This window comes from Lathyrus oleraceus, chromosome 3, assembly GCF_024323335.1.
Source record: "Lathyrus oleraceus cultivar Zhongwan6 chromosome 3, CAAS_Psat_ZW6_1.0, whole genome shotgun sequence".
Lineage (NCBI taxonomy): Eukaryota > Viridiplantae > Streptophyta > Magnoliopsida > Fabales > Fabaceae > Lathyrus > Lathyrus oleraceus.
The window spans coordinates 160,382,579-160,454,667 of record NC_066581.1 but is presented as its reverse complement, the minus strand read 5'-3'; the positions used below and the strand labels follow the sequence as shown (position 1 = coordinate 160,454,667).

Below are 72,089 nucleotides of genomic sequence, written 5' to 3'. Positions count from 1 at the left end.
AAATACAGTACCTGGTGATAAGTGACTGAAGAGGTATAGTTTGAAATAGAAAGTCAAAGTATCTTGGAATCCATAGGAGAAATGGACTTTATACCATAGAGGGAAACATCGTTAACCAATACGTGGACTAGCGGATCGCCACTGTAGGGTTTTAGCTAAAAAAGAAGGAATTAAATGTTTGATTACATAACACGAACAACTCTTGGTGAAAAAGCGGACTATTCATTAAGCGTCCTAAAAGGATGTATATGGAATTCCAAAGAGAGTGTATCTCGATGTCAAAGGAATAATATGTCACTAGGTGGACGGTTTATGATTGAAGATAGGTAATGAATTGTGAAAGATATGGATGGTGCCCTAATGCGAAGGAGGAATAGTTATAAGTATGCTCACCAAGGATTCGCATCCTCGTGCCTAAGTATTCTCATTCTGTAATGAGAAAATCATAGCAATCGTAGTTCGGAACTACGAAAAAAAAGGAAAGGGAGATATATAGTGATGAAGATTATAACTTGCACCAACAGAAAGGTATCGAGGGAGCTCACGAAGATAACTCGCTTCTAACTTAAGAGTAAAACTGGTATGAACCAACACGTGAGGGCTTACAACGTCGTGTTGGAATAACCGAAAAAAGAATGAATTAAGTGTTCGATTGCATAGCGCGAACAACTCTTGGTTCACAAGGAAGACTATTCATTAAGCGTCCTAAAAGGATGAGAATGAGACCCACAAGAAAGTATTGTTGGGTGCAAGGGAGAATGTATCACTTGCTGGGGAACAAACAGTTTGAGATCAAAAAGAAGAATTATCTTGAATCCCCGAAGGAATAAACTCTGAACCGAAGAGCAAAGGTAAACCAACCAGTGAGGGGCCCAAGGCATCATATCACTGAAGTGGAATAACCAAAAACAAAGTAATTAAGTGTTTGTTACATAGTACAAACAGCTCTTGCTTCACAAAGATGGACTGCTCATTAAGCGTCCTAAAAGGATATGAATGGAATCCTAGGAATTATGATATTTGATCTCAGAAGGATGGTATTGATTGATGAATGAAGAATGATTGATTAATAAATAAGGTAGCTCGCGAAGAAACTGGGTTCTCCTGCCTATGTATCCTTATGGTGCCATAAGGAAATCAGAGCTTTCGTAGTTCATCCCACTAGGGCTGAAAACAAGATGATTGATAAGGAAAAAGAAGTAGAATTGATTGAAATGAAGGATGGATTATAAATAAGGTAGCTCGCAAAGAAACTAGGTTCTCCTGCCTACGTACCCTCATTGTACAATGAGGAAATTAGAGCTTTCGTAGTTCAGCCCATTAGGGCTGAAAAGAAATTGATTGGAGGCAAGAGGAAATGGATGATTGAGATTGAATTGAATGAAGAATGGATAGACTTGATAGTTACTGGATGATGAGAATCACACTAACTTTCAAGTGAAGAGAGAAGAGTCTTTGTAGTTGTTTCTTGTAGGGAAGATGAAGACTTTATCAATGGTTCGATTCAAATCATACTAAAGTCTATGAACGGAGGTGAATACGATGAGCACTGGGTCATACGTCCCATACCCAAAGATACTCAGAATGGGGGTAGGAATACTCCAGTCCCACTCCTTCTCCATTACTTAAGGCTCGTATTGTACTACTTGATTCATGATTGATAAATTGTTAATGTAGTCCTTGCTTTTGTTGTTTTTGCTTTGTGAAGATAGACTTGTCAATTGTATGGTTAGAATTGTGCTAAAGTCTATGAATAGAGGTGAATACGATGAGCGTTGTGTCATACGTCTCATACCCAAAGATACTCAGAATGGGGGTAGGAATACTCTAGTCTCACTCCTTCTCTATTGCTTAAGGCTCGTGTCACACTCTTATAACTATGATTTAACAAGTGTTGAAGACGCCACCTTTGATGTGCTTGAATAATCCACTGCTTGATGTGACTGAGGATGCCTTGATTGTAGATCTTGATTTGAGGCCTTGAGCTCCACAGCATGAAAGAAAAGTCCTACTAAGTGACCAAGGGTCTTTTGGTCACTCAATTAGACTAGGGGATTATACAAGTTCAAAGGATTTAATTAATCAAAATTGCTTTTGATCAATTTAATCGGGGGTTTGGATTTTAGTTTTGAAGGGAACTAATTTTGAATCTAATTGAAGTTAGTAATTGTTAGAACTAACCTAAGGGATCATGCGTTAGAAATTGGTTGAATATTCTAAGTTAGATTAGAAATCCTAAGGGAGCATGTCAAAATATTGATAAAAATCATGATTAAAATTCTATGTTAAGTCCTACAATTAATTGCATGCTAATCCTAAAGGGAACATGCAATTTCAACACAAAAATACCAAAATAAGGTCCATAAGGGCTAATTGGTCAATAATGAAATATGTCTAATTCTATTTGTGACCTAGAAGGGATTCTAACCTAAAGTTGAATTCTAATCCTAATATTGAGAATGGTGTAATTCTAAATTTAGTCAAAGTCTAATTGAAATTCCTAATTAAAATCCTAAGGAAAAATTCTAATTAATTCTAATGGAAATTCTAATTAAATTCTAATGGAAATTCTAATTAAATTCTAATGGAAATTCTAACTAAATTCTAATGTCCTAATGATCAAGATTTACCATCCTAATTAATCTAATATTATCCTAGTTATCCCAATTAAAGTGTAAAATAAAAAGAAAAGGAAACAAATAAAATAGAAAATAGGGTGTATTTGCTGAATGGGGTGTAGATTGAGTTCAGGGTAATGGGCTGCCAGTTGAGCCCATCACTGCTTTTTGTTCAGCCAGGGAAAATCCAAACAAAAAACACAGGGGGTACACTAGTGGAATGGGAATGGGCCGTCTGGGCCCAAACCATGTCTAAACCCTCCACAACATGGAGGTGTACCATAAATCACGTGGGAATCTAGTAAAAATACTAATGGGCCTAATGAAGCCCAATCCCAATTACTTCACTAAACAAGGGGTGTATCAATGAGAACTAGTGTGTAAATAGGGATATTCGTTGGGCCTGAGCACATAAGCCCACTCAACTCACCTTTGTTGACTTAGACAAGTCAACAGAGTCAAACTGAATTAAACGTGCGCACAACCTTACTACACTATCTCACCGTTTCTCCTCCTTGGTCCATCGCACCAGCGGCCGTCGCCGGCGCCGGTGTCAGCTTTTACCTAACCAGCACCACCAATCTAAACATAACTACATGCTGAACACACCTATGGTACTAAAATCGAGCAACATTCAAAGGATTCGTGGAATCACTCCTAACAAAGGAAGAACCCTAGCCTACTCAAAGTCTAATTAAACGACACTCACTGAAGATTAATGCCTAACACCATGGGGGTTTCACTACTCAACCTAAATGCTACGTTCCGGTATAATCAGAGCAAGAAAATGATAACAAATTTTAAATGACATATCGGAGAAGATGATTGGAGAATTCGCCGGTAAGTTTTATGACCTTGACTCTTCCTTCTTCTTCTTCTTTTCGTCTCCTTCTTCTTCTTCTGAAACTTGATAACAGAGTGTGAAGTGGATTAGCTCAAGCTGAATTGAAGCTTTAATATGAAGCTTCAATGGCTTTTCTGTGAGAGAGAATGAGAGAGCTTTGGTGAGGGTGAGAGAGGTTGCAGGGAGATTGCTCAAAATTCGCAGGGTTCCAAAGTGATGAAAAATGATGTGATGAACTATTTATATAGAGTCTAGGTTTGGAATTGTTTTTGGATTGGAGTTAGGATTGGAACTGTTATATTTAGGCTAGGAGTTAGTTGCATTCAACTCACTGAGTTCATGGTGAAACTCAGTTAGTTAGAATCAACTCAGTTGGTTAAAATTAGTTAATGAGTGAATGAAAAGGATTCTCATTGGTTGTTGTAGGTTAGAAGGAGGTTGGAGTTGTGATGGAGTGATTTTTAATGACCTGTTGTCCAAGTTACCAGTGGAGTTTAAGTGACTTCACTTGGCTTGAAATGATGAAGCAAGAAGGTTAATGATTTTTGGATGTGCACTGGCTGTAGCAGGTAGCTTTAGACTTAGGATTAAACCAATGAATTAGAGGTAACCTACTGAACTGGTCATTGAGTGCAAGTGTGTTTTGGTTTGCATTTTGTGATGTTTAGCCTATGCTTTGATTCAATGTCTTACAAGCTTAACATGTGCATCTCCTTTTCTTTCATCTTTCATATGCTCCACTAACGGCTCATGCTTTTTTACTGCAGACTTTGATCCTGTTCATTGAATCTAACTCATGGTACCATGGCCTGTGATATGCTTGCTTGGGAGGTTCAATGGCTAGCACTTGTGCACATTGAGTTGGTAGGTCATCTTGTTAAACCATGCCCTGTTATATTGCAATGATTTGGTGATCATATTTGGTATGCTTATGTTCCTGTTGATGCAGGTTGTGGTTGATGTTTCCTGCAGTGTGTGGATCAATGTTTCATAGGTTTAACTCTCACTGTTTGCACTCACCTCCTTGCCCTCGCTTGTTTCTCTCATGTTCAAACTTAAGGCTTAGCCATGGTAGTCTATGATGCAAGCTTGGAAACTATTTGGCTCCAAGGTGTGCACATTGTCATGACCATTTTTCAGTTCAGCAGGTGAGTGGTTCATCATGGACTTTGTGTGCAAAGCTCATGCTGGTTGCAGGATACATGGCCAATGCCCCTTGCTTTCAAATCCAAGTAAACTCATTGTGTTAGTAGTTCACAGTTCAGGACAATGACATTAAATTCAGTAGCCAGCCTCAACAGTATTTTAGACTTGGTAACTGTTTTGTTGGTGCAGGACTTATCCTTGTGATGGTGAGTTTCAAGTAGTTAGTTGTATGATTGGTTTACATGTCTGAATTGATAACTCTTGATGCCTGTTATGCTTGACACAGGCTTTGGAGGTTTGGCTTGGCTTCAATTTGCTTCAGCAACAGGGTTTCAAATAGGTTCAGCATTTCCACTGATGATGGATTGCATTTGCCAATTTATTTCATGTTGTTTTGGACTGAACAACTTGCCTGCTTTCACTAAGAACCTTAGTTGCATGGCTTGTTTCAATTCCCATGTGTAAGATCAAATTGCTATCATCTAGTTTATGCCCATCCATACTGATCTAGGTATCATAGGCTGTGATTTATGTTGTTATTGCCTTGAGTGCATTGCAAACTTCATGTCTGATTATTTCTGTCTTGGTTTTGCAGCAGGATCACTGGCCTGGTTCAGCTAGTATGCACCCTGGTATAGACAATAACATTATGGTAAACATGGATGGATGCTTCAATGTGTGAAGTTGCTTTGGCCTTGCAGGTTCACATTGACAGGTCACAAAGAAATGCTGCAAGCTGGTATGACATAGGGTTGGAGCCAATGGAGCTGTTTGGACTATGGAACTGTTATGACTGAAACATGTTAAGTGCTTTCCACCATTGTAGTTCTTTGTAGCTGTTATGCCTTGTTGTTGTTGTGCCTGAACCATGACACCAACTAGAACAAATACTAAATCGCCATGGTAACTGAGTCTGTTTGTCTTGTTTTGCTGCAGGATTTGATCAGTAGCAGGCTAGCACCTGCAACAAGGTAGTGTCATGGTGCATTGATGCTTCACTATAGCTGATACCTTGGAGGGTGGTTTGTTTGCACTGCAACTTGACTGCTGGTATGACTTGTTGATTGACTTGGTCTGTTATTGTAGTATTGTTTGTTGTTGAAAGCAAGTCAACATGTTTAGGTTTCCAATGCCATGTACCTTAGTTGCTTTGATCCCTTTTGGGCAGGCTGTTGTTTTGATGCATGTTTGGTAATCATGTTGTTTGGCAAGAGTGTGCATCGTGTGGTTACAAGACCATTTGGTGAGTGAAACCTTTGTTGTACACAACTCCTTCCATTCTTCCATGCTAACTGGGACTTTGGTGGTTGCATTTGGCCTGGGCAAGGTTTCATCTAGCAGCAGGCACTTTTGTAGCACACTCCTCATGCCTTTGTCCAATAGCAGCAAGGCAAAACAAAGGGCAATAGGGCTAGTGGATCAAGCATGTATGGTGAGCTATTTCTTGGTTCAAGCCAATGGTGATAAGCACTGACATGGTTGGACTGTTAGAGGATTCCTTGGTCATTAGTTAAGGGTAGGCCAATGGCAAATGGTTAATGGTCCAAAAGCTACAAAGTCATGGTGCACCATATGTGTTACTAGTAATGGAAGCTACCAAGAAAACATCAACAAACATGAGGATGGGATGTACATTGAAGTAAAAGGGCCAGACCAAGTTTGGATGGGCAAAAGCAAGTGAGGGTTGACTTTGGTCAAAGTTGACCAAAAAGTCAATTGTTGACCAAAGTCAACAAATGGTCAAAATGTATTTTCTTTGTGATTTCTTTGTAAATGGATATTTAATGGACAATTATGGATGAATTTAGGGTTTAATGGATTTGGGTTGACTTTGGTCAAAGTTGACCAAAAAGTCAACAGTTGGTCAAAAATGCCAAATTTGTATTTTCTTGTATTAAATCATATGTAATGGTTTAAAATGGATGAAATGGATTGGAACGGTTTGAAAAATGATTGAAATTGGTTTCCAAACTGTCTTGTTTTATGACTTGGATGTTGGACTTTTTGAAAAATAACTTGACTAATAGTGAACAAAACCATCAAATGAGACCACAAGGCTAGGGTTTTGACAAATTGTCCATGAACCAATGGCATGACCAACAAGTGGCTTGAAACACAGGGGTTTAATTGTTCAGATGACCAGGACCAAAGATGTGTCCACAACCAAATGAAAAGCACCAAAGACTTTGAACTAAGATCAAGGCTCCAAACTAGGTCAAGCAAATTGCCAATGAATACACAATCAAAGCCAGCAAGTTCCTTTGATTACCATCTCCTGAATAGGGCTTTGGAGACAAAGATGGGGCCTAGGGAAGCTCCAAGAGATCCTGCCTTGAGAAATTAGGGTTTTGAATGCCCTAAGTTGTCTAGTCACAACTTTGTTGAAGTCAAACCTTCACCACCCTCATTAGGGTTTCACATGTTATGCTGATGATGTGACCAACCCATGCTTTTGGACTTTGATACCTGTGTGAACCCTGGCTTCCTGGGCCCAATTTTCTTTTGAATTCATGAGGAATGATGTATGTGGATGAGTTATGGATGTATGCAAGTCATCTCTTGATCAAGTGATTAGATACATAGGTGAGAAAAGGGAAGGCAAATTTAGGGGTACAATAGTTATAGACATGCATGACAGTAATAGCCTTGTAAACATCGGATAGACGGATGTAAACGTCCTGACGAGTATGTGTGTGTGCCACAATGACATCAGAACAAGGAATACGGAAAGCCCATAACTTTCCACTGTCGCACCAACTTCTGTTTAGGCTGACATCATAAGATAAATTTGGTCTCCCCTCATTATGGTCCATTGTTTCCTGTACACTTAAATTTTGCCTATGACGGTCAAAGATTGTAACCGCGTGTGTGCTAGCTTTGATAGTTTTCTCTTTCATCACTTTCATACAACATTCACTGAATAATTGACATGACATTAACACTGCACTCCATCTTTCACATTTGGTTGCGAAGATAGATGCCAAGCTAAAATAGGTTATTGTGACCAATGCGGGTATTGGTAGATTTCTAATGTCTTTGAATACGTCGTTCATGCATTCCATAAGATTTGTTGTCATGTGGCCTCATCGGCAACCTTTGTCAAATGCCATTGTCAACTGCTCTAATGGTATGTTATCCACCCACATTTCTGCATCTGCATTAGACAATCTAATTTCATCAGGGTAATGTTGAAATGACGGCTGAGTTAGAGCATACCCTACATTCACCACTTTTTTGCGAAGGTTCTTGTCTTTGATTGCACACATGAAGTTTTATGCGATATGTCTAATGAAATAGACATGGGTAGAAGGAGGATTTTGTCACCCGTTATCATGCTTACTATAAGCACTTTCAATGGCAGCATGTCTATCTAAAGTCAAACAGAGATTGGCTTATGGAGCTATATGTGTTCTGAGATGACTAAGGAAGAAACCCCATCCACCAACGATTTCACCTTCAACCAGAGCAAAGACAATGGGAAAGACATTATTGTTGTCGTCTTGTGTAACAACCATGTTCCATCAATTTAAATAATAGGTTTGCAGAATGCAAAACCTTTGATGTATGGTTGAAACGCCCAAAAGAGGCGGTGGAAAATTTTATTTCCAGCAACAGAAGTTCTGTTTGCTGTAAATGCTGGCAATGTCTCCATAATTGCAACAGTTCCCGATGCGTATGTTTTAAGTGCCCATAAAAACCATGACAATTCTTTGTATGAATCCTCCCAATTGCCGAATACCTATTCAATAGTATTTGTCCTTCCAATCCACACTTTCTTGTAAGAAAGAGTATAATTATATCTTGTGACGATATGAGATATTACTACACTCACCTTCACTGATGGGTCTTTGTTAACAAGCGGAAAAATGTCTTGACATATCAATTCAACACTTAATTTTCGGTGATCTTATACAACATTAGTGGAAATGCAACTGTGAGGTGGGTCTATAGAAGCTATCTCCCAAGAATCGCTTTTTTTCTTGTGAGACGCAACAAACTGAAACATGCAAAGGATGTTACGATATTCAGTGACATACCTTCTTGAGTCTGTTCATTTTACGGTGAAATCAACAGAGTTATCCATGTGAAAAAATTTCATAGCTCGCACACATTCTTCTTTAGTGCGGAACGTGTCTCCCACTTTTAACTCACCGTATGATCATGGATACGAGTTATAAAAAACACCGTTGGATGTTTCATCGCCATGCAAGTCCATGTTTGGCATATGTTAAGGCGGATTATATACATGACTGGGAGGTAATGGTGATGGATGATCGTCGTCTTCAATGATGTTGTTCAACATATGATCGCCCTATGTCTCGGTTTCTTCTTCTTCATCATCAACGATGTTGACTTCTGCTTCTACTTCTAGGTCGGCTTCATCTGAGTCTTCTGAATCAAATTCATCAAATTCAGTTTGATTAGTTATCTGAGATTGTTTAAATGGTATAATTTGTTGGAGATTAATATATAACTCAATAGAGTTGCAACTAGAATGTTCGTGACAAACAAACATATATTCAACATATTCATTGTCTCACACCCTTAGCGAGTAAAATTTACATTGATTGTTTTGGAAATAAATTGGATTCTGGTACGTGATTTGAGACACGAGACCAGATTCTAGGCACGATTCTATTCGTTTTTTCAAATGCAAGAAATTTGACTTTCTCTTGATCGTAAACCATATAGTATCGGTGTTTCAAAAATTCAACATGTATACATCACACTCATATGTCTCACCGTTGAAATGAGCATTGATAATATATTTGGGTGCAAATGACATAGTAATATAATGAAGTTGTGTAGGTTTAACAATGAAGTTGTGTTGATTTGAGGATGAATTTGAATGGCTATAGATGACTATAAATAGAATGTGTGAAGATGACTATAAATAGAATATGACATGGCATTCATGCAAGAGCTAGCATCATTCCTTGGCGTCTGCATGAATTTTTTGAACATGGGCACTAGTCCATATGATGCCTTTTGTATGCAGGTCTCGAGATTCTACGTTGCATGCAAATAGTCATGCAGACGAGGGAAAAGACCATGCATGAAACCTTCCACGACCTAGGAAGCGCCGGTCCATATGGAGCTAGCATGTAACAAATACATGTGCACGCCAAATCAATTGGGCTAGCTTGCATGCTCAATTTTCCATGCATGCAAACTTATGCATGTCTCTCATTATAAATAGCCATACAATAATCACTTCTTCATCAACAACAATCGCTTCTACACCTACAACAACCACTTTTTCATCTGCAACAACCAATGTTTCATCTTCAACACTACGATAAGATGTATCTGCTCATTATGGGTGAATCGCATAGAGGCATAGTTGCACACATAGCAACTTATGTAAGCGTTTACTTATTGTATTATATTTTAACACATTTTTTTATAAAGTAACTTATTTTGTTATTTATTTTTTAGGATGTTTCCAGGTTTCGAACTCGTGTCCACGAATTTGTTGCCATAGATACGATATTTCAACTTTATGTCGTACTCGTCGGTTTTGGACATGTAAGCAAAATAATGTCTTGGTCGGTTGATACTAAATTTATTCTTGAATTATGCGAAAGATGACGTCCCGAGACACACACATTCTGGTTTCCAGCCGGTGAATGTACCATGACATTAGAAGATGTCTACATGTTATTGGGACTGCCTATCGAGGGTAGGGCGGTAAATGGTAAAACCAACTATGCGAATTCAATTTGCATGGACCTCTTTGATGCTGACTTGTTAGATAATAACTCGAGAGGTCAAGATATACTCCTTTCACGCCTTAAGGCATATTAAAATAGCTTACAATTAGATGAAATTCTACCGAAGACGCTCGAATAATAAAAACTAGGTATTATGTTATGTTTTTAATTGGTTTATTTTTATTTTCCGAAGGTAGTGGTTCTAGTATGCATGTTATGTATTTACCTTTATTAAGACATGTAGATAAAATAAGAAGTTACAGTTGGGGGTCCACTTGTTTGGCTTATCTTTATAGCTCTTTGTATAAAAATGCACACAAAGACACATCTGCATTTTTTGGATGTGTTGTTTCGCTCCAAGCATGGGATTCATCCAGACTACCGTCCCTAGCGCCCGTCAACCACAACCCATTCACATTCCCGTACGCACAAAAGTGAATTCTTAATAATGGACTATATTTACTTACTTTACCGATTATTATCTCTAAATAATATATTTACTTTTATGGTGTAGATGGTCGACACGTGGTATGAGTTACAACAGATGTCCTAGACATTATATTACCTAGTATTGTAATCTCTTGGATCACCTTCGACCAACAGATGTATTGCCATTAACCTAATTAATTCGTAATAATTTATTAATTTCTTCTAACAAATTTATAATCTAATATATGTTCACATTTTAGTTCATCTGACGCCATATCTATACTTGGACCATGACCATGAAATCAACGAACAAGACGCAGCCATTTGGACTGCATGCACACCGATCATAAGATGCACCATAGTGATCATGTTAAATTGTAGTTTGGTATGCTTCAACACATCTTAGATCCCCCGATAAACCTCGGAGAATGGCATCTCAAAAAAGTTAACGACCAATGGAACTTTAACCCTAGCAAAACTTTGCTAGATCTGAGTGTCAAAAATGGAAGCACTGACATGACCATGTCTTAACTGACGTTGTGATGCCAACAGAAGAAAAACCAACTCATAATTATATGGCTTGGTACATATCAGTTGGATTTGAGTTTCTCGCTGAGGATATTTACCTATACTATCCACACCAGGTAACTTGCTCACAAGAAGGTTCAACATCTAACCCCTAACAACATTGTCAGGCCGATTACTCACAACCCCATATCCATCAAAATTTTCGGCCCACAAACACACAAACCTATGACCCTTACATGCCAAACACCCAACCGCAATACCATGAGCATACCTCGTACCACCACCAACAAGTACATCATCATCAAGACACCCAACATCACTATGCATCCAACACATCACCCTACCATAGTCGTCTTAGGCAAAATAGTCAGTGATCATTTAACACCAACTGTCCCTCTTACTACTCTAGCCAAGAAGCCCAAACATCACAAAACCAAAACATACAACAACCATATGGCTACCAAACACCACAACAATCATTTCAACATTTCCTCGACGCATCATTCACATCAATGTCGCCCTTCAATCGTCTTGGTCTCCCTCCAATGACTAAAACACAACCCAACTACTCTAACATGGGTCACAAACTCAGTTATGATAGAAGCGCTTCATTGCATACACAGGACTACGCGGATTTGTCTGAATATCTTAGGCAATCTTCCACAGGTGGTGGTGATGTTCCTAGGCCCTCAAATACTCAAACACCCAGGGTGAATCAACAACGTGGTTTAGGGCCACACGTTCGGGTAGGTAAGGGATGTGGGATCGGGGGTCGTTTAGGTCATCTCGGTCAACGACATTAGTCTTTTTGGTTAACGTATGTAAATGCATATTAATATCAATATCAATTGGTCCGATTTCGACTTTTATCTAAAATGTACATTGTTTTTCAAAAAAATTACGAAACACACATAGGTGTCAGACCAATTGGTGCCTCCTTTATAACTTAAGACACAAACGCCAATTGGATTGACAACACTAAGTGCATTAGTCAATCCAATTGGCGTCACCTCTCTAATTCAAAGAGCAGATGTCAATTCATCTGGCGCCACCTCTTCAAAGTGAGGTACTTTGGAAAATATTCTGAAAAATGAATTATTTTGGAATTTTTTTAAAAAAATTAGGTTATTTGTTCATCGAATTTCTTTTGTGAAGTATTCTAATATATTAAAAATTTAAAAATTGATTACCGAAATTCTTTTGTCAAATATTCCGATAATTAATGGAGGGGTCAAAATATTTAATTTAAAAATAAATAAATAAATAAATCTAATTAATAAATAAAAGAATACAAAAATATATTTTAATAAATATTAGGGTATATGAATAATAGCAAATTATAAAGTAAAATTTTCTCATAAGACCGAATCCGAAAATCGGTGTGAACAACCTGATTCACCCTTAAAACCAATTAATAGGTGAATTTGTGTGAATGAGTCGGTTGTATTTGTTTTAGTAAAGAAAAATTCAAAGTTGAAAAACTTTCAGAATTTAAAAAATCTATCTCTCATCTATTAACTTACCTCAAACTTTCAAGTAGACTAATTATTTTTATTTAATTTTGTTAATACTATTGAATTTACTACTTTTATTTACATTATTATTATGCACTTTTTAATGTTAAGGCTTAGGCTAATCCTAATAAGTAATAACTAAAGTTTCATGCCAATTTAATATGTTAAAAAAACATTCTGAAGATGAATTTACCCCGTAGAAAGATTACCATAAAAGTTAAAAAGGACATTGTGTAAATTCAACGATGAAGCGCCATTGTTTTTCAAAAACTAATATGAAGTTGATATGAAAAACATGTGAGATCGGTAACACCAAGATTTGTCACGTTATGTTTTCATGGCAGGATATATATAATTAACAATATAATCACTAAATCTTTTTGTTCTCTATTACATCATATTCCACATGATAAAGATAATAAAGACTATCAACAGGTTAAAAGTGCCACAATTTTTAACAGACAACCAATTCGCATCAAACCGGTGACTTGCAGATGTCAAGGAAACCAAAAAACAAAAAACATCTTATATTTAGGAATCAAAACTTCAGCAACTTCAACAACTTATCTTTTTCTAATGATGAACTTGATGAAATAATAGCATCAACATTCACTTTATCACAACATCTCAAATAGATCTCTTTCAAATGTCTGCATTTTTCAATCACACGCATCACCCCTTTTTCAGTAACATATTTACAACCTATTAGTAATAGTCGCAAAAGTCTACGACAACTCTTTGAAATCTCATAGAGTGTTTTATCATTAATACTTGTGCCAGACAAGTCCAACACTTCTAGCTGGGGAGCTACAAAGTTCATTTTAATTCGTTTCACATTTTCACACTTGGTCAAGTGCAAACGTGTAACCTTACTGCATCTAGTTAGAACTTGACAAATACTTTTTCCAGATATGTAATAGCAATAACTCAAATCAAGAAGCTGCAAATTGGGGAAAATTGAAGCAAACAATATGATGATCTCGTCGTTTATAAATGAATTGGCAGAAAAATGTAGAGACTTTAATTGAAGGTTGATATCAAAATCTTTAAAAGTATATGCATTTTCTACACTCTCACTATCAATAGATACGCATTCTATTGTGATCTCAGCGAGTGAATGACAGTTTTTAATGAGTGCAAACAAAGCTGATTCTGTGAGGTTGGGACATTCACTCAGGTTTATAGATACCATATCAGGAAGAAGCAAAGAGAACTGGGAAACATGATGATTATTTAGAAAATCAACACGTTGAAGACCCAAATGTTGTATCCCGTGACACTTGGATAATAAATCATAAATTCCATGGTAACTATAACCCGTAGATTCTTCAAGAACAAACTTCTTCAAAGGAAGACCCTCTCTTGCAATAGAGTAAAGCAAATCATCCGATATTTGCGAATCTGAGAACATAAGAGAATTCAAACCCTTCAAACTCAGCAAGGAATCAATGTAACGTGAAGTAATATACTTTGCATCAGTCAGGTCAATCATGGACATACATAAAGATTTCAATGTTGGTCTGTCACGGAGAGCCAGGGCAATGTCTGCATCTAGATCACGTGAGAAGAACCAGAGGTGAAGGGAATTAAGGTTGGAGAATCTACTGAAGAAACGAGGGAGTAAACGAATTCGATGATAATTAATTGTGGTAGAGAATATGATACGGTTGGTGATGGAGAGGAATTGTTTTGAGACTAGAGATAGGGATTTAAAGTGGAGTTTATTTATGGCTTCAGTGTCGATAAAGATCGGGCTGATGATGAATGTGGTGACATCGACAGGGTTGACGGGCTTGATGATGAATGAGAAGACATGCTCCCAGCATTCATCAGGTAAGTAAAAATCAAAATCAGGTTGTGCAATTATAATTGAATTTGTAGAAGAAAGAGATTGTTGTTGTGAAAATTTGATACAAGTTCTGTTCTTCTTCTTCTTCATAGATTTGAGACAAGTTCTCTTGTTCTTCATCTTCATCTTCATGTTCATGATGTTGAGGAAGAAGTGTGATTTGTGAAAACATAACTTGTTACTTTTCATATTCACGTTTTCACGTTGATGAAGGAGAATAATGGAATATTGGTGCAGTGGAGTCACTTATTTAAAGCATAAGGATTAGGTTAAATGCGAAACAGAATAAACTAATATTCCGTTAATTATCATTCAACCTAATCTTTTAAATCACATATTAATTACTAATTTAAAAATGTTAATTAATTATCATATAAGTTTAAATATTTTATCTTTATCTTTTCAATAAATTACCAATTTTTTCTCCTAAAAGTCTAAAACATAAACGGATTTCCAAAAATTAAGGAATTTTTATAACTGATTTAATCATCAATTTCTATACCCCATATTGATTTTATTCTAACAAACTTAAAATAAAGATTATTAAATTTTAAAATACTAATCAAACTTTTTATATAAAATATCTTACCATTTTAAAACATAAATAATTTTAATGTTAAGAATATGCTGATTCTTCAAAAGAAAAATTCTATATAAAGTTTGATTAACAGTTTAAAATTTAACAAATTTTTATTTTTAAGTTATCAAATCAATGTGGGGTATAAAAATACTAAATCAGTTTTAAGAATTCCTTTACGTTTGGAAATCCGTTTATTCTTTAGAAATTAAAAAGTAATTGATATTGATTTGGTTATTATGTTATAGATCTATTTTTTTTTATAAATTGGGTGAAAGTGAATATTAAAGAATTTTACAAATATTTTCAAGGTGATTTGAATCTAATATTATGATGAAATCGTTTTTTAGTAGAAAACATAATTATTTGTGTGTATGTGTGTGATTTCATTTATTTTGAATTTGATATCAGTGATAATTTGATGTATGCAATACAATTTTATAAATTTCTATTTTTGATTTTTTTTTATGTAAATTTACTTTATGTTTAAGAATCTTCTAATTCCTTTAAAAATAGAATGATGGGCGCTTAATTAAAACTATTTAAGTTTTCAATTTATAAGATATTGATTAGTAGTATTTTAAAATTTAAGAATCTCACTCAAATACTGTTAATTCTTTATACTATACTGCATACAAACAAAGAAATTAACAAACAAAAATCAATTCATTAGTATAGAAAAAATAGTGATAAATATGACTTAAAATAATAGTGTAAATAAATATATATCAATTATGAAATATACTTTATTTCATAGTTTATATTTTTTAAAATGTTTTTTTTATAAAATAAACTTAGCTATAATTTTGATCTTACTATTTTAAAATCTAAACTAAGCTTTTACTTATAAAAAAAATGGCATGTTTTAGGTAACATATATTATGAACTTCATTTTTTAGACTTTTTTTTTCTATTATTATTATTATTATTACTACGTACTATCCTAAGAATTTCACTTTCTCCCTTTGTCTTCTCTTCTAATTAAGCTACACAAAGGTCTAAGCAACTTCTATCTTTTTTTTCTTCCGTTTCGTTGAACTCACTATGGACTATCACACTTTCATCTACAATGATGTCCCATATATTGTGATGGTGGAGTACATGTCTTCCATTGTGCTCCTATCTCTCTTTTCAACATGTTTCCACTTCGTATTTATGGTTTCATTAATGGTGTCATCTTTGTTGGACTATGAGTGTCTTAATCCATCTCTCCTTACTTAAGGAATTGTAAGTTTGTACCTTTTAATAAGAATGTAATTTTACTTATTTGTTAATGTCATTTTCACACATTTATTAGCTTACTTACACATAAAGTTACAGGGGAAAATCCAAACTTAAGTACAAGTTATGTTGTCATGTCTAGAGAGAGTATCTCACCAAAGACCTAAAACCCAAAGCCAAGCCCATTTGCCGGAGAGAATTGGACTCGGTCTGCGAAATTAAGACAAAAGACACTACTTAAAACATTTAAGATACCTCGCATTAGTGTTTGATCCATAGTACCAAACACATCAATCTCACACATCACCCAAGGAGTTGACAAAAATTGTTTTGAACGAGACTCGATACTTTTGTAATGTAGTCATCGTCGATCACTATTAGTATCATATCATTATAAAGAAAGAGCAGTGACAACATCAAAAAAAGTGAGTCCTTTGATTAGAATAGACTAAGTCAACAGAGGGCAACAATAATATTAGCGAACATAAGTTGGGTAAAATATATTCTTTTGAACAAAATAATTTTTGGACTTCAAACTTCCATTCAAATCACTTATGATGAAATTTTCATTAGAAACCACCCTCTCCTATGAACCTCCATCTTCCTCGGATCACCGCTCAAGAGTAAATCATCATGACCCAAAATTAAATCCATTAAAATCCCCATAACCGAGCCTTCATTAGAACTAGGGTGTTCTCGTAAAAAACATGATGTTCTTACACCAATCGAGATCCAAAATTAACCTCTTCAATGATTGTAATGGGTAAGATCAAACCATCAACCTTCAAGTTGGACGAGGAACCCGCATGGGTTTCAGATCCAATCATTACCTAGATTCTGTAACACCCTTTTTTCTACCCCAAAATACTTAACATATAATCAGAGTAAATAAGCACGCATATAAACAAAAGGGCGTCACATCGACGTTTTCGAAAACTAAAAGCTTTCAAAAACCAACACCATTCATCATTAATCTACAATACACCTGGTCACATAAAATAACACATTTCAATTATCATGAATAGTCAAGAATATGCGTTCGCAGCGGAAAATAATGAATACTCATGCATTTCATAAAATGATCCATGTCCCATACCATGATCATCTCTCAATAATCTCCTCAAGATAAAATAAAACAAGTAATAACGTAATACATATCCAAATAAGATATGAGTTCAATACTACTAATCTACCCAGTGTTACATGACCAGAGCATTGACTCATTACCTAGTCTTCAAACTAAAATACGGAAACTCTCCGGCTAATCTCGAGCGAGCTACCGTCCACTTACTTCAGCAATACTACTCTGGAGTATCTGCATGATACCCATGTCAAGGTAACATTCAAACAGAAAGGGTGAGAATTCAAATCATTATGAAGAAGTATAATAAGGCACAATGATTAAATCAACAATGAAAGGAATTCACCACACTTCATATAACCATGTAAATAATACTAACCAATATTTATTTCACATGTCTCAAACATCCATCAAAACTCAAGAAGTATAATATTTGAATCCAATATTATATTCACAAATATACACACAACTACAACTATCACATAATCACATATTTTTCCAAGTTATGCATCCAAACATCACCAAATTCAATTACTAAATTTCATACACACCTCACAATCAGATCCATGCACACATTCAATTATCACCTGAATCTAATGTGACTCAATGCAAGACATGTGACTCTATGCATGCGGTACCTCAATGTGAACCCAACGTTTCACCACTTTCCGATTCAATATCTAGAATCCAAGCCACGCTTCCGATCCGGACAAGATCAAAGCCTACTACGCCTATTTCCAATTAAGGATCAACGTATGCTACGTCTATTTCCAATTAAGGATCACCGTCTACTACTACGCCTATTTCCAATTAAGGATCAACGTATGCTACGCCTATTTCCATTCAAGGATCAACGTCTAATACCATGTGAACCCACAGTTTCACCGCTTCCACTATGAAGCCGACCATGCCATGAATGAATGTACAAATACCAACACATATGCAATTAAGATCATCTCTACCGTCTTAACATTCCACATATCACCATAATTCAACTCTATGAATTATCCACCAATGGTACATATACACATTCATAACAGTATAACATTCACAAATATAAGCTAATTATCAAATACGTACAATTAGATTGCATTTCAAAACGAATACAACTTTTAAAATCTCAATTTTTCATTTTTCAACAGTGGTAACCGGTTAACGCTCGGTGAGTAACCGGTTACTGTAAAACAGAATTAACAGATTTTTGAGCAAGTAACCGGTTAACGCTCGGTGAGTAACCGGTTACTGTAAAACAGAATTAACAGATTTTTAAGCAAGTAACCGGTTAACGCTCGGTGAGTAACCGGTTAACATAAAACAGAATGCATAATTTTCTGCATTTTTCATCGTTTGAGGACTTTCGGACCTCCGATTTCGATTCCGTAAAAAGTCAAACGTTCAGAAAATTATGACTCATACAATACTCTCTGTATATAACATTAATTTACAGTTTTAACACAATTAAATCACCACAAATCAAGAATACTCATCAACCTAACAATTTCAAACAACCATACAAAATTAGGGATTTTAACCTAAACATACATCTACCCATTGACCCGATCATACTAACCCATAATAACAAGGATTGCCCCCTTACCTCTTCAATTTTCTGGAAACCCTAGCTCCTCTCTTGTTCTTCCCCTCTTCTCCTTACTTTTCCTCTTCTTTTTCTCTATTGCCTCAAATGATCAAATGAATCCTAATTCTCACTCTCCTACCTCTTATGTATAGTATTATATTTGGGCTTAAAGAGTGATACCTCCAATTTAATTAATAGGCCCAATAAGACCTAATATTTAAATATCTCTAATTAGTTCAATTAAATTAAACTAACACAATATGCACACTAAGTTAATTAAATCAATTATTCATTATATCTCATATCAACTAAATAATTAATTACCACACCAAATTAATTAATATAATCGATTATTATACTACCTAACAACCAATTAATTAATTAACGCTCTAAATAAATAAAATAAAATATAATAATAATAGTATAAGAAATAATTACTAAAATTGGGTTGTTACAACTCTCCCCCATTTAAAAGATTTTCGGCCTCGAAAATTTACCTCAAACGAACAACTCCGGATACGATTCCTTCATCTTATCCTCGAGTTCCCAAGTAATATTGCCATTGGCGACTCCGCCCCATATCACTTTCACCAAGGCAATCTCCTTACCACGAAGTTTCTTCACTTCTCGATCTTCAATTCGCATAGGTGATGTATCAATCGTCAAATTATCCCGCACTTGAACATCATCTAACGGGACAACATGCGATGGATCCGCAATGTACCTCCTAAATTGAGACACATGGAACACATCATGAATATTAGAAAGTGACGGTGGTAATGCAATCCAATATGCCACTTCACCTACCCTCTCGGAAATCTGATAAGGACCAATGAAACGCGGCGTCAACTTACGCGACTTCAAAGCTCTACCAACACCCGTTATTGGCGTAACTCGAAGAAACACATGCTCATCTTTCTCAAACTCAAGAGCTTTCCTCCTCTTATCATGATAACTCTTTTGACGACTCTAAGAAGACTTCATCTTCTCTTGAATCATCTTAATCTTATCCGTAGTCTCTTGAATCAACTCGGGTCCAACCACAGCACTCTCTCCCGATTCGTACCAACATAAAGGAGTTCTACACCTTCTACCATAAAAAGCCTCAAAAGGTGTCATTCCAATACTCGAATGGAAACTGTTGTTATACGTAAACTCGATCAAAGGCAAGAAACTATCCCAATTTCCTCCTTGTTCCAAAACACAAGACCTCAAAAGATCATCAAGTGACTGAATAGTCCAACCTGTTTGACCATCAGTTTGCGGATGATATGCCGAACTCAAACGCAACTTCGTACCCAAAGTACTTTGCATACCTTCCCAAAATCTCGAAGTGAACCTCGGATCTCTATCCGAAACAATGCTCGACGGAATACCATGCAAACACACAATCCTTTCGATGTACAACTTAGCAAGTCTCTCCATCGAATAATCCATCCACATCGGAATAAAATGAGCACATTTCGTCAACCTGTCCACAACGACCCAAATCGCCTCACAATTACTCGATGTTCTCGGCAAACCCGAAACAAAATCCATAGAGATACTATCCCACTTCCACTCGAGAATAGATATCGGTTGCATCAAACCAGATGGCTTTTGATGTTCAATCTTTGACTTTTGACAAGTCAAACATGAATACACAAATTCCGCTACATCCTTCTTCATACCTTGCCACCAAAACATCTTTCTCAAGTCTTGATACATTTTAGTAGCACCAGGATGAATACTCAGACCACTTCTATGCCCTTCCTCAAGAATCCTCTTTCTCAAATCCGCAACATCCAGAACACAAACTCGATCAAGACACCTCATGATACCATTCTCATCAATCCGAAAGTCACCACCTTTGCCTTGATTAATCAATGTCATAACATCGACTAATTTCAAATCTGACTTTTGACCTTCTCTAATCTCGTCAAGAATGCCACACGTAAGTTTCAACATACCAAGCTTAACACACAAAGGCGTCGCTTCACAAACCAAACTCAAATCTCTAAATTGCTCCAAAAATTCAAATTCTCGAATCATCAACATAGACATGTGCAATGACTTCCTACTCAATGCATCGGCTACCACATTCGCCTTTCCAGGATGATAATTCAAACCAAAATCATAATCTTTCAAGTGTTCCAACCATCTCCTTTGCCTCATATTCAATTCTTTCTGATTGAACAAGTACTTCAAACTCTTGTGATCACTAAACACATCAAATCTCGATCCAAACAAATAATGTCTCCAAAGCTTCAACACAAACACAACAGCGGCCAACTCTAAATCATGCGTCGGATAATTCCTCTCATGAACTTTAAGTTGCCTTGAAGCATAAGCTACCACTTGCCCTTTTTGCATCAAAACACCTCCCAAACCCAACAAGGAAGCATCACAATACACAACGAAAGTTTCTAACGGATCCGGTAAAATCAAAATAGGAGTCGTAGTTAATCTTCTCTTAAGCTCTTGAAAATTCGCTTCCCACTGCGAAGTCCAAATGAAAGCTTGACCTTTCCTAGTCAACTGCGTCAATGGTAACGACAACTTAGAAAATCCTTCAATGAACTTCCTATAATAACCAGCCAAACCAAGGAAACTTCGAACCTCAGCAACAGACTTAGGAGCCTCCCATTGAGATACAACTTCAATCTTCGTAGGATCCACAGAAATACCACCACTCGAAATCACATGTCCAAGAAAACTTACTTCACTCAACCAAAATTCACATTTAGAGAGTTTAGCAAACAACTTCCTCTCTTTCAACGCCGATAACACAACCTTCAAATGCTCGGCATGATCCTCTTAACTCTTGGAATAAATCAATATATCATCGATGAACACAACAACAACCTTATCCAGATAATCCTGAAAAATTATATTCATATACTCCATAAATATACCAGGTGCATTAGTCACACCAAAAGGCATCACGGAGTACTCGTACTGACCATACCTTGTCCGAAAAGTAGTCTTTTGAATATCCTCAGCCTTTGCATGAATCTGATGATACCCAAACCTCAAATCAATTTTGCTAAACACACAAGCTCCAACTAGCTGATCCATCAGATCGTCAATCCTCGGAAGTGGATACTTGTTCTTAATCGTCACTTTATTCAGTTGTCTATAATCAACACATAATCTCATAGAACCTTCTTTCTTCTTGACCAACAGAACAGGTGCACCCCACGGCGACACACTAGGACGAATAAACCTCTTCTCAAGCAAGTCTTCAAGTTGACTCTTCAACTCTTTCAACTCTGAAGCAGACATTCTATAGGGAGCCATCGATACAGGACTAGTTCCAGGAACTAAATCAATCGAAAACTCAACCTCACGTTCCGGCGGTAAATCACTTATATCTTCCGGAAATACCTCCGCAAACTCACAAACTATTGGCATTTCTTCAATCGTCCTCTTCTCACGAGTATCCAAAGTTGCCAACAACATAAACAACTCGGCACCATCTTGCACCGATTCATCAACTTGCATAGCAGACACAAACCAATCTTCCTTAGCACCAACCTCAGGAAAAATAACCGTCTTCTCAAAATAGTTGATATACACCCGATTAAATTCTAACCAATTCATACCCAAAATCACATCAAGTTGCTCTAAAGGAAGACAAACTAAATCAATTCCAAAATCCCTACCAAAGATACTCAACGGACAATTCAGACACACATAGGAAGTAGAAACAGAATCCATAGCAGGTGTATCAATAACCATACTTCTACGAATATCAGATAATATAAGATTCAATCTCTTAGCACAATCCAAAGAAATGAAAGAATGTGTTGCACCGGTATCAATAATGGCAGTCAAAGGTGTACCATTAATAAAACACGTACCTTAGATTATTCTATCATTGGTAGTGGCCTTCGCACCAGACAATGCAAACACCTTACCCTTTGCTTGCTCCTTCTTTGGCTTATCACAGTTGGTACTAATGTGACCTTTCTCCCCACAATTGAAACAAGTCACGCTCGAACCAACTCCACAATTGTTTGCTATGTGATCACTCTTGCCACACTTGAAACACGTCACAGAATCCTTACTACAATTAACAGCACGATGAACTTCAACGCCACAGTTGAAACACTTAAGTGGAGTAGAAGATCCTCCCCCACTTGGCTTCTTGCCAAAACCAGATTGTCTCCTCTTGTCATCATACGGTTTCCCACGATCTTGGTTTTTCCCCTTCAAACTCTTGTAGAAAGAAGCACTCTCCCTTTTATCCTCATCATAAATCCGACTCTTGTTAACCAACTCCACAAAACGAGTAATTTGTTGGTAACCAATGGCCTTCTTGATATCATGTCTCAAGCCATTTACGAACTTCAAGCATTTGGATCTCTCAGCGTTAGCAGTATTGTAATGAGGACAATACTTGATAAGCTCCTGAAATCTAGCAGCATATTCCGCAACAGTACCATTTCCTTGCTTCAATTCAAGGAACTCCACCTCTTTCTTCCCACAACAATCTTCTGGAAAATAGTTCTCCAAGAAGACATCACGGAAAAGAGCCCAAGTAACCTCAATATTGTCTTCTTCGAACCTCTGAAGAGTGTTATTCCACCAATCTTCAGCTTCCTTCTCAAGCATATGAGTACCAAACTGCACTTTCTGAGCATCAGTACAGTTCATGACTCTGAAGATCTTCTCAATTGCCTTCAGCCAAGCTTGAGCTTTATCAGGTTCATGCTCACCATCAAAGACAAGAGGATTGTTCCGCTGGAATCTCCCCAAAGCACGGAACTCATCATCATCTCCATTTTGGTTACCAGCATTCGCTTGAGGGATCTGACCAATGGATTCAGCCAACATCCTCAGCGCCTCAGCAATGACATCATCATTCCTGCCTGCAACCATCGTCCTGAACAGTCCGAACAATCAGACAACCAGTATCGATCGTGTCTGATACACAAATCAAATACAACGAGATGGAAAATCCTAACGGCTATTGACCAACTGGTCAACCAGGCTCTGATACCACTAATGTAACACCCCTTTTTCTACCCCAAAATACTTAACATATAATCAGAGTAAATAAGCACGCATATAAACAAAAGGGTGTCACATCGACGTTTTCGAAAACTAAAAGCTTTCAAAAACCAACACCATTCATCATCAATCTACAATACACCTGGTCACTTAAAATAACACATTTTAATTATCATGAATAGTCAAGAATATGCGTTCGCAGCAGAAAATAATGAATACTCATGCATTTCATAAAATGATTCATGTCCCATACCATGATCATCTCTCAATAATCTCCTCAAGATAAAATAAAACAAGTAATAACATAATACATATCCAAATAAGATACGAGTTCAATACTACTTATCTACCCAGTGTTACATGACCAGAGCATTGACTTATTACCTAGTCTTCAAACTAAAATACGGAAACTCTCCGGCTAACCTCGAGCGAGCTACCGACCACTTACTTCAGCAATACTACTCTGGAGTATCTGCATGATACCCATGTCAAGGTAACATTCAAACAGAAAGGGTGAGAATTCAAATCATTATGAAGAAGTATAATAAGGCACAATGATTAAATCAACAATGAAAGGAATTCACCACACTTCATATAACCATGTAAATAATACTAACCAATATTTATTTCACATGTCTCAAACATCCATAAAAACTCAAGAAGTATAATATTCGAATCCAATATTATATTCACATATATACACACAACTACAACTATCACATAATCACATATTTTTCCAAGTTATGCATCCAAACATCACCAAATTCGAATACTAAATTTCATACACACCTCACAATCACATCCATGCACACATTCAATTATCACCTGACTCTAATGTGACTCTATGCATGCGGTACCTCAATGTGAACCCATGTTTCACCGCTTTCCGATTCAATATCTAGAATCCAAGCCACGCTTCCGATCCGGACAAGATCAAAGCCTACTACACCTATTTCCAATTAAGGATCAACGTATGCTACGTCTATTTCCAATTAAGGATCACCGTCTACTACTACGCCTATTTCCAATTAAGGATCAACGTATGCTACGCCTATTTCCATTCAAGGATCAACGTCTAATACCATGTGAACCCACAGTTTCACCGCTTCCACTATGAAGCCGACCATGCCATGAATGAATGTACAAATACCAACACATATGCAATTAAGATCATCTCTACCATCTTAACATTCCACATATCACCATAATTCAACTCTATGAATTATCCATCAATGGTACATATACACATTCATAACAGTATATCATTCACAAATATAAGTTAATTATCAAATACGTACAATTAGATTGCATTTCAAAACGAATACAACTTTTAAAATCTCAATTTTTCATTTTTCAACAGTGGTAACCGGTTAACGCTCGGTGAGTAACCGGTTACTGTAAAACAGAATTAACAAATTTTTGAGCAAGTAACCGGTTAACGCTCGGTGAGTAACCGGTTACTGTAAAACAGAATTAACTGATTTTTAAGCAAGTAACCGGTTAATGCTCGGTGAGTAACCGGTTAACATAAAAAAGAATGCAGAATTTTCTGTGTTTTTCATTGTTTGAGGACTTTCGGACCTCCGATTTCGATTCCGTAAAAAGCCAAATGTTCAGAAAATTATGACTCATACAATACTCTCAGTATATAACATTAATTTACAGTTTTAACACAATCAAATCACCACAAATCGAGAATACTCATCAACCTAACAATATCAAACAACCATACAAAATTAGGGATTTTAACCTAAACATACATCTACCCATTGACCCGATCATACTAACCCATAATAACAAGGATTCCCCCCTTACCTCTTCAATTTTCTGGAAACCCTAGCTCCTCTCTTGTTCTTCCCCTCTTCTCCTTACTTTTCCTCTTCTTTTTCTCTATTGCCTCAAATTATCAAATGAATCCTAATTCTCACTCTCCTATCTCTTATGTATAGTATTATATTTGGGCTTAAAGAGTGATACCTCCAATTTAATTAATAGGCCCAATAAGACCTAATATTTAAATATCTCTAATTAGTTCAATTAAATTAAACTAACACAATATGCACACCAAGTTAATTAAATCAATTATTCATTATATCTCATATCAACTAAATAATTAATTACCACACCAAATTAATTAATATAATCGATTATTATACTACCTAACAACCAATTAATTAATTAACGCTCTAAATAAATAAAATAAAATATAATAATAATAGTATAAGAAATAATTACTAAAATTGGGTTGTTACAACTCTCCCCCACTTAAAAGATTTTCGGCCTCGAAAATTCACCTCAAACGAACAACTCCGGATACGATTCCTTCATCTTATCCTCGAGTTCCCAAGTAATATTGCCATTGGCGACTCCGCCCCATATCACTTTCACCAAGGCAATCTCCTTACCACGAAGTTTCTTCACTTCTCGATCTTCAATTCGCATAGGTGATGTATCAATCGTCAAATTATCCCGCACTTGAACATCATCTAACGGGACAACATGTGATGGATCCGCAATGTACCTCCTCAATTGAGACACATGGAACACATCATGAAGATTAGAAAGTGACGGTGGTAATGCAATCCGATATGCCACTTCACCTACCCTCTGGGAAATCTGATAAGGACCAATGAAACGCGGCGTCAACTTACGCAACTTCAAAGCTCTACCAACACCCGTTATTGGCGTAACTCGAAGAAACACATGCTCATCTTTCTCAAACTCAAGAGCTTTCCTCCTCTTATCATGATAACTCTTTTGACGACTCTAAGAAGCCTTCATCTTCTTTTGAATCATCTTAATCTTATCCGTAGTCTCTTGAATCAACTCGGGTCCAACCACAGCACTCTCTCTCGATTCGTACCAACATAAAGGAGTTCTACACCTTCTACCATAAAGAGCCTCAAAAGGTGCCATTCCAATACTCGAATGGAAACTGTTGTTATACGTAAACTCGATCAAAGGCAAGAAACTATCCCAATTTCCTCCTTGTTCCAAAACACAAGACCTCAAAAGATCTTCAAGTGACTGAATAGTCCTCTCCGTTTGACCATCAGTTTGCGGATGATATGCCAAACTCAAACGCAACTTCGTACCCAAAGCAATTTGCAGACCTTCCCAAAATCTCGAAGTGAACCCCGGATCTCTATCCGAAACAATGCTCGACGGAATACCATGCAAACACACAATCCTTTCGATGTACAACTTAGCAAGTTTCTCCATCGAATAATCCATCCTCATCGGAATAAAATTAGCACATTTCGTCAACCTGTCCACAACGACCCAAATCGCCTCACAATTACTCGATGTTCTCGGCAAACCCGAAACAAAATCCATAGAGATACTATCCCACTTCCACTCGAGAATAGATATCGGTTGCATCAAACCAGATGGCTTTTGATGTTCAATCTTTGACTTTTGACAAGTCAAACATGAATACACAAATTCCGCTACATCCATCTTCATACCTTGCCACCAAAACATCTTTCTCAAGTCTTGATACATTTTAGTAGCACCAGGATGAATACTCATACCACTTGTATGCCCTTCCTCAAGAATCCTCTTTCTCAAATCCGCAACATCCAGAACACAACCTCGATCACGACACCTCATGATACCATTCTCATCAATCCGAAAGTCACCACATTTGCCTTGATTAATCAATGTCATAACATCGACTAATTTCAAATCTGACTTTTGACCTTCTCTAATCTCGTCAAGAATGCCACACGTAAGTTTCAACATACCAAGCTTAACACACGAAGGCGTCGCTTCACAAACCAAACTCAAATCTCTAAATTGCTCCAACAATTCAAATTCTCGAATCATCAACATAGACATGTGCAATGACTTCCTACTCAATGCATCGGCTACCACATTCGCCTTTCCAGGATGACAATTCAAACCAAAATCATAATCTTTCAAGAGTTCCAACCATCTCCTTTGCCTCATATTCAATTCTTTCTGATCGAACAAGTACTTCAAACTCTTGTGATCACTAAACACATCAAATCTCGATCCAAACAAATAATGTCTCCATAGCTTTAACACAAACACAACGGTGGCCAACTCTAAATCATGCGTCGGATAATTCCTCTCATGAACTTTAAGTTGCCTTGAAGCATAAGCTACCACTTGCCCTTTTTGCATCAAAACACCTCCCAAACCCAACAAGGAAGCATCACAATACACAACGAAAGTTTCTAACGGATCCGGTAAAATCAAAATAGGAGTCGTGGTCAATCTTCTCTTAAGCTCTTGAAAATTCGCTTCACACTGCGAAGTCCAAATGAAAGCTTGACCTTTCCTAGTCAACTGCATCAATGGTAACGACAACTTAGAAAATCCTTCAATGAACTTCCTATAATAACCAGCCAAACCAAGGATACTTCGAATCTCAGCAACAGACTTAGGAGCCTCCCATTGAGATACAGCTTCAATCTTCGTAGGATCCATAGAAATACCACCACTCGAAATCACATGTCCAAGAAAACTTACTTCACTCAACCAAAATTCACATTTAGAGAGTTTAGCAAACAACTTCCTCTCTTTCAACACCGATAACACAACCTTCAAATGCTCGACATAATCCTCTTTACTCTTGGAATAAATCAATATATCATCGATGAACACAACAACAAACTTATCCAAATAATCCTGAAAAATTCTATTCATATACTCCATAAATACACCAGGTGCATTAGTCACACCAAAAGGCATCACGGAGTACTCGTACTGACCATACCTTGTCCGAAAAGTAGTCTTTTGAATATCCTCAGCCTTTACACGAATCTGATGATACCCAGACCTCAAATCAATTTTGCTAAACACACAAGCTCCAACCAGCTGATCCATCAGATCGTCAATCCTCGGAAGTGGATACTTGTTCTTAATCGTCACTTTATTCAGTTGTCTATAATCAACACATAATCTCATAAAACCTTCTTTCTTCTTGACCAACAGAACAGGTGCACCCCACGACGACACACTAGGACGAATAAACCTCTTTTCAAGCAAGTCTTCAAGTTGACTCTTCAACTCTTTCAACTCAGAAGTAGACATTCTATAGGGAGCCATCAATACAGGACTAGTTCAAGGAACTAAGTCAATCAAAAACTCAACCTCACGTTCCGACGGTAAATCACTTATATCTTCCGGAAATACCTCCGCAAACTCACAAACTATTGGCAATTCTTCAATCGTCCTCTTCTCACGAATATCCAAAGTTGCCAACAACATAAACAACTCGGCACCATCTTGCACCGATTCATCAACTTGCTTAGCAGACACAAACCAATCTTCCTTAGCACCAACCTAGGAAAAATAACTGTCTTCTCAAAACAGTTGATATACACCCGATTAAATTCTAACCAATTCATACCCAAAATCACATCAAGTTGCTCTAAAGGAAGACAAACTAAATCAATTCCAAAATCCCAACCAAAGATACGCAACGGACAATTCAAACACACATAGGAAGTAGAAACAGAACCCATAGCAGGTGTATCAATAACCATACTTCTACGCATATCAGATAATATAAGATTCAATCGCTTAGCATAATCCAAAGAAATGAAAGAATGTGTTGCACCGGTATCAATAATGACAGTCAAAGGTGTACCATTAATAAAGCACGTACCTTGGATTAATCTATCATTGGTAGTGGCCTCCTCACCTGACAATGCAAACACCTTACCCTTTGCTTGCTCCTTCTTTGGCTTATCACAGTTGGTACTAATGTGACCTTTCTCCCCACAATTGAAACAAGTCACGCTCGAACCAACTCCACAATTGTTTGCTCTGTGACCACTCTTGCCACACTTGAAACACGTCACATAATCCTTACTATAATTAACAGCACGATGACCTTCAACGCCACAGTTGAAACACTTAAGTGGAGTAGAAGATCCTCCCCCACTTGGCTTCTTGCCAAAACCAGATTGTCTCCTCTTGTCATCATACGGTTTCCCACGATCTTGGTTTTTCCGCTTCAAACTCTTGTAGAAAGAAGCACTCTCCCTACTATCCTCATCATAAATCCGACTCTTGTTAACCAACTCCGCAAAACAAGTAATTTGTTGGTAACCAATGGCCTTCTTGATATCATGTCTCAAGCCATTCACGAGCTTCAAGCATTTGGATCTCTCAGCGTTAGCAGTATTGTAATGAGGACAATACTTGATAAGCTCCTGAAATCTAGCAGCATATTCCGCAACAGTACCATTTCCTTGCTTCAATTCAAGGAACTCCACCTCTTTCTTCCCACAACAATCTTCTGGAAAATAGTTCTCCAAGAAGACATCACGGAAAAGACCCCAAGTAACCTCAATGTTGTCTTCTTCGAACCTCTGAAGAGTGTAATTCCATCAATCTTCAGCTTCCTTCTCAAGCATATGAGTACCAAACTGCACTTTCTGAGCATCAGTACAATTCGTGACTCTGAAGATCTTCTCAATTGCCTTCAGCCAAGCTTGAGCTTTATCAGGTTAATGCTCACCACCAAAGACAAGAGGATTGTTCTGCTGGAATCTCCCTAAAGCACGGAACTCATCATCATCTCCATTTTGGTTACCAGCATTCGCTTGAGGGATCTGACCAACGGATTCAGCCAACATCCTCAGCGCCTCAGCAATGGCATCATCATTCCTACCTGCAACCATCATCCTGAACAGTCCGAACAATCAGACAACCAGTATCGATCGTGTCAGATACACAAATCAAATACAACGGGATGGAAAATCCTAACGGCTATTGACCAATTGGTCAACCAGGCTCTAATACCACTAATGTAACACCCCTTTTTCTACCCTAAAATACTTAACATATAATCAGAGTAAATAAGCACGCATATAAACAAAAGGGTGTCACATCGTCGTTTTCAAAAACTAAAAGCATTCAAAAACCAACACCATTCATCATCAATCTCAAATACACCTGCTCACTTAAAATAACACATTTCAATTATCATGAAGAGTCAAGAATATGTGTTCGCAACGGAAAATAATGAATACTCGTGTATTTCATTAAATGATCCATGTCCCATACCATGATCATCTCTCAATAATCTCCTCAAGATAAAATAAAACAAGTAATAACGTAATGCATATCCAAATAAGATACGAGTTCAATACTACTAATCTACCCAGTGTTACATGACCAGAGCATTGACTCATTACCTAGTCTTCAAACTAAAATACGGAAACTCTCCGGCTAATCTCGAGCGAGCTACCGTCCACTTACTTCAGCAATACTACTCTGGAGTATCTGCATGATACCCATGTCAAGGTAACATTCAAACAGAAAGGGTGAGAATTCAAATCATTATGAAGAAGTATAATAAGGCACAATGATTAAATCAACAATGAAAGGAATTCACCACACTTCATATAACCATGTAAATAATACTAACCAATATTTATTTCACATGTCTCAAACATCCATCAAAACTCAAGAAGTATAATATTTGAATCCAATATTATATTCACAAATATACACACAACTACAACTATCACATAATCACATATTTTTCCAAGTTATGCATCCAAACATCACCAAATTCAATTACTAAATTTCATACACACCTCACAATCACATCCATGCACACATTCAATTATCACCTGACTCTAATGTGACTCAATGCAAGACATGTGACTCTATGCATGCGGTACCTCAATGTGAACCCAACTTTTCACCGCTTTCCAATTCAATATCTAGAATCCAAGCCACGCTTCCGATCCGAACAAGATCAAAGCCTACTACGCATATTTTCAATTAAGGATCAACGTATGCTACGTCTATTTCCAATTAAGGATCACCGTCTACTACTACGCCTATTTCCAACTAAGGATCAACGTATGCTATGCCTATTTCCATTCAAGGATCAACGTCTAATACCATGTGAACCCACAGTTTCACCGCTTCCACTATGAAGCCGACCATGCCATCAATGAATGTACAAATACCAACACATATGCAATTAAGATCATCTCTACCATCTTAACATTCCATATATCACCATAATTCAACTCTATGTATTATCCACCAATGGTACATATACACATTCATAACAGTATATCATTCACAAATATAAGCTAATTATCAAATACGTACAATTAGATTGCATTTCAAAATGAATATAACTTTTAAAATCTCAATTTTTCATTTTTCAACAGTGGTAACCGGTTAACGCTCGGTGAGCAACCGGTTACTGTAAAACAGAATTAATAGATTTTTGAGGAAGTAATCGGTTAACGCTCGGTGAGTAACCGGTTACTGTAAAACAGAATTAACAGATTTTTAAGCAAGTAACCGGTTAACGCTCGGTGAGTAACCGGTTAACATAAAACAGAATGCAGAATTTTCTACGTTTTTCATCGTTGGAGGACTTTCGGACCTCCGATTTTGATTCCGTAAAAAGTCGAACGTTCAGAAAATTATGACTCATACAATACTCTCAGTATATAACATTTATTTATAGTTTTAACACAATCAAATCACCACAAATCGAGAATACTCATCAACCTAACAATTTCAAACAACCATACAAAATTAGGGATTTTAACCTAAACATACATCTACCCATTGACCCGATCATACTAACCCATAATAACAAGGATTCCCCCCTTACCTCTTCAATTTTCTGGAAACCCTAGCTCCTCTCTTGTTCTTCCCCTCTTCTCCTTACTTTTCCTCTTCTTTTTCTCTATTGCCTCAAATGATTAAATGAATCCTAATTCTCACTCTCCTACCTCTTATATATAGTATTATATTTGGGCTTAAAGAGTGATACCTCCAATTTAATTAATAAGCCCAATAAAACCTAATATTTAAATATCTCTAATTAGTTCAATTAAATTAAACTAACACAATATGCACACCAAGTTAATTAAATCAATTATTCATTATATCTCATATCAACTAAATAATTAATTACCACACCAAATTAATTAATATAATCGATTATTATACTACCTAACAACCAATTAATTAATTAACACTCTAAATAAATAAAATAAAATATAATAATAATAGTATAAGAAATAATTACTAAAATTGGGTTGTTACAGATCCAACCATTATTAAATGATAAACTTCTTAAAGATTTTGGATCCACATACTAATGATGAAGAAAGTAAGACAAAAGTGCATCCCAATTAAATGATAGATAGATAGATAGATAGATAGATAGATAGATAGATAAATAGATAAATAGATAGATAGAGAGAGAGAGAAAGAGGGAGAGGGGGGATTATGCATCACTTCCAAGCTACACGAATACTAGGGAAATTCCAAATTCAATTTAGTCATATGATTTCCTACTAAAAAACAGGAATATTATTTTATCTTCCCCGCCAAGGGCAGGACCTCCAGAGCATCCAAATGAGCCTTATCTAAGAGATGAGAGACATGAAGATGTGATGGAGAGGCTTTTAAAATAGAGGCAATTGGGGTTTCTAAAACATCCCCGTATAATTTCTACAAAGAGCACAAACCCAAACAATCAACGAGACTTCAAAAAATAAAGGCTTTTATTTTCCATCGTGACCTAACAAACCACCACCTCTGTTAAACCTTGAATAGTTTATTATCACTTTATAATAATTAATACAAATAATCAATGACAATAATGCTCCACTTCAATGTGACACCAATGTAAGTTAGATCAAGAAGCAATAGGGCATGAGAAACCCTATCCGCAACCACCTTAGTAACCATGGTTATACCATCGAAAACTTTTTATCAAAACTCAGAAAGGCATTATGTACACACTTTTTTTAAAGGCAAGTGTGATATATAAATAAGAAGGAGGTACTAAAGGCTAATAGTACAAATCAAGAGAGTTGGAAAAGGCACAAAAGGTACTTAGTATCTAAACAGAAACAAGAAACACAACACAAATAAAACTCCATCCTCCAAAATATATGAGGAGAGAAAAACCAACAACAAGATGACTAGTAAGCTCCAAGGGATGACTCTGAAGCTTCAGAAGATGATTATGAAAAAGAGCAGGCTAGCATGGCTCTGAAAGCTAGAACAAAAGCATCTGAATCAAGATCAGATTCACAATCAGACTCTAACGAGGTGTTTTCTCATCTCACTCATTCTGAATTAGAATTATCTTTAGTTAAGATTCTTAAAAAGAGTCAGAAGCTTCAACGAAGATACAAGAATCTGAAACAAATTCATGTAGTTAATTCTGAAGCACATAGTGAACTGCTAAAAGAAAGCTATATTTTAAAAGACAGAGACAATAGTTTAGAAAAAGAAAACTATGCCTTAAAAAGCAAGTGTGAAAATATTTAAAAAGAAATTGTTTATGAGCCTCCTATGGACTCTGAATGTGCTTCCAAGAGATATGAAACACCTTTTCAAAAGTTTATATCAAAGAACATAGAGAGAAACAAGATGGCTTCAATGATCTATGGAGTTAGTGGAAATGAGAAAAGAGACATTGGTTATGTTAAACCAAAAAACATTTTGTTCAACCTAAACCCAAAGAGAATATGATAGAGTCAAAAGTTTTATACTCTCATTTCACCTATGGTCACACACATAATGTTTATTCTGCATATAAACCCTGGGTTGCCAAAACCTTTGGGAGAACTAACCACAAAGGACCCAAAAAGCTGTGGGTACCTAAAAATAAAACAATATATGTTGTAGATATTCTTAGCAGCCAAGTTAAGACACCAGCCATGGTACCTGGACTCTGGGTGCTCTCGACACATGACGAGAAAAACGCATATGTTCTAAGAGTTGGAACTTAATCCTAGAGGCTCAGTAGGATTTGGAGGAAACCAAAAGGGTAAGATCATTTGTACTGGTACAATAGGTAATGGTTCTAAAGCTCAAAAGTGTATCATGTTAGGATACTCTAAACGCATAAAAGGCTACATAACGTATAACATTGATACTCAAATTGTTGAAGAATTAATACATGTTAAGTTTGATGGTAATGTTGACTCTAAAAAGTCAAAGGAGTTTGAAAATTTTGAAGATTTAGAAATTGTTTATTCAGACTCTGAGGATAAAGCTTATGGAGATTGTCAACAAAAAGCTAAATCATTAAAACCAGAAGTTGATGAAGCATCAGAACCAGAACTTGCTAACACGATAACACCTCAAAAGAATTTCAAACAAAGATTATCTCATCTTGAGGATTTGATTCTGGGTGAAAAGACAGAACTTATCATAAATAAATCATCATTCATAAGAGATGATGAGACGCTTCAGGGATTGATGTTTATCACATGATTAAATTCCATTGATGAAGTTCTTCTAGACTCTGAATGGACTCTGGGAATGCAAGAAAAACTGAATCAATTTTTAAGAAATGATGTATGGACTCTGGCTCCGAAACCAAAAGGGAAACATGTCATTAGAACCAAATGGTTCTTTAGAAACAAGCTGAATGAGAATGGTGGAAATTGTAAGAAACAAAGCTAGGCTGGTTCCACAAGGCAATAGATAGTCAACAAGAGGGAATTGACTATACTTAAACCTTTCCATCAGTGACCAGGTTAGAATATATTCGTCTTTTAATATCCTTTGCATTTAATCATAACATTACTCTATATCAAATGGACATTAAAAGTGTATTCTTGAATGGATATATAATAGAGGAAGTGTATGTTCATCAACCCCCTGGGTTTGAAAATCACAAAAAATCTTGAATTTGTCTATAAACTTAAGAAATCTATGTATGGTCTGAAACAAGTTCTCAAAGCTTGGTATGAATGGCTTAGCAACTTTCTCCTGCAAAATGGTTTTTCAAGAGGAAATGTTGACACAACTCTATTTTGTAAATCAATCAAGAGATATATTTTAATAGTTTAAATTTATGTTGATGACATCATATTTGGCTCCACTATTGCTTCTCTTTGTCAAGATTTTTCTAAGTCAGTCCAGGATAAATTTGAAATGAGCATGATTGGTGAATTGAAGTTCTTTCGGGAATTCAAATTAACCAAAGTTCAAAAGGAACTTACATTCATCAGAGTAAGTATACAAGAGAACTTCTGAAAAAAGTTTGATATGGCCAAAAGCAAACCTGCCAAAACTCCAATGCATCCAACTTGCATTCTAGAGAAAGGCGAAAAGGTAAAAAGTAGATCAAAAAGTATACACTAACATTTTGTTCAGTGTTTGTTTGTGTGCTATATTTTAGTCAGATCCTAGAGAAGTTCACTTAACAATTATTAAGAGAATCTTTAGCTATTTGAAAAATACTACTAATCTTGGTTTGTGCAATAAGAAATAATCAAATTACAAGTTAGTAGTTTATTGTGACTCTGACTTTGCTGGAGATAGAATTGAAAGTAAAAGCACTAGTGAAACTTGTTTGTTTCTGGGTGAAAATTTAATCGCATGGTCCAGCAAAAGATAGTCAATGATTGTAGCATCTGGATGGCGCATACATATACTCTAGATGAAGAGTCGGCTAGAAGACTATCAACTTTATGAGAGTAACATTCATATCCTTTGTGATAATACCTCTATCATATATTTATCTAAGAATCCCATTTTACACTCTATAGAAAAATACATTGAGATAAAATATCATTTTATAAGAGACTATGTTGAAAAGGGTATTGTTAATTTAAAATTTATTGATTCAGACAATTAATGGTTTGATATCTTTACAAAAATCTTTGCTGAAGACAGATTTGTTTTCATTCTGAAGAATTTAAAAATGGAAATTTGTCCTGAGTAAAAATACAAGTCTTAATATGTATTGCCTCTAGAGACTCAAAATGAGAGTCTAATGAAACATGTCTCTGAACTAGTTAACCCTTTGACGTGAGAAGGTTCTCTAGGTCAGAAGGTCCTACGTCAGAATCTCCCTAGGAATTTATATTTTCTGGACTCTGATTGATATTAATATTTTTATTCATGTGCTTTAGTTATGGCTAAGACCTACGCTGACACTTGTCCAACTAATTCTTACAATAGTAAAACGCTTGAATAAATCTCTGGAACTGTTTTTTGGGGGTAAAACAAAATTTATGCAATGCCAATGTTATATTTATGCTAGTTTTGAAATCCAATTCTATTCATTGGAATTATGACATATAGTGAATGAATCACTAATGAAAATGTCATATAGACACCAACAGAAATGATAAGCACGTCATTAAGGAGCCACTTTTAACACGATTTTATTGATTGTAGTATGCTTTCGAAATAAACCATGCTTCAATTAGGTATTTTGAGGGTTGTAATATGGCATGGTTCACTGTTTGAGAAAAAAAGGATTTATGGCTCGAAACCTATTCTAACCCATCCATTCTCCTTGATGTTCCCCAGTCCTATGTTCAGCTAGTTCGATACAAGCACTCATCTTCCAAAAAGGATTTTGGATAGTGTAAGTGATAAACCATCAAGGATTTTGAGTGGCAGTCACCCATATTTTGTTTGGTTTATAACCACACGCATTTGTTCTTGTCGAGGATTTTCTTTTGATTCCTCATTTGCTTCTTTGTTTTTTTTATTTCCCTTAATTTTACTGGACTGATTCAGATTTGCAATCCACATGAACACCCTGATTTTTGCCTAAGTCACTCACCTTTGAGCTTCCGACTTAACGGGTTTTCTTTCTTCTTTTGATTTTTAATTTCTTGTTCCTTTTTCTTTTGTTGGAACAAATCGTATGACATATGTTCGCTTGATTTGAATGGGTTGTAACTGCCTTATGCCTCTGTTGGTGAGGGACAACCGTTATAGGTTTATGGTTTCCGACCTCTCGTAAGGGATAAGATATGTTTGATCCTCGGATATGACACTTATGTTTTGAATTTTTAACGCGTGGTTAATGAGGAATGAGAATTTCTCTTCTTTTTCTTTTTCATAGATTTGAGGTAAGTTGTCTTCTTCTTTTTCATGTTCACAATGTTGAAGAAGAAATGTGATTTGTGAAAACTTAGAGACCAGATATAGGGATTTGAAGTTGAGTTTCTTTTTGTCTTCGGGTTGGTTGATGAGGAATGAGAATTTCTCTTCTTTTTCTTTTTCATAGATTTGAGGCAAGTTCTCTTCTTCTTCATCTTCATGTTCATGATGTTGAGGAAGAAGTGTGATTTGTGAAAAAATAACTTGTTACTTTTCATATTCATGATTTTACGTTGATGAAGGAGAATAATGAAGGGTAAATATTTTAGGTTACAAAGGAATATATTTATACCCATTTCATAAATAATAATAAAATAAATATCAATTATTTTTAGAGATTAAAGGTAGTGCATTGACAATGTAAAATAGTTTTACACTGTCATCCAATAAGAGTTTATCAATCAGCCATATCATACAATTAACTTACAAATATTCCGGTGACTTGGTAGAATATATGGTGGTGATTGGTTAACAGTGTAAAATCATTTTACACGGTTAGTGCATATCCTTTTTTCTCTTATTTTTAAATCACATATTAATTACAGATTTAAAAATGTTAATTAATTATCATATAAACTAGTAAAGGATCCGTGCGTTCGCACGGGTCGCGCAAGTGCAATAATTTATTTTAAAAAAATTAAAATATAATATTTTTTTGTTTATATATATATATATATATATATATATATATATATATATATATATATATATATATATATATATAATATATATATATATATATATATATATATATTATATATATATATATATATATATATATATATATATACATATATATATATATGGTTGGATCAACGTACACAAATTTATTGCATAAGAGTTTTTTTTAATGTAATGGATGTTAAATGATCAATAAATGGGTTCAAAAAATTTCCACAAATAACTTTTTCCAGTTTGGGACATAATAAAGTAAAACATTATTAATTTATAGTAATATAATTTGCTTAATTTTTTTGTATACTATATTAAGGAAATAATCAAAAAATATAATACAAAAATATTTTTACAATTTATTGGTATATTGATATATAATAAACATTCCATTGTTAATGTTATGAATAAACATTCCATTTATCATTGAGATTTTTTACATAAGAAATAAAAATATATTTATTTAGTAATGGATGAAATTTTCCAATCTGTTACTAATTTGAGGTATAAAAGCGCAAATATTAACCTTCATAATAAATGATTATTTAACCAAAATACATAAATCAGGTAAAAGAAATACCAGAACCTCATTTGTTTTAAAATATAGTAATGAATACTACCAAATATTGAAATTAATTGCAATTGATACAGTAAGGTTTAATGCAACAAAAGATATTGAAACAAAAGGTTCACAATTTTAGTTAAAATTGTGAGAAATAAGTCCAGCAACAAAAATGATTTAACTTCGTACAATTCTTTGGTCCTTAAAAAACTGGGTTTATACAAAACCTGCCCGCAACCTTTTAGGAAGTGATGATTCATTACCCTGTAAAAAACAATTACATCCATATAAACAAATGTTAAAACATAATGTATATTTTATACAACTCATTCAATAAAATTCTAATAATAAACAACGACATTTGTTGATATAATATAACTAATGAAAAACTTACGTTCTATAAGTTTTCAAAAACTTCTTTGAACACGACGTTTGTTGTAGAATTCAATGGATGGTTATCCTTGTCATGGATTAATATCTTAAGCCCTTTTTTTGCTTTTGACCCTTGATATTGCAACATATAGTTGACCATGACTAAATACACTTCTAGGCAAATACAATCCAACATAATCCAATGACTGACCTTGAGATTTGTTAATTGTCATAGCATAACATATAGTTATGGGAAATTGCCTTCTAGTCATTTTGAATGGCCACGGAGGTTGTGTTGGAGTCATATCCATTCTTGGAATATAGATAACCCCTCCAATATTCTTTCCAGATATAATCTTTGCCTCGATAACGTGGTTTGCCAATCTTGTAACTATAAGCCTTGTTCCATTGCAGAGACCTTCAGGTTGATCAATGTTTCGAAGCAACATAATAGGGGTCCCAATCTTCAATTTAATCTTGTGGTTAGGTAGACCGGAAGTTGTAAGTGTATTCAAAAATTCCGGGGTCAAAACATCAAAAGCTTCATTTCCTTCACCGTCAAAAGTGTCTACAGAATCTGAACTTAAATATTCCTTTTCTTCACCTTTGGGAAAAAATTTGAAATTTTATTATTATAAATCTATGTTAGTAAATATAAATATATGAATGTATCTATAAATATGTTTACAATGGATAACGCATACCTGGTATGAATCCCAAAACGTATTGATTTATGATGTCAACCGTTTCAATTGTTCCTGCCAATATAGCTCTTGATTGCAAAAATTCTGGATTCTTGTAATTGTTAAGAAAATTCGGATATGTTTCACTAACAATGGCTTCTAGTGGATCATCATAGTTAGAAATTAAGAAATCATTTGGAATAGGAATATCCGTGTAACCATCGTTAGGTTCTTCCAATTTCCCATCGCCAACTTTTAATATCCAATTAGAAAACAATTCTAATTCAGATGTACTTGAAGTATTGCCGGCTTGTTGGAGTCGCATGTTCTTTGTAAGCTTCAGCACAACACAATGATCCCAGATGTATGATGAATTTATTGTAGAATGTATTATATCTTAACGGCTGCCCCTTGGTACAACTGGTAATATTTGCCGAAAATCTCCACCAAATACAATTACTTTCCCTCTGAATAATTTGTCAGAACAATTGGAACGCCCCATTATGTCTTTAAGGGTTTTATCAAACGCTTCAAAACAAAATCTGTGTGCCATTGGAGCTTCATCCCAAATTATCAACTTTGCCATTTTTAGTAGCTCTGCACGATCACTACCTTTGTCGATATTACATGTAGAAGACTCCATTGTAGGTATTGGAATCTTGAACATTGAATGAGCCGTTCGACCTCCTGGAAGTAGTAGTGAAGCTATGCCCGATGAAGCAACAATTAAACAAATTTGTTTCTTTGATCTTATGTAGGAAGCTAGAGTTCTCCACATGTAGGTTTTCCCTGTGCCACCGTATCCATACAAAAAAAATACGCCTCCTTGTTGATTATTTACTGCTTCCATTATTCGCTTGAATACACCTCTTTGCTCATCTAATTTAAAAAAAATACACAGCAAACATGCAGTGAATAAATTAATTATACATTAAAAAAAATTGTAAGATAAAATCATACTTTAAAAGTTAACTTTATAAAATTATGACAAAACTTACAAACATTTAACATATTTACCTGTAAGATTTAAGAACAAATTATTGTATTCTTGCAATTGTTCGGCTGGATTGTAACTCCGCTCTTCGTATATGAGCTTATTTCCCAACTGCTCAACCACATATCCACTTGGATAAGGCATTCCAGCAAATTCCTTTAGACTTCGGCTCTTCCTTTAAAGATTTCGTTCAATCTCAATTAATGTTAAATTCATTATCTCTTCATACGACAACCTCAAACCTTTATACAATAGTAATTATAAGTCACTACGTCAAATAAAGGAAAAGAGGGCGCTTATTTTGGCCTATAACAGCGCTTTTAAGCGCCCTCTAAAGTGGCGCTGGCATAGGTAAAGACAGCGCTTTGTTTTTCTGGAGAAAACGCTCTCTAAAGTGGCCCTTTAAGGGCCACATTATAGTGCGCTTTCAGAAAAAAGCGCCCTCTGGAGTGGTCCATAAAGGGCCACCTTAGAGGGCGCTTTCTGGACAAAGCGCCCTCTAAAGTTGTGAATGTAAAGTGTTTAGAGGGCGCCCTCTAAAGTTGTCAATGTAAAGTGTTTAGAGGGCGCTTCCTACAGAAAGCACCCTCTAAAGTGTTAGTTATTTTAAAAAAATTTGTTTGAAAAATAGTGGGTATTTAATTGGGAACCTGTTCGCATGCTGCAAAAGTGTAAAATTCATATTGATTTCATCCTTTAATCCAATGTTATACACCATTAATCCATTGATATATACAACATGAATTCATTTATATACAACATTAATCCTCCATATATACAACATTAATATATTGATATTCATGCATGTACAACAACATTCCATACATATATGTACAACAACTACAACCTATATGATTCTATGATCAATAATGAATTGACACAATTCATCCTTCATTTCATCCAAATGAGCTCTTGAGTAAGATTTGTATTCGTCAAAGTACTACAATTAAGAGAATAAAACATATTCATGATTTAGTAACAAATTAGATGAAATATATCCGATAATATTAAAATAAACCCTAAGTTATTATTCCATACCATTTTTGGGATGTCTATACGATTCAACGCAATGATATCTCTCATAAATCTCAATACAAAAAATTCGCAATCGATCGAATTGTTTTGCTGAGGACACTACACAGAAAAATAAACAATATATATATATATATATATATATATATAGTTAATTTCTTACAAACACTATTATAAGCAAAAAACAAACATTATTATAAGCAAAAATAAGAAACTTAATATATACCTGAACTCTGACCCAGGTAATGTCTTTCCTATTTCGATAATTCTTTTTCGATCTAAATTTTAGTATTTCCCTAACAAAATAAAAACGTATATTGAGATCAATCTGACAGACATAATTAAATATACAAATACACACGAATATTTAGGGGAATTTCACTTACGCGTCAACCGTCTTCTTCATACTCGGATATTAACTCCAATCACCCGGTAACGAATCGAGATAATACACAATTAGTCTCAAAAGATCCATAGCAACCAACAACCAGTGACCACTGTAAAATAAAACAAAAATTTAGATGCATGAATTTTTTTTATGTAAAAGATATACATAGATTAGAATGAAATTATTAGAAAAAAAATCTAACCCGTTGCCAGAATTAAACGGTAAAAAATACAAACTGGGTGTAGTATTATCGCCGGCCACCATGAATCTATCGACTAGTTCATTCATTACAGATGTTGGATTTTTCGTTATAAACGTTGTGTTGATACGGGAAGCAGCAATAAAATTGAATCGGTTACACAATTCAGTTCCCCGCATCAATGTGTCATACATATACCTTAAATAGAAATATAATAAACATTAGACTACTCATTGAAATGTGTAAATAAATTGTTCAACTAAGTAAATAATAGATTGATCGGAGTACCATATGTATGTATGAATGACAGCGATGCCCAATTCTTCGTGTTCAAAAAGTTGTTGCATGTCCTCCTTTGCAATTAATTCGGAATGAGCAATTCCGAAAACACCTTCATCCATATCTACACTACAGATGGCGCCGTGCATAATATCTGACTCTTCCACCATTTTCTCAAGACGCATCATAATTTGAGATTTTGTTCCGGACGTCGTTGGAATTTCCTTACTAGCTTTGTCCAACACTTGACCGGGAACCTAAAAATATAAATTAAATCATGACTTTTTGTGATGCAACAGAATCGTTGTGTATATAATTAAATGGGTATATATATTTGTACCTCTTTTTGAGATTTAGGATTTGTTTTTGTCCCGGACTTCGTTGGAATATCCTTGCCAGCTTTTTTCAACATTCGACCGGGAACCTAAAAATTCATATAAATTAAATCATGACTTTTTGTGATGCAACAGAATCGTTGTGTATATAATTCAATGGGTATATATATTTGTACCTCTTTTTGAGATTTAGGATTTGTTTTTGTCCCGGACTTCGTTGGAATATCCTTACCAGCTTTTTTCAACATTCGACCGGGAACCTAAAAATTCATATAAATTAAATCATGACTTTTTGTGATGCAACAGAATCGTTGCGTATATAATTCAATGGGTATATATATTTGTACCTCTTTTTGAGATGCAACCGACTCGATGCGTCTTGAAATCCCTTTACCAGCTTTATGTGTGGGTCTTGTAGGAGTCTAACATTACCATGTAATAAGGATTGATCATTAAATATCATAATTGTAGCTGAATTGAAATGTGAATACTAAATATTCATAATCATTTAGAACATATATACCTCGGCATCTGGGAAAATTAGATCTGACGGCCATCCAACAAAGGATCCGACTGCATCTCGCATCAACGTTGTCTCTGAAACAACGTCAGGTAATGGTAGAAGCGCGTCCGTATCTAATACAAGGTCAACCGAAACTTTCATATATCCCACCGGGAGGGGATTATGGTGAAGTAATTCACCCGAAGTGTTGTGCACTTTTCCCTTGCCAACTATGCGATAAGTTGGTGACGATAGATACAGCTGACAAGGTGTAATGCCCTAAACCAATAATAAATATGTTATTGTTAACGTGTATATGTGTCAAGTAAAAAAGTGTTATTTTAATTTCATAATAACATATATAATTACCTCGGGAAATTTCGGTTGACAATTGATACTAGCTCGGTCACTAGTATCTTTTGCCTCGGAACCGCGCCTTTCCTCTCTATACCTTGCATTCTCCTTTTGCAGTTCGAGTACTTGTGTCGTTAACTCCGCCAAGGTCTCCATCACCTCTTTGTTGGTAGGATTTTTTGTTTTTGGTTTTTTATAAAATGACGACGGAGTCACACCAAAACCCTTACCCCTCACATGACCGAAATACTCAGGAACATTTAGTACTCGACTAAGTAGGCTCCTGCAATCCTGGACCTCGGTTGAAGGTAAGGTTTGGGATAAAGTCTCCTGAAATATTATTAAAGGAGATTAAAAATGAATTATATGTCTAACAAAATTTTCGATATAATTAAAGAAATAATGTTATATATACTTACACATTCGTCATAAACATTTTGAACCGCTTCAACGACAGCCCCATCCTTCCCAACCCGAGCAGCCTTCCACAATACGTGCTCCGGAAGAGATGTTGCGTCACTTTTCTCCTCGGCTAGCTACACATTGAATCAGATTATAAGATCATCAATTATAACATATTGTGACAATGTATAAGCTCATAGCATTTAAATATACTCACAATTCTTTGTTGTAACCGTGCATATCCCGTACACCCTTTTTTGTACGGATACACGGGTTTTGATTCCCTTTTCCGATTTTTGTCGCTTACTTCCTGGATAAAAAAGTTTAAGGCATATCAGAACCAAGTAACTTAACAATTGTATAATACCATAATTAATAGACATTACATGGAATTTTTCGTTTCTTCGTTTGGCGACAAAGTTATCCCATTCTTCGGCTGAAATAATCTCCGCATACTTCATCGGTCGTTCTGCTTCAACAAATTTTCCTTCCTCATCCTTGAGAAATTTGTTGGACAAAAAGGATCGAAATCCTCGGAGTCTTTTTCCGGCCAAATGAATACAATATTTTTGCCGGCTTTCATTGATGTGAAAGGATCTCTAAAAAACATACACATGGAGTGTGTTATTATAAGTAATATTATAACAATATATGGTCAACAAATAGTCAACAAAAAAACATATAACAATATATGGTAAGTACCTGTATCTCGGACCATATTTTTTCTTTGCCAACCTTCAATTCCGGACTTCTCCAATTATCACATGTAATCGGAATATGTTGTCGAACAAGGAAACCAATGTAACTTGCCAACATTGAACCGTTAGGCTCAATTAGTTGGTCTTCAGCACTCCAATGTACTTCGAATTTTTCACCCTTGTCTCTTGCACGAATGATTGACTTCATAACAGTCAATCCTCGTTTGATTTCATTTTCAACATTGTTATGTGATCCACTCGCGTCATGGGTATCGTCTTGGTTACTAGCCATTTTATTTGTAATATAGAAATGATTCAATAAGACCCAAGTAAGACAATGACCATATTCGTGAAGCTACACAAAAAACACATTCATATACCTTCCATTTCTCTCATGTTACAACAATCTAAACTCTCTCTTTTTTTCATCATTATTGAATACAAACTCACACACACCTACTGCATACAAAAGACCAATGCAAACTTATGGTGTTTGGAACATGAACAAACTTGCATCCATAATCATCAAACTTCCAAGCACAAGCTCAAACACACTCCAAATGACATCAGTTTTCAATCAGAAATAAAAAACCTTACATAACCATACAACATACAACATTCAGTGATCAAAACCATACACAAAAAAATAACAAAAAATGATTTTCAACAAGGTGCTCATGAACACCATATAGTGCTCGTTTGCCCTAAACAACATTAATCAACATAATGCACAAAATGTAAAACTCAGTTTAGAAAATGCCCTAATCAAACACCTGAAAATACAAACTATTGAGAGAAATACCTTCAAGGTGACGGTAACGATGGAGAAGAAAGTGAACAGCGACGGTGGACGCAGATAACTCAGTGAACGTGAACGCGGCAGCAGAAAAAGGCGACGGCGACGACAACGGTGAGGGAGGGAGAACGAACGGAGGACGAGAGTAATCGCAGTAGAGAGTAATCGCAGTAGAGAGAAAACCAAATATGCATATAGCGAGGGAAAATAAAGAGACATGCAGTATATGTTATAATTTTAATGTTTACTAAAGGGGACCTTAGAGGGCGCTTGTGTAAAAAAAGCGCCCTCTAAAGGGGGCCTAAGAGGGCGCTTCTAAAAGTGCTCTCTAAGGCTTTCCAAAAGCGCCTTATAAACTGGAAATGTACATGGACTTAGAGAGCGCTTTTTTAAAAGCGCCCTCTAAGGGTACCCTTAGAGGGCGCTTTCATAAACGCGCCCTCTATTGGTGTCCCTCCATTTCCTCATTATTTTTTCGCTTCACTTTAGATGGCGCTTTGTTACAAAAGCGCCCTCTAAAGTGCGCTGTCTATTCCAATTGTTCACTCCTTATTTTTTCTCTTCACTTTAGAGTGCGCTTTTGTAAAAAAGCGCCCTCTAAAGGGGGCCTAAGAGGGCGCTTCTAAAAGCGCTCTCTAAGGCTTTCCAAAAGCGCCTTATAAATTGGAAATGTACATGGACTTAGAGAGCGTTTTTTTAAAAGCGCCCTCTAAGGGTACCCTTAGAGGGCGCTTTCATAAACGCGCTCTCTATTGGTGTCCCTCCATTTCATAAAGTGCGCTGTCTATTCCAGTTGTTCGCTCCTTATTTTTTCTCTTCACTTTAGAGTGCGCTTTTGTAATAAAGCGCCCTCTAAGGTGCGCTGTCTATTCCAGTTTTTGGCGTAGTGAGTGTAAACTATAAAACAAATTTACTTTTAAGAATCAAACAAATAAATATAATAAAAATTCACAATATAGGAAAAATAATACCTCTATTGTTTGCAATTCGCTGTTGAGCATATAGTATTCCATCAGCTAAGAGATGACATGTTTTACTCCATACATGTCTTGGCCTGTTAATGCTGCCTGATAATAACATGTGAACAAATAGTAATCTCAAATATTGACCTGAACCCCCAATGATTTGCCTCTTTAATAGCTGCAATGAATTCTCTATCATCGCCGATAAAACCCATAGCAAAGCAGGCATCCCGGAAAGTATCATATTTTACGTTATTCACTGTTTTTATATCATTATAACTGCGGGGGCCTTTGACATGTGTGAGCATCAATCTAAGATAGTACAATTCGCCAGTTGTTGGAGGAACCCATATAAGCCTACCAATTGTGTAACCTTTTTGACGGGGTTTCCATTCTCTTTTTTTCTTAACATAAACAAATTTTAAAACAAATTTGTTGTAAGTTAAATTTTGTGCTTCAGGATACTTGCAATTTGCTTCGAACCATGATGTAAACATCGATTCAGTTACACTTGGTTTTTCCAGAACTGTATTGATACGATCAAAATCAGTGTAATATACCGAATTTTGACCTTCACAGTGAAAGTACAGTCTCTCAACAGCTGGTTTTCTACCATGGATTGGAAAGGAGAATATCCTCCAAGATGCTTCACTCAGAGAAACGTACCTACAAATAATATAATTAAAGGCAATGGATTTAAAATTAATAGAATGATTATTGTAGACAGAATATATAAATTTTATTATAACACATATAGTCAAAACAGTGTACATATAAAATTTTCTACACCATGCATGTAAAGAAAAATTGCACACTTTTAGTTGAAATAGATAAATTGCATGACATCATATTTCAAGTGATATATTAGAAACGTACCTACAATCAATATATTGTTTGATCTCATCAATATTCTGCGGCTGGTTGGAAGTTCCATCATCATTCGGTACAATGACAGCGGTGATTCTGTCGTAACCTTTGTTGATGTACTTGAATAAGTACTTAATCGATGTACTTTGATTGCACCATTCCATGTTTATGTGAGCTTGGTACTTTGTCAACAACTTTGCATTGTATGGAACAACATTCCGGTTATCGACTTGAATTCCATTCTTAAGATTTGTATGTCCATTGTCCCTTCTTCTATATACCGGAAACCCATCTTGATCAACAATTGTTTCGGGCTGAAACTGTTTTGGAAAATATTTAGAACATTTTCCATCTTTCATGCACGGTGAAGATCAATTTGCAAATCCACACGGGCCATGAATCATGTGAGTTTTAACCAAATTATAGAACTCTTCATTGGTATCTTGGTCAGGTATTTCAGCTGAAATAATGCGATCAATATCACTTGGAGTTGGATATTTGTTAGATGGATGGAGGAAAATTAAGATGTGAGCATGTGGTAATCCTCTCTTTTGAAACTCAATTGTATACATATCTATAAAAATAAATATATACAATATATACAATAGTCAGCACATGAATGATAAATTTGAAAATAACAATACGATTAATTGAATATGGAATAAGTTACTCACATGCAAGAACTTTCCCCAATAGACTTTTCTTTGTGAGATCAGACAAAAGCTCATCAAATTTCATTTTAAAGACTCTTGAAATGATGTCAGGATGATCTGATGCTTTTAGATGAACAGAACCAAGCAAACGCTGAATTTCAGGCCAGTTGGGGTTACATGTGAATGTAATGAAAAGATCTGGAAATCCGACATAGCTGCATATTGCCATTCCGTCAAAGTATAGTTGATCCATATATCTACGACTACCAACGTATGAAGAAGGTAGCACAACCCTCTTACCTGTGTTTGACCCGTGCGTTTCTCCATTTGAATTATATTCATTCAAATTGTGATACTTGCCAACCCTCAGTTTTGACTGATTCTTTCGAAGCCACCTAAGTCTTTCTGATTCCATCATTGTAAAACCATCTACCAAAAATTGTTGATAAAGTCTCCTTGATCGCAACAATGTTTGTGCTTCATTAGATCTTGATTGAATTCTAAAGGCCAACCACTCTCTTATTGTAAGTCGATTTCGCTTTGTTGCTTCTTCCCAAGGAATATCTTTATTGTTCTGTTCTGACTGTGTTATGTCTGTGAAGTGGCGAATATTTGTCCCTTTATCACGGTGCCTCACATTAGGTCTATATCCATCCTCACCATATGGAAATAATAATGGGTACTGATATCCTAAATAACTGGTATGATACTCATCTATCCTTTGAAGTTCGCCACATTGTTTTTGCACTATAATGTCTCTTTTTTCTGCAGTGTCGACATCTCCAACAATTAAAGCAGCTACTTCGGATACAGTTGGTTGATTATATATCCTTCCATCATTTCTTCGTTCAGATATTAAACGAAGTTTTAAATCAGAAACACCTTCTTCACAAAGTTTGTCCCTTGCCATGCGAAATGATTGTGCATGAACATTATGTTCATATAACATTTCAGATAGTTTTCTCACAATATTAACATCAACTCCACTTTTTGACCTATAATGAAAAGAGTTGAAACAGTTTATTGCAAGTTTCTTAAATAAATAAATTTAAAGTTTGGAAAATAATAGATATCTAACCTGAATCCATGCATTCTGTTTTCAATTTCATTCTCAGTGTCATAAACATATAGTTGTGCAAATCGTGGATTTTGACCTGGCATCGGTAACATGCTTCCTATTCGGTGACATGATTGACCTTGGATACGAAAATTGGGAGGGCATCTACCGTTGTTAAATCGATTGTCCACTTTCGCACCGGGAGATGTAAATGCAAACATAACGTTGTACATTCAAATTTGTTGTTGGAAATTTTTTGATTCACATGATTCGTTGTCAAACAACAGATGTTGTAGAACTTTAGGAGCGGGTTTTAACAAAGGTAACTGAACTTTTCCTGATCCACAACACATGGAAAATTTAGGATTGGACGCATGACGACATTTGTTTTTCCTTTTCGAATACCACATATTTGCACCACAATATTGACATTCAATGACAGGATCCCTTATATCATAATACCCTCCTGATCATCAATAGTATTTAATTCATATGTTAAATGAGTTGTATTTCATAATAATAAAATATTATTTATAGTAAATCATTTTAAAATACCTGATGTAATTTCAAAAGTTTCCATAGCATCTGTTCCATTAGACATTTCATCTTCATCAAAACTTGAATTTGTTGCTGAACTGTAACCTTTTGACATAACATTTATTGTGTTAAGAATATTGTAATATTCTATGACATATCATAAACAAATTAACTCAAATGAAAAATAATTAAGAATATACCGTCAGATTCATCATTCATATTATCGTCTCCACTATCAGATGCAAAAAGCTCATTGAGTTGCAATTCTGGTATTGGATCTTGGTTTGATGTTGTTGCAGCAAATGTATTGTCAAACCTCTTAGATAAGTTAACTCTTAATTTGGTAATGTTTCTGCTTGATATCCTTTTTGATCTGATATTATTATTGGTACTTGGCTTAGTCTTTAAGGACGAATGAAGTTGACGACTTACTTCAACGTTGACTATACCACGACCGTCATTTAGTATGTTTGGCGAAAGTTCTGATAGTGGTATCCTCAAAGCTGTTGAGTCATTGTCGCGTCTTTTATCAAATGTACCGTTTTCTTTTAGAGCAGTTTTCAACCTCTTAGATTTCTTGTCATCAATAACACTCTTTCTATAAATTCTGGCTTTTGCAGCATTCTTCCTCCTCAAAATAGTTTTAAAATGTAATTCTTCATCTACCATTTTGAATATTTTCTATTATAGTACTCACTCAGGCTCTATAATTCAAAATGATCATACTTGATCATACATTTGAAAAAATTACACATATATAACAGATATTATATATCTTCATCATTATAAATAAAACAAAAGATATATAATTTTATAGTGAATAAAAATATCAAATGTTCACCTGATAAAAAACATAACTTACATTGCCATGGCTTTATTTGAATAAAGTTTTCTTACAGTTTTTGGTCATTCAACATGATAAGTTCATTTCTTGAATTTGGAACAATACTTGAAATGCTAATATATAATATATAAGGTACATGTTAAGAATGGATCATTTCCATTATATATATATATATATATTATATATATATATATATATATATAATATAATATATATATATTATATATATATATATTTGGTACGAAAATTCGCATGTTCCCTCCAAAATAATTGGCAATTACGTAACATGTGGATATGTGTAATATAGGGAAATGAAAAGTTTTTCATCAGCCTATGTATTAATATAGCCGTAAAACCTAAAGGGATTTCATTAGAGCATGTTTATCTATAGTTTTCCCAAGTTCCTACACATTTACCGATGTTGCTGTGTCAGAAGCATTTGGATATTTGAGATTTTCCAACGTTCTCTCATTTGCAATGTCCATAAAGAAACACACGCTCCTACAATTTAAGTGGTTCATATTTATTATTAAAAAAATTCAATTTGTCATTTAAAGAAAATCAAACAACGATAATATTTGGCAAAAAAAATACAATAATAATTAATTTGATTTCAGGATATTGATTTCATTTTAGAATGATAAGATTGCAACAACAATAAAATAACGATAATATTTATTATTAAAAAAATTCATTTTGTCATTTAAAGAAAATCAAGCAACGATAATATTTGGCAAAAAAACTACAATAATAATTAATTTGATTTCAGGATATTGATTTCGTTTTGGAATGATAAGATTGCAACAACAATAAAATAACGGTAATATTTTTTAGTAGTATAAATAGGTAAGAAAAAATATTGTCAATGTAAGAAAAAAACAGTATTAAGAAAAAATATTGTCAATGTACATAATGAATTTATAAAAATTGCAATTACATAATGATTTTTTTTAACAAAATATATATGAATCCAAACAGAATATTGTACCTGGAATTAATTTAAAATTGTATTTTAGTAATCTTATAGGGGAATGAAATAAATTTGTTAGATTTCAAAAAAATTAATATTATATTATTCAAATTTGGTTTCTATCTTTATTGAAAAGTATGATAGATATACGTTTGATGTGATGTTAAAGTAAAGCATTAATGATGGTTACTTTTGGGAAAGTTTGCTTCAAATATAAGCAAAAAATATTGAAGTGAAAGGTGTGGATATACTGATTTTTTAGGGTTGAAACACGTGTATTGGAAGTTGCATATCTGCATCCATTACATTTAAAATGGTATAATATTGTAAGTGGTTTTGGAATAGTGGTTTTGGAATATTTTGAGTTATTAAGTGGGTAAATGGGATTAATAATGATGATAATAAATATTAATAAATAACAATATTAATAATAATAATAATAATATCAATTTATTCAATTAAATAAAACCCTAATTTTCATCAAACCGTTTCATATTACTTCTCCCTCTTTTCATATTCTCAGTTTGACATCTCAGAAAGACCACTTAAAATATCAGTATATTTATTATTAAAAAAATTCATTTTGTCATTTAAAGAAAATCAAGTAACGATAATATTTGGCAAAAAAACTACAATAATAATTAATTTGATTTCAGAATATTGATTTCATTTTGGAATGATAAGATGGCTGATCAGTCACCATTTATGCTAGACATTCCACTATTTAACCGTAAATAAGTCAGGTAAACTGTGTAAACTGAAGCATTTTTAGTTAGATATAAGCTCAATTCTATAATATTAAGTGTGTTGTTACTGATGAGTTTCTTGAGGATATTTTACACTTGTTGGTATGTTAGCAGGTAAAAAAACTAGTTTGGAAGCTCAGGGAATCAAACGTCAGATGAGAAATTGAGCCCGAGCAAGAAAACGGAAGAAAAAATCATTTTTTTGGAGAACCTGCTGTCCATACGCGTATGGCCTTACATGATACGCGTATGGACCTTCCCAGTACGCGTAGCATACGTAAATGACCAGAGGGATGGAAAGTTCAGCCAAAAGACAAGCTTCTGGTGATACGCGTACCAGTCTGGGCAATACGCGTACCAGTCTGGGCAATACGCGTATCAGCCTGGGCAATACGCGTATCAGAGGCTGTGTTACGTCCAGTACGCGTTTCACACTAGGCAGTACGCGTATGGGACATCTCAGTACGCGTATGGAGCACAAAATCAGGAAAAGTCCAACTGAATAGCTATTAAGAAGGCAGAACACGTTTTTCCGAGGGTTGGACGTTTTGGAGAGAAAAGAGACGTGTTTTGAGAGCTGGAGACTCGACGATTATCCAAGGATTCATATGTTCAAGAGTTTTCCGACGATTGAAGATTGATTCCTCACGAAATTCTGTAATGACAACAATGTTAATCTTTGTTTTTATTTCGATTATGAGTAGCTAAACCCCCCATTGCTAGGGGGTGACCCTGATTCTGAATGTGACAGATTTGATATTTATGAATGCATTGATTATTTCTTCTTTTCCATTGATTTGTTCTTATTACCGTTCTGTATGCTTTATTCGTCGGACCAACGAATGATGATTGTCATGAATAGTTTAAGCTGGACAGCGATTATTCATTGATCTGGATAAGAACTTTGGATAGTAAAAATAGCCTAGGACTAGGGATTTTCTATCTGACCGGTAATTCTTGATATTTGAATGCTTGAGTATGAACTTAATTATTTATGGACATAGTAATTAGGTTACATAATCAAAGGTCTGTTTACTAAGGACTTAGGAATAGATACCCTTGAGGACCGGAATTAATTTGACAGGAATATTGTCTAAGCCTTCATAAATTATATCTGTTACAGGAAGTCTCATTCACCGACCCTAGCAATCGTCTCTCATTTGTATCTCGTTCAACCTTTTTACTTGTTTTATTTATTTGCAATTGGTAGGATAATTACTCACAACACAAAAAGCAAAGGCTTTTGTCTAATTGAAACAATCTATAAACTCTGTATCGTCAAGCAGTCCTTGAGATCGACAAACGGGGAATTTCCCTTTTATTACTACAGTGAGAAAAATAGTACACTTGCTATTTTCCCATCAAGTTTTTGGCGCCGTTGCCGGGGACTGCCAAAGATAATAGAGTTTATTAATTTATTTTCAATTAGAATTTTGTTGCTCTGCATCCAAAATTTTATTTATTGTTAATTTTATTTTTATTGTTATTATAACTAATTTCTGTCTAATCTGTGTATGCGAGGTAAGACTTCAGCTAATTTTCATTTTGACGCAGAACCAGAGAGAACATTGCGCGCAAAGCTCAGAGAAGCTAGAAGAAAGAAACTGGCAAACTCTGACACCGAAGAACCGGCCACACCTGTCACACCAGTTTCTGTTCACTCCGAAAAATCTGAGTCAGACACAGATTCACATCCAGACACTATTAACATGGCTGCAGATCCACCTCCAGCGGAAAGACTTTTAGGTGATTATGGCAGACAGAATAACCCAGCAGTGCGGTTGACCATTGTTAACCAACCTGTTAATGTTGCTCACTTCTAGTTACACCCCTCAACTATCCGCCAGTTAGAAAGCAAACCTTTTGCAGGAAAGATCAATGAGGATGCAAACAAGCATCTGCAGAGGTTTCTGACTATGACTACATCATTAAAAATTGATGGGCATTCTGAAGAGGCAAAGAGATTGGTCATGTTCCCATTCACGTTATCTGAGGACGCTGAGGAATGGTTCTATTCCCTACCCGCAGGAAGCATTACTACTTGGCAACAAATGGAAACAACATTCTTGAATGAGTATTTTCCTGCTTCTGTGTATATCCGTAAGAGGTATGACATTGTGAATTTTAAACAGAAAGACGGAGAGACACTTGGAGATGCATACAAAAGATTCAAGAGATGTTTAGTTGCATGTCCTACACATAATCTGGATGAAACTGAACAAATGCAGAATTTTGTAAACGGGCTGAAGATGAAAACTAAGCAACTCATTGATACAGCTGTTGGTGGCTCATCTAATTTTTCAACAGCAACCGGTATCAAAAAGATCATCGAAGCTATTGCAGCAAATGAGCATTTGGAATTATATGACCGTACTGTGAATCAGCCAGAGGGAAAAATTGACTTGAAATTAGCAAATCAGGTAGTGAAAATGGAAGACCAGATTGCTGCTGAGGTTGAAAGAAGATTGAAAGCTATGAATTTAAGTACCCAGACTGTTGCTCAAGTTCAACCGGTTCCGACCATGATTTGTGAGATTTGTAGTGGACCACACTTTACCATGCATTGTGTTGCAACCGCAGAACAAGTGCAAGCTATAAATTACCTGAGGCAGAATAATCCTTACTCAAATACATATAATCCGGGGTGGAAAAATCATCCTAATTTCTCTTGGAAAGATCGGCAAGGTAATATTCAGAACCAAGGACCTCCACAACAACAACCACCTTACCAACCACAATACCAATCGCAACAGCAACCTTATCAGCAACAGGTACCGAAGAAAGCGGATTGGGAGATTGCTATAGAGAAGATGGCGACTCAGAATATGCAATTTCAGGAAGAAACCAGGAATAATCAGAAGAGCACCAATGCATCCATTAAAAATCTGGAAATTCAATTGGGTCAGATAGCACAATAGATAACAAATTTTCAAACACCGGGCGCATTACCTAGTGCAACAGTGACAAATCCGAGGGAGCACCATAATGTGAGTGCGGTAACAACAAGAAGCGGAAGATCTTTTGAAGATCGTAAGAAGAAGGAAGAGGAAGAAGATCAGTTGCTTGAAGTGGACTTGGAAATCTTAGAAAACAAGACACCACCCGAGGAAGAAATTGTAATACCGCCAGTGGTACAAGAAAAGCTTCCTGAACCAAAACCCATCATTAAGCTTCCATTCCCACAAAGAAACAAAAAGAAGAAGCAAGATGAGAAAAAATTTCAGAAATTCATGGAGTTGTTCAAGAAATTAGAAATCAATATTCCATTCTCTGAGGCACTCGAGCAGATGCCTATCTATGCGAAATTTATGAAAGACATCATCTCCAAAAAGCGCACCACTGACACTGACCCTGTTATACTAACTGAAACTTGTAGTGTTATTTTGCAGGGTATGAAGATTCCAGTAAAGAAGCCAGATAGAGGTTCTGTGACCATCCCGTGTACCATTGGAGATAGGTCTTTTAAAAGGGCGCTGATTGATTTGGGGGCTAGTGTAAGCCTTATGCCTTTGTCTATTTACAGGAAGCTAGGAATTGGAGATGTTCAAGATACCAGAATGACACTTCAATTTGCTGACCACTCAGTGAAGAGACCTTTTGGGGTAGTTGAGGATGTTCTGGTCAAAGTTGATAAATTTGTTTTTCCTGTTGGTTTTGTAATTTTGGAAATGCCAGAAGATGAAGAGATACCTCTGATTCTGGGCAAACCTTTCTTAGAAACAGGTAGATGCAATATAGATATGGAGGAAGGTACCATGACCCTAAAGGTGTATGATGAAGAGCTCAGAATTGATGTCCGAGATACTATGAAACATAAAGAGAATATGTGTACAAACCACTCCGTGGAAGTGATTAATCAAATTGTAACTAGCACAATTCAAAGAAAGTTTCTTGAATTACCGTTGGAAAGAGTTCTTAGTCTGTCGGTCAGAGAGATTGAGGAGAAGGATGATGGAAAAGAAAAAGAAGTGCTTGCTATGCTAGATACACAACCCCCTTGGAGGAACTACAACCCACGCAGGTGGGAGGATCTGAGAGCTTCACCAGAATTAGAAGATGAAAAGGTACTGAAGAAAAATGAAAGTGGTATTGGTGTTTTAAATGAGAAGAATGGCGACACCTTCAAGGTTAATGGTCAGAGGTTGAAACCATACAATCCCGGTGAAGGGGGACCAATTGAAACTGTTAAACTCATCTGAGTATGAGGTTTCCCGTCGAGCCATGCGACGTTAAACGAAGCGCTGCTTGGGAGGCAACCCAAGGGAGGTTTGATTGGTTTTTTTCATTTTATTTTTGCCGAGTCAGTTTTTTTTAAGAAAAGAAAAATTTTATTACAATAGAAAAAAAAAATTGAACATGAGGAACTGCCAATACGCGTATGGATCTCATGATACGCGTATTGGACAACAAAAATGCACTCCTCTGGTGAAACGCGTATGATACGCGTAAGGAAGAAGAATACGCGTATGATACGCGTAAGAGACCAGGCCATACGCGTATCACATTCTGATACGTGATTTGTTACGCAGATCATTTTTTGCACTTGTTTAAGCAACGTATCATACGCGTATGGCAGATTCATACGCGTATGGTACGCGTATGGCAGATTCATACGCGTATTGGCAGCGTATCATACGTGTATCATTTTGTGGGCATGCTTATATAGTTTTTGTCCGTACGAACTTCATTTTCTCACTGTTTTCGTTACGTGTTTTGTGCGTATTGCTTTGATTTTCTCTATTTTCTTCTCTTTCATTCAGTTTACAGATCCATATCATGTCTCAATCACCAAACGAGGTCAACACATTCCGTACCACATACCATGAGGATAGATATGAGCAAATCAAGAGTCGAAGCATGGTCGAAGAAAAACACTGGATGTATCAGAATGACACGTATCCAGAGGTCACTAATATTCTCAAAAAGCAGAAGTTAATATACTTCAATGACAAAATCCAACCGGTTTCACTGGATCTGATCTGGGAGTTCTATGCTAATGCACTACGGGTAACATCTGATGAAGAAGACCCCATAGGGAATGCTGCGTTCGTTTCATGGGTAAGGGGCAAAGTGATCAAATATGATGGGAAGACGATTAACAGTGTGCTGAAATGCAAATTCTATGATTCCGTTTGCCCGTTTGCCGAAATGAAACGGTCTGACAAGAACTACTGGCCCTACAATGATATGAGAAACTCATTGATTAGGCCAGGACATGATTGGGCACCCACTTCAAAAATATCTCCGGCGAAGATTATGGTAGTTGATCTAGCTCTGATTCCTAAGGCATTGGCATATTTCATTCATCATAATTTGAGCACTAATAGGAGCGGGTCGGAATTGATATCAGAGCGTGCCCTCCTTCTTCATCAGATCCTGCATCAGAAACAGGTGAATATTGGACAGATCATCGCTGCTGATATGGATGACATCGCTCAGTCGCCAAAGAAATCCTTAGGCCATGCGACGGTGATTTACCTGCTGTGCAAGAAAGCTGGTGTTCCGGATTTCTCTGATTCACTGATGTTGCGACCGGCTGCACCGCTGAACGCCCATTGGATGAAGGAGAGGACGGTCACAGATGATCTGCCCCGACCTCTGAGGCGACCACGAGACAGGGAGGGCAGCACCAGTGCTCCGCACCAGGAGGCTCAGCCGACTGCAGCAGAGACACAGCCACCTCAGCCTCCTCCGATTGATGAGAACTCCAGAGAGTACCGGATGCAGATGTCACAGTTTTGTGTTATGCAGGACTTCTGCTTTCAGTATGGACTGTCAGGGAGAGTTCTTACGCATCAGACAGATCTGTGGGAGGAGGCACAGCGCTTTAGAGATAGATTCTCCGGACCGCCTCCAGCACCTCACTTTAGCCAGTTCACCTTTCCTTGGTGGAACCAGCCAGTTCAGATAGGGGGAGAGATTCCGCAGCAGCCACCGTAGCAGCCACCGCACCAGACACCACCTCAGCAGCAGCAGTCTCCGTCGGGCCACACAGAGACGTTGACACCTATCTCTGCCTTCGCACGAGGGCACACTATGTTGGATCCGACGGATATGATTAACTTTGATACCCATATGCAGGACGGTGGACAGAGTGATTGACTTGGATTATGTTTTTTTTTGTACTTTTGGTTTTCTTTGTGTAATTTTTGTTTTTTTTATTTATTCAGTTTTAATTTCTGTTGCTTTGATGTAACCACCTATTATGGGTTGGCTTATTCTAATGAATTTGATTTGGTTTACCTCCATTTTCCTGTTTATTTCATTAGATACGTGACTATGTCTGGCTATTGGTTTTCTTGATCACTTACACCAACTACTTGGGCGTCCTCTCTTTCAGTCCCCTGACTGTAGATACTGTTGTTTATGATTGGACGCACTGGTTAAGATTAACATCAGAACCACGAGCATGAGCTTTGAACTCAGAGGTATGATAGAACAAGTCAGCTTAACCCGTCCTGGTGAGATCATAAAAAGCCAAACACTTATCATCATATGAGAGATATCAGGTATGTCTTTATCAATCTTGGTTTGCGTATGTTCTTTTGTTATTATTAGCTGTACGAATACACACACTGAGGCATGTTTTTTGTTTATCACCTAGAGCCTTTCTAGCCATCCCATTATTATTATTATCCATTGTTTTACCCTGTTGAGCCTGTTAATCATTTATTTTTGATATACCCGTTTTTTTTTCTAAAGCCATGACCTTGTACCTATCCTACCCTGTTCAGAGTATGTGAGAATTGATTTCATATCTACGTTTCTATCTAAGTTTGGGGTTGATGTTGGAATAGCAACCTTTAAGTTTGGGGTAGCTTTGCAGTACATGAATAGTAAGTGAATGTCGTATAAAAGAAAAAAAGAAAGGAAAAAAAAGGAAAAAAAAAGAACAGAGAAAAAAGGAAAAAAAAACAACAACAACATGAAAAGAAGGAAAGAGAAAAGCGAAAAACAATAAAAGAACAGCTTTTGAAAGATGCTACATTCACTATAGATAAAAGGAAAAGAGGATTGCATAACCCTACAGGAATAATAGAAAAGAAACGTAGTGAGAGAATGATTTCATGTACTCTGAACCAAAAACCTTTGTTCAAATTTCATAGCCTACCTAAACCAAAACCCCGTTACAACCCAAAAGAAAAAAAATGAAAAAAAAAACCCTTGTTCCAATTTCATACCCTACCTAAACCAAAGCCCCGTTACAACCCTAAAAGACCTCAAAAAGTGTGTGTGATTGTACATGTTGATAGGATGAGAGAATTTATTCAAACTTCTGATTTGATATTGCATATTGTGATTTGAGAGTGATAACACTTTAACCCAGAGAGACTTGGTGAGAGTGTGATATAAGCTGACAGGTAAAGTCATATCTCTGAGGGAAAGAGTTTCTAGCTCGTTGGCTATGTGGAAGAATCAGAAAACCTGAAAAACATCAAGAGGTCCAGTGCGAAAGATTTCAGCAGTATTGTGGTAAGAACTGTTTTACAGTAAGTTTGGGGTGACATGATCTTTGATGGTAATAAAATGTTACTTGAGGACAAGCAACAAGCTAAGTTTGGGGTTGTGATCAGTCACCATTTATGCTAGACATTCCACTATTTAACCGTAAATAAGTCAGGTAAACTGTGTAAACTGAAGCATTTTTAGTTAGATATAAGCTCAATTCTATAATATTAAATGTGTTGTTACTGATGAGTTTCTTGAGGATATTTTACACTTGTTGGTATGTTAGCAGGTAAAAAAACTAGTTTGGAAGCTCAGGGAATCAAACGTCAGATGAGAAATTGAGCCCGAGCAAGAAAACGGAAGAAAAAAAATCATTTTTTGGAGAACCTGCTGTCCATACGCGTATGGCCTTACATGATACGCGTATGGACCTTCCCAGTACGCGTAGCATACGTAAATGACCAGAGGGATGGAAAATTCAACCAAAAGACAAGCTTCTGGTGATACGCATACCAGTCTGGGCAATACGCGTACCAGTCTGGGCAATACGCGTATCAGCCTGGGCAATACGCGTATCAGAGGCTGTGTTATGTCCAGTACGCGTTTCACACTAGGCAGTACGCGTATGGGACAGCTCAGTACGCGTATGGAGCACAAAATCAGGAAAAGTCCAACTGAATAGCTATTAAGAAGGCAGAACACGTTTTTCCGAGGGTTGGACGTTTTGGAGAGAAAAGAGACGCGTTTTGAGAGCTGGAGACTCGACGATTATCCAAGGATTCATATGTTCAAGAGTTTTCCGACGATTGAAGATTGATTCCTCACGAAATTCTGTAATGACAACAATGTTAATCTTTGTTTTTATTTCGATTATGAGTAGCTAAACCCCCCATTGCTAGGGGGGTGACCCTGATTCTGAATGTGACAGATTTGATGTTTATGAATGCATTGATTATTTCTTCTTTTCCATTGATTTGTTCTTATTACCATTCTGTATGCTTTATTCGTCGGACCAACGAATGATGATTGTCATGAATAGTTTAAGCTGGACAGCGATTATTCATTGATCTGGATAAGAACTTTGGATAGTAAAAATAGCCTAGGACTAGGGATTTTCTATCTGACCGGTAATTCTTGATATTTGAATGCTTGAGTATGAACTTAATTATTTATGGACATAGTAATTAGGTTACATAATCAAAGGTCTGTTTACTAAGGACTTAGGAATAGATACCCTTGAGGACCGGAATTAATTTGACAGGAATATTGTCTAAGCCTTCATAAATTATATCTGTTACAGGAAGTCTCATTCACCGACCCTAGCAATCGTCTCTCATTTGTATCTCGTTCAACCTTTTTACTTGTTTTATTTATTTGCAATTGGTAGGATAATTACTCACAACACAAAAAGCAAAGGCTTTTGTCTAATTGAAACAATCTATAAACTCTGTATCGTCAAGCAGTCCTTGAGATCGACAAACGGAGAATTTCCCTTTTATTACTACAGTGAGAAAAATAGTACACTTGCTATTTTCCCATCAATTGCAACAACAATAAAATAACGGTAATATTTATTATTAAAAAAATTCATTTTGTCATTTAAAGAAAATCAAGCAACGATAATATTTGGCAAAAAAACTACAATAATTACTAATTTGATTTCAGGATATTGATTTCATTTTGGAATGATAAGATTGCAACAACAATAAAATAACGGTAATATTTTTTAGTAGAATAAATAGGTAATTTATTTTATCAAGATTGCAACAATAAAAAAATAACGGTAATATTTATTATTAAAAAAAATTCATTTTGTCATTTAAAGAAAATCAAGCAACGATAATATTTGGCAAAAAAACTACAATAATAACTAATTTGATTTCAGAATATTGATTTCATTTTGGAATGATAAGATTGCAACAACAATAAAATAACGGTAATATTTTTTAGTAATATAAATAGGTAATTTATTTTATCACATTTTTCAATCACATCTAGTCTAAATTTGACCAATTTATTTTATTTAATTTTAATTTTTTTATGTACACATCTACTTTTATGTTGTCGAGGCAAAATTATTAAATTGTAAAATGGTAGAGTTAGTTAGAGTATTAAATAGAGTTTAGTACGAAATTGCTTATAGGAACATAAAATTAGCTGTATTATGGATTGTAGTTAGGGTAATTAAGTAATTATGGTGGTGGTAGAGTTAGTTAGAGTATTAAATAGAGTTTAGTACGAAATTACTTATAGGAACATGAAATTAGCTGTATTATGAATTGTAGTTAGGGTAATTAAGTAATTATGGTGGTAATTAACTTTTATATATTAAAAGTAGATTTAAAGTTTATATCTTTTCAATAAAAAATCAATTGTTTTTTCTAAAATAATAAACAAATTTCCAAAGATTAAGGAATTTGTATACCTGATTTAGTCATCAAACTCAAAACATTAAGGAAATTTCATAGTTCATGGATGGTTTATTTCCATAATCAAACCATATTTACTTATTATCCATTTCTTATATATGTATTTTAAATCAATTGTTATAACTTGATTTATTTTTTTAAAATTGATTATATCCATAATCAGATTTTGTAACCGACTTTTGATTTAATAATCAATTTTTAGTTTGATAACTGAGTTTAAACTTAAAAATTCTATTTTTAAAATTAAATTTCAAAATTGATTAAATCACTTTATAATAAGATAATAAAATTTTATTTATTTAATTATCAAATCCAATTTAACTATTTTTTTGAAATTTTGTAATATTACATATATAATTTATAACACTTCTGATTCTTAACTCTTAGATATTGGTTACTGGCAAATGTTCCAATATGAATTCTAACACTTCTAAAATTTGAAAAATAATGATGAATAATATCTTCATCTTCTTCGCCTCATGTGTTCATCTTCTGTTGTTCAATATTTTGAGAAGTTTCATATATCATTTCATGAGTATCTCACATTTTCTTGGTTATTTTGCAGTGGTGAACATAAAAAATTGTACTATCATTTGAAGACATTAGTATAAAACTCTTGGTTTTGAAATCTATTTCAAAAAAAAATCTTTTGTTGTTCCTTTTGATTAGTTGTATTATGCAAAATAACCTGGAGTGTACACGATATTTTGGTGAAGAAAGAACACATGTGGGACACGATGTTCCAGCATGTGTGCAACATCTGGCACTTGTCAGCAGTCCAATGTTGTTGCTGTTTTGAGCGAATTTTCTGAATTTCGACAATGAGATTTGTTGTTTTCTTTTAGCAATGTGTTAATTAGATTTGCTTGGAAAACTGAATATAATTAAATTTAATTAATTGGATATTTATATTTGAATCAAAACAAATCAAATCTTCTGATATATTAGATGAAATATGGAAAACTATAGGGTTTGACTATAGTTCCATGAACAAAAAGATAAAAATTCCCACTCATAAGTTTGTTTCCCCTAAGAAGAAGATTGACTTTCAAATATTGGACCACATGTCTCAGCATCTTGCTCAACATGTGTATCCTCAAAATAGAGGCAGCGAGAACTCATCTTGGAGGAAGTTTATGTTGAGTAACCAAAGGGATTAATTGATCCTAGTTTTCCAGATCATGTGTACAAGTTAAAGAAAGTTTTTTTATGGTTTAAAACAAGCCCCAAGAGCTTGGTATGAAAGATTAACTTATTTCCTATTCAACAATGGATACACGAGGGGTGGAATAGATAAAACTCTATTTATGAAGAATGATGGAGGAAAGCTCATGATAACTCTGATTTATGTTGAGGACATGGTCTTTGGTGGGATGTCAAACCAGATGGTAGAATATTTTGTCCAATAAATGAAGTTTAAATTTGAGATGAGTCTTGTAGGATAACTCATTTACTTTCTTTGGCTTCAAGTAAAGCAAATGGAATACAATATTGTTGTATCTCAAAGCAAGTATTCTAAGAGTATAATGATGAATTTTGGTCTTGAAAATGCAAGTCACGAGAGAAATCCTGCTGCAACACATGTGAAAGTAACAAAAGATGAAAAGGGTGTTGATGTAGATCAAATTTTATACATAAGCATGATTGGAAGACTGCTCTACCTAATAGCAAGCAGACCTGTCATTAATTTATTTATAGGTGTTTGTGCAAGATATCAAGATAAACCCAAGGCTAGTCATCTTACTTAAGTGAAGAGAATTATAAAGTAGTGTGACTATGGTATTCTTTATTCTTATGATACTAATTTAATACTAGTAGTGTATTGTGATGATGATTGGGCTGGAAGTGCAGATGATAGAAAAATGACATCTGGTGGATGTTTCTTTCCTGGAAATAATTTAATCTTTTGGTTCAGCAAGAAGTAAACTAATGTCACATTATCTACTTCTAAAGATGGGTATATTGTTACAAGGAGCAAATGCACTCAATTGCCCTGGATGAAACATATGTTGAAGGAGTACAATATCGAACAAGATGTCATGACATTATTCTGTGACAACTTGAGTGCTATTAATATTTCAAAATCATGTAGAACACAATAACTCATGTTCTGGAACTTGAGTAAAACACCTCGCTTTCAAGGTTCTGAACCTATTGAGGTAATCTTCAATGCTTTCATCCACCTTTCTCTTTACGCTGGCTAATTCCTTGAGGCTAATCTTACATTTCCCCATTTAGAACTGCTCGTGAAAGGCCCTTTCTAGTTAGGTCCGCGTAAAGATGGAGTTTGGAGGAAGGGTGGCAAACCACGTGAAAGCGTTATTTGTCAATGAGTTTGGAAAATACTTAATTTTCAAATTATCATTGTTGGCTAAATCACCAGCCTCAGTCTGATACCGGGAAACGTGTTCGACAGGGCACTCACTAGTATCGCCAACGAACTTGGTGAATTTTGGGACTTTCTAACCCCTAGGCAATTTGACTTGCCTTACATACTCCGACAACGGGGATATATAGTTTGTCCTGTGGAGGCGTGCGTTGAGGCCATTCTAGACCAAAACACGTTCGACGATGATGGTGATGTTATCTTGTACCCCCGTGTTGTTCTGTCGGGCTTGTCTCATGAGTTATTCGACATCTTGGTTGCGCTGCATTAGGACCATGTTGAGGTCTTCCGGACTTTGATCATTTTCGACAATCCTGTTTTCCAAGGGGTTAACCCCCTGGAGAATGTTAGGCACTAGAGTTTGTAACATTGGTGGTGCCCCTAAAAGGTCAGCAATCTTACCCATTTGGTGGGTTAATTGTTGATAACTCCTAATCGTGTTTTCTAGAAATTGGGTAAACATGTTGCCTATCTTATTTGTAATAGTATGAACAATATCGTGGTTTCTTTCATCCATTAAATGTCTCATGAGTGGGAGAGATTTATTGGTTAAAGACGAAGCACCCTGCGGAGGAAAATACCATATTCCTCCTGGTGGTTGTACTAGTTGGCCAAAGTTGTAACACCCTAAATTTTCGGTGGATAAATATAGAATATTTATCAGAGTAAAAGAATTTAAAATGTAATTTAGGATGGTACACTACAACATACAATCAACCTGCTCAATCGAAAAGACATATAACACTTGACAGTTATGAAAATAGTAGTAATAACTACATGTATGAGTGCTAACTTTTATTAAATAGAAGCAAAACAACAATAACAAATAGTTAACTCACATATCCAACATCAACATAACATGTCATTATAAGAAATGTTACAACATAAAGAATGACACAACGTTCCAAATTCCCCAGGGTTACATATCTGAGCAGACACTGACACTAAAATAAAATAGAAGACTTCATCTTCCACTCACATTTGAGCTCATACTGCGGATTATCTGCATGTTACCCACATGGAGGCAACCTTCAAACAAAATGGGTGAGATATCATAATCATAAAAAGGAAATAATGATAATAAGTAAGCATCCAATTATATAATCAGTTACCCTGTGAAATAGAAGCTACATAGGAGTTAGAAAAAGGGGTGTAATTGGTTACCCTAAAACCAATTACCGGTTACACTACACCATGTAGCGCAACCAACATTGCTAACACACACATGATAATCGATTAACCAAAAACCGTTAACCGATTACATCCCTTTTTTCCTAGCCCCTGCGTAGGTTCTGTTTTACAGGGTAACCGGTTACCCCCCCCCCCCATTTTGCCCAAAAACGTGTTTTTTAAGTAGTGTAACCGGTTACTCCATTTCTGATAACCGATTACACTGTTGCATAAGCATTTTTCTGCAGCTGTTTCAAAATAATATTTACTTAAAATTCATCCCAAAACCCCATTTTTCTTACAAATCATTTACACTATATTTTAACACGAAAAATAACTTTTCCAACGTTGAAACACTACAACAAACAAGACCTTAGACAGCGCTTTTTTTAGCCTTAGACAGCGCTTTAAAGCGCTGTCTAAACCTCCGCTGCTAAAGGTTTAGACAGCGTTTTTTTAAATCTTAAAAGCGCTGTCTAAGCCCCCCCCCCCCCTTAGACAGTGCTTTGGCCAAAAGTGCTTTCTAAGACCCTCCTATTTTAATTTTTTTAGGTATACCTTAGACAGCGCTTTTCAAAAAGCGCTGTCTAAGCCCCCCCCCCCCCCCCTTAGACAGCGCTTTGGCCAAAAGCGCTTTCTAAGACCCTCCTATTTTAATTTTTTTAGGTATACCTTAGACAGCGCTTTTCAAAAAGCGCTGTCTAAGCCCCCCCCCTTAGACAGCGCTTTTGCCTAAAGCGCTTTCTAAGACCCTCCTATTTTAATTTTTTTAGGTATACCTTAGACAGCGCTTTTCAAAAAGCGCTGTCTAAGCCCCCCCCCCCCCCCCCCCCCCCCCCCCCTTAGACAGCGCTTTTGCCTAAAGCGCTTTCTGATCCCCCCCTTAGACAGCGCTTTGTACAAAAGCGCTGTCTAAGGTATACGAAAATTTTGAAGCTTTTGTTTTAAACCACATTTTTCCAGGTTTATAAACCAGAATTTCTACCTGTTTTCAACCAGATTTTGACAGACAATTATCACATTTTATATATGCCATTTTGGCCTTTTTTCTACCAATTTTTGGCTAACAAATATATATATTACAATTCAAACAATTTTGCCTTAAATGTATCAAAATATATACAAATTTATGTACACATTTACAAGTCATTACATATACTACAAATGTACACATTAATTACACAAATTTATGAAAAAACATTGAGCTCTATCATGAATTGACACCACTCCTCTTTGATTTCGTCCACTTGATCCTTTGTATAAAATGCACACTTGAATTCCTCAAAGTACTACATAATAATATAACATATTTTGAATTAATTCCAACTATTTAATTATATGAGATATGTGTAAATATAAAAATAACTCATAAGTTAGAAATACATACATCAGTGGGAATCATTAATCGGCCCAAAGCAAGAGTATCTCGCATAAACCTCAACATGAAATACCCGCAATCTATTTGATTACGTTGTTGAGGACACTACATATGAAAAAAAAATATGGATTATAAATCCTAAGTTTTATCAAGTGTCATCACTAATATAATAAAAAATGTGGTAATTAAAAATATACCGCCACTTTAATCCATGTAATGGAGTTGGCGCCCCTCATTGAGGTTTGGATATCTCGTTGGGCCCGAAAAGCTTGTAGGACGCTAATAAAATAAAAATGAAGCAATTAGAACAATTCACATAAACTAAGAAAATTTTTGAACATTCTCACTTACGTGTCAATTAGGACCTTCATAACCGGGTATGTTGTCCAATCATTTCCTAACGAGTCAAGATAATACACAATTTCTCGGATAGGATTGATTGCGAGCAACAACCAATGTCCACTGTAATGATTAGGCAAATGTTAGATGGTAACTTGGAAAATAATTATAATAGATGAATTTAGAATGAAATGCTAACCCGGTATTAAACGGTATAAAAAACAACTTCTCCACATCTTTATTGTCCATGAGGATCCGAAGAACGTACTCCGTCACGGTATCCGGTCTACTTAAGATTAAACCTAAGTTGACGGTCGCGGGTGCTAAGAATCCGAATGACTCGTCCAAACCATTGGGGCGCATCAATTTGTCATACAAATACCTAATATAAAAACATCATTAACACCTCTTTTGAAACATAAAGTAAACCGGATTAACATAAAGTAAACATCATTAACATAAGTTGTTTAATTAATAAAACAAAGTAGACCGGATTTACCTAATATATGTATTGACAACGGTGACACCGATTTCTTCATGACTAAAAACTTGCATGAAGTCTTCATTACCAATCATTTGGTCGTGATCAAAGCCGAAAATCCCTTCCTCCATATGTACAGTCCGAACACCTCCGGTCGGTATATCGGTCATCTCTAGAAATGTCCTGAGGCACGACCTATACTTGGTGGTAGGTTTTTTCCTAGCTACGGTCTTCTTAGCACCAGAACTTTTTACCCGTGCGGAGGCGTTGCTAACCTCCTTTTTTTGTTGTGCGGAGGCATTGCTAACCTCATTTTCTTGAAGCTACATGTCATATAAATAGTTAGATCAAATTAAGAATGTAACAACTTCCATGAATATATGTCATATAATTGTATATTACCTCTTTTCTTGATTTGGATTTTGTGGGAGTCTATTTAACATAACCAAGGAAAATATGTAAGTAAAATTTTAAGCATAAATTTTAAACTTTGAATATACACATTAAAGTTAACATAAGTTTTAAGCATACCTCATATCCTACGCATATGAGGTTTGTCGGCCATGCAACAAACGAACCTACTGCTTCGTGCACCGTTGTTGCATCCGAATCATCGCTAGGATATGGTAATGCTGCATTCGGGTCAACTGCAATATCAACTGATACCTTCAAACATCCAGCAGGGAGCTCTCTAGTGTGGAGTAATACTCCGCTAACGTTATGCACTTTTCCCTTGCCAACCATCCGATAGTATGGTGACGACAAATACAGCTGACAATGGGAAATGCCCTAAAACCAATAATAACAAGAAATCGTTAATGTGTATATATGTCAAATACATAATTTAAGCAAATAGTTCAATTTAAGACAATTATATGTAATTACCTCTGGAATGTTCGGCTGAAAGGTACAGTTGATACAGTTTTTGTCCGAAGCATCTCTGTATACTGTTGAGGCGCTAGCCTCTCTTTCTCTCCTCAATGCATCAAGCTCAGCTTGCATGGCTTCCAATCTTGCATGAAGCTCCCGATTACTAGGAGCCTTTGCTTTTTTAACACTCAGGGAGGTCGGAGTGACTCCAAATCCCTTACCCCTCACCCGACCAGAATACTCAGGGACATCTAATGCCCGACTAAGTATGCCCTTAGTATCATCGGGAGATAAAGACTGAGATAGCTCCTCCTGAAAAATCAGATGAATACCGTATACTTGTCAAATATTTGTGTATAAAAATGTTATTCAATTAATGAAAAAATGTTATACTTACACATTTCTGGTATACGTGTAAAACTTCTTCTTGAGGAACTCCAGATTTGCCCACACGGGCTTCCTTCCACAAAACATGTGCAGGAAGAGATGTTTCTGAACTTTCCTCCTTCTGCAGCTACACATTAAGTCATACAATTTGATCAGATAAAACTAATATATGATGAACAAATTTGTTATCGCAATTATAAATACTTACCATGGATTGTTCTAAGCGTCCATATCCGACACGTCCTTTTCGGTACGGATATGCGGGACTTGATGCTCTTTCCCGATTTGTAGCACTTATTCTTTGAAAAACCGGGTCTTGTCTTTTGGATTTGAAAGCTTCCCATTCTTCAGCCGATATCAAACTTTCATATTTTTTAGGAAGCTCCGCATCCACAAAATTACCATCCGCATCCTTAAGGAACTTGGATGATAAAAATGTCTGAAACCCTCTTAGAAGCTTTCCGGCCAATTTCATACAAAAACCTCTTCTTTCGTCTTCGATGTTAAAACATCGCTAAGAAAAACATACAGATTGATAGTTAGTATCGGTAATTGAAAAAACATAATTGATACCGTATAATTAAGGGCCAAATGATTGTACCTTTATCTCACTCCAAATTTTTTCTTTGGACTCATTCAACTCTTTATTTCTCCAATCATCACATGTAATGGGAATTTCATTCCTTACTAGTGCACCGATGAAACTAGTTAAGGTATGCCCATTAGGTTCTATAAGTTGTCCCTGGTTGTTCCAACAGACATCTAGTATGATGCCTCGAGATCTTCCTTGGACCACCCTTCTCATTACTGTGATGCCTCTTCGAATTTCTTCTTCCGCGGATACTTTTTTACTAACTTCCTCATGTTGGTCATCAGCCATGTCTAACCTGTAATAACCAAGGAAACCATCAAATATCAAATATAACTTATAATCAAAACAATTGAAAACAAAAAAATAAAGAAATCATGCATTATCAGATATAACTTATAATCAAAGCAATTGAATACAAAAATATAATGAAATCATGCATTATCACATATAACTTATAATCAAAACAAATGAAAAAAAATAAATAAAGAAACCATGGATAATTTACCTAAGTCACTAACATCTCTTTCTTTTCTTTGTTGGAATATTAATCACTTGTTTCTTAGCAATGCGTACGGATGAATTGATCCAAATTCCCTCATTATGATCGTTTCTTATATATGACTCGTCCGGTATAAGATCCTCAACTTCATTATTTCTATTCAACTCATTCCGTCTAATGCATGACTCATTCTCAACATCAATATCACATTGATCGACACCGCTATCATCAGTCACTTTGTTAGAGAAAAGCACTATAGACCATTTTGTACTCTTCGGGTCATTCACATAGAACACTTGTTTAGCTTGAGATGCTAGAATAAAAGGTTCATCTTTGTACCCCACCCTAGTAAGATCAACTTGCAAAAATCCAGACTTATCCATTCGTATGCCACTACTATTCACCCACTTGCAACCAAAGATGGGAATCTGAAACTTCTCGTAATCAAACACCCAAATGTGCTCAATAACTCCAAAATATGACAAATTTGCATATTTGGGGTTTAAGTCCTTCATACTTGATATATGCATTGCTTCAGCTAGCACGGTGACACCACTATTTTGCATAGTACTCTTATCATCTTGTTCTTTGGTATAAAATGTGTATCCATTAATTGAATATGCGCTATGAGAAAACACATGCAAACTTGGACCATATGCCAAACATCTCAACATTTCTGTTACCGAAGAAGGATCTGAAGAGCGCTTCAAATAAATATGATCCTTCAACCATTGTATGAAACTTTGATTGTGCTCTATAACTATCCAATTTTCATTTCTGTTCGGATTTAACCTTCGGAGTACATCCTTGTGCATTTCAACATATGGCTCAACCTCATTATTATTGTGCAGAACATACAAATGAACTTGATCCCGTTCATCCCTTGATATTGTCACAATTTTATTCCAATTAATTTTTTACCTTCCATTTTGTCGAAAATCTGAGCTCTGGGGAGTCCAATCGATTGAACGTTAGACAAATATTCAGTACAAAACTCAACAGCTTCTTCAACAATGTATCGTTCAACAATACAACCCTCTGGTCGACTTCGGGATTTCACGTACCCTTTTAATATTTCATATACCGTTCAGCAGGGTACATCCATCTCATATAAGCTGGTCCACACAACTGTGTCTCTTTCACAAGATGAACAACTAAATGAACCATTATGTCAAAAAAGACGGAGGAAAATACATTTCAAGCTCACACAAGGTAATTACAAT

The 72,089-nt window shown here is 35.6% G+C and overlaps 1 protein-coding gene and 1 pseudogene across 1 annotated transcript; both read right to left on the bottom strand.

Annotated features, from left to right (window-relative positions):
* Positions 1-13,331: 13,331 nt before the first annotated feature.
* LOC127130203 (uncharacterized) lies at positions 13,332-14,774 on the bottom strand. Its single transcript, XM_051059258.1, has one exon. It carries the CDS (start codon positions 14,772-14,774, stop codon positions 13,332-13,334), a length of 1,443 nt encoding a protein of 480 aa, XP_050915215.1.
* A 24,839-nt stretch (positions 14,775-39,613) lies between these two features.
* On the bottom strand, positions 39,614-50,995 carry LOC127130202 (uncharacterized; annotated as a pseudogene).
* Positions 50,996-72,089: the final 21,094 nt, after the last annotated feature.

What these genes read in the sequence shown, in the direction of transcription:
- LOC127130203 (XM_051059258.1), bottom strand. Translation starts at nt 14,774, where the DNA reads ATGAAGATGAAGATGAAGAACAAGAGAACTTGTCTCAAATCTATGAAG.